Source organism: Fundulus heteroclitus, chromosome 3, assembly GCF_011125445.2.
Source record: "Fundulus heteroclitus isolate FHET01 chromosome 3, MU-UCD_Fhet_4.1, whole genome shotgun sequence".
NCBI lineage: Eukaryota > Metazoa > Chordata > Actinopteri > Cyprinodontiformes > Fundulidae > Fundulus > Fundulus heteroclitus.
Window position 1 is genome coordinate 28404083 of NC_046363.1, and position 60873 is coordinate 28464955.

General features: G+C 41.0%; 1 protein-coding gene across 3 annotated transcripts; it reads right to left on the reverse strand.

The window, feature by feature from the left end:
* Positions 1-3255: 3255 nt before the first annotated feature.
* On the reverse strand, positions 3256-46438 carry fam131bb (family with sequence similarity 131 member Bb). 3 transcript variants are annotated; one of them, XM_036135121.1, is made up of 10 exons: positions 46171-46438; positions 45717-46013; positions 25925-25962; positions 18721-18756; positions 18236-18329; positions 13528-13752; positions 13284-13424; positions 10722-11050; positions 7313-7576; positions 3256-5224 (listed from the first exon to the last, which is right to left on the reverse strand). In XM_036135121.1, the coding sequence occupies exons 2-10, from the start codon at positions 45742-45744 to the stop codon at positions 5003-5005; spliced, it is 1377 nt and encodes a 458-aa protein (XP_035991014.1). In that variant the 5' UTR covers positions 45745-46013; positions 46171-46438; the 3' UTR covers positions 3256-5002. The 3 variants fall into 3 exon arrangements, with proteins under 3 accessions (XP_035991014.1, XP_012730649.2, XP_012730650.2); XM_012875195.3 differs by having other exon boundaries at positions 18227-18329; XM_012875196.3 differs by lacking the exon at positions 18721-18756 and having other exon boundaries at positions 18227-18329.
* Positions 46439-60873: the final 14435 nt, after the last annotated feature.

Below are 60873 nucleotides of genomic sequence, written 5' to 3' on the forward strand. Positions count from 1 at the left end.
GAAGGTCAACATTGTGTTTCAGGCACCGAGTCCTCTGTGAGCTTCGACAAATAAGCGGTTTATCCCAACGGAGGGTGTTTTTGCTGTTTATATTCTCCCGACACACACAGTTCCTGATAAGGACAGAAGAGAGGGGCCTTCTGGGCGAGCACGGATTACAGCGATGCCAACTCCTTGTTGACTTATTTTCCGGTGTGTCTGTCAGTCACAAGTAAGTCGAGCAGAGACGGAAAACAGATAAACAGCAGAAATGTGTTAAGGCTCAAGAGAGAAACGGTGGAAACCTCTGAGATTGTAATTGTTTACAGCCTGTGGAAAAAAAAAAAAGACCCACACGAATCCACAGAAAAAAAAAAAAAAAGACAATTTGTTTGGTCTGTTTATTTGCTCTTTCTCCACCAGAAGGGAAATAAAAGGAGGCAGGTAGAAGAGCCGGAGAAGGTGAAGGAGGCTGTGTCGTGCGGGGAAAAGGAGGAGGGGGGGGGGAGAAAGAGAGAGCTGTGGCCCGAAGAGGGAGGGGGAAACCACATGGAAGAACCAACCTGTGAGAACCGTCCAACAAGCATGCATAGGTGCGTAATCAGTCACACTGCCTCGTTTAAAATGAATCCAGTTTTATGCAGACGTTTACAGAAGCATTTTTTTTATACAGCTGTTTTCGCCACACAACTCCAAATTTTGATGTATCGAGGGCTTCAAAAAGAAACCCCCCGCTTGGTTGATGATGTGAAAAGTTTATTGTTCCAGGCAGTGACTTTTCCAGAAAAACAGTGGACATTGTTTCTTTTTACTGTACACATACAGACATACACACGGATACAAGTATACAGAACAGACAGAGAGGAAGAGAAGGAGAAAGACAGAGGATCAGAGGCAGATTTTTGACCATCCTGCCTGAAGAAAAGTTACGGGAACTCTTCAAAGACGGCAGTGAAAACTTCACAAAAAAAAAACGGGAGGTAATCAAGTGAGGGGGGGGAACAAAGACATGATCAGTAAACCTTTAACATCCACTGAAATATATTTGGTTTCATGGTATTTCTTTATTCATTCATTGAGATCAACAGATTTTCTTTTTTTTTTTTCTTTAAAAATGAAGGAAAGTAGCAACAAAACGCAAAGAGAAGCAGTGTCTTTTCTGCAGCTTTCCTTTGCAAATATCTGTTTCTAAAAGCAAACAGTCGCGCCCAAATAAGCTGCGAGGCTCTCATCTTCAACAAAAAAAACGCAATCTCTCAACAGCATATTATCGTAAACGCAAAGAAAAAAGATACTGCTCCCAGATGAGTCAGTATCTACATGGAATAACGGCCTCTGTACATCATCTAAGTGTTTCTCCCTGCCAAGTAATCGTTCAATAAATAAATGAATATGTGCCGTAGCCTAAAGATGTTCTGTTTGTGGGTATGAGCTTCCTTAACGTGTTCGTACAGTTTCGGACCACAAAGCCTTGCAAAAGGTATTCGCCGCCAATGTCAGTGTATTGTTTTTTTGTATTTTATGGGACAGACCATCACAAAGTAGTGCATGGTTGTGAAGCAGAAGAAAAACGGTGCGGGATTTAAAAAATTTTTAACAAATGAAAATGGGAAAAGTGTGGCATGCATCTGTATGATGACAATACTTTGTACAGCCACTTATTGCTCTGATTGCAGCTCTAAAGGCTGAACATTTTTGCTTATTCTTCTTTGCAAATGAGTTTAAGGATAAAAAGCGTCAGTGGGCAAACATTTTTAAGGGCTTGATAGATTTCAGTCTGGTCTTTGATTGGGCCGTTCTAACACATGAACCGGCTTTGCAGAAAAATCCCCCGCAGCATGATGCAGCCGCCTCCGTGTGTCACTGAGAGAATGAGGTTTTCCAGGTGATGCACAGCTCTTTTCTGCCACACATAGCTTTTTTTGTGCGTTTTTGGTTCTCATCTAACCAAAGCACCTTTGTCCTCTTGGTTGTTTCTAAGAAAAAAATTCATTTTTTCTTTTCACTCCTCCATAAAGTCCTGATTTGTTCAGTGAATAAATTATTTGTCATCTTTTCCCGAGCTGTGGATCTCTATGGCGCCTCCAGAGACACCATTAGCTGCTTCGATTGACGTTCTCCCTGAACTGTCTGAAGTGTTTCTCGTTCTTCATTATGTAGTTTGTTCTCTAATGTTCACTTAAAAAAACTCTGAAACCTTCACAAAATCGCTGGATTTATAGTACATGTGGACCAATTAGGTCACTACTGAAGGCGACTGATTCCACTAGATCAACCTTTACAACCCAAAGAGCCATTTCTGCCTTTAGTCCAACTAAATAAAACTCAGGTAGAGCCGCTTATGTATCATTTTATTTAAGACAAGATGACTTTTGATTTTTGATAAATATCTACCTTAGGAAATGTGTTGTCTTTTATAAAGTAACACCATTTTATTTCAATGTTTAGGTTTTAAACTAAAGGAAAACATAAAACCTTTGAAATAAGAGGATGGATACATTTTCTTCTGTGGGAGGTTCGGTGTCGAAATTATGTATAAAATACTGCATAGTGTCCAACCCAGTGACGAGAAAAATAGATTTAAAAAGAAAAACTTACTGGTCATTCTGCTGTGGAAATTCAATGCAACTATTCAATGAAAAAATCTTCCAAAACCTGCTTTTGTTATTTTGTCTCTAATTAAAAACAGCAGTTGGTTCTTTATCATTTCAGCCAACGTTATTAAGAGCCGCTCTGGTCCAAACAGTAACTTGTGGCTCTGGTGCCACGGGTTGCAGACCCCTGATTTTATTTGGCGGTATAATCATAAAGGGGCTGAATACAAATGCACACCACACCTTTCAGATTCCAGTTTGTTAAATGTTTGTAAAACAAATTTAAAATAATTTTCTTTTTTTCTTCCGTTTCACAATTATGCAGTAATTTGTGTTCGTCTCCAACATAAAATCCCAGTAAAATACATCAAAGTTTTTGGTTTCGATGTGACAAGATATGAAAAGCTTCGAGGGACACAAATACTTTTGCAAGGCAGTGTTCGGGTATTTCCCTCCAGGAGCTGCCAAACTATCCGTTTCTGTGCTCAAAACCGAAACCCAAAAACAAGTCTGCTTTACAGGCCTGACACCTATCCTAACTTATACTCGAAGGGATCTCAACAAGGCAGTAGAAAAATAAATGTTGTCCCCCGACATTGCATAAAGAAGCACTCGATAAATAAATTCATTCGAGTCAATAAACTGCAGGTTTCGTCCTCAAAGTGTCTCGCACAGTCCGCAAAGCGAGAGAAGGTGTTTCCCAGAGAAGCAAGCGGCGCAGCTTAACTCCTCCTGCTGGGAAACAAGCACTCCTCCCTAAAAAAAAAATAAAAAATGAAATTGATGTTGAAAAGAAAAGAAAAAAACCTGCTCCTCGCACATCACGCTCCCAGGGAGCCGCTTCTTAGTAGTGCCGATGAGCAGGAAGACAGCAGTCTTGTTCCGCCTCCAGTCTTCGGTCCTATTTACCTGATTGAGCTCAACCAGCTACTGGGTCCCAGTCGTGCTCGGTCCGTTTCAGATATAATTGTGCAGCTGTAAACAAAAAAAAACAAACGAACGAACAAAAAAAGCGAGCTTGAGCGCAGTCCCCAAAAATAAATTAGGACCCAAGAGGCGTAGAAAAATAAAGAAATCATACTGCAAAAAAAGGAACAGCCGTGACTGTGACTGAGAGGCAATTTTCTTCATACTGTATTTACATCCTAACGGCAGAGCCGGACTGGTCTTTCTTTGTTTCGTCTTTCCGAAGGCCTGTGGGTTCCTCCGCCTGTTGCTGGTTACAATATAGATATCTCCGTGTCCATGTGTGTGACGGTGTGGGCCGAAGTGACCCATCAGCGCTCGCGCACCGCCCCGGCCCCCACCCCCTTACCTCCGTCGTCCAGTACATTCATAATAGTGGTCAACATCGCCGGCGTGTCAGGATCTGTGTGGAAAAACAAAGCAGCCGGGTGTTCCTGCGCGGCGAAGTGGCTCAGGCGGGTATTGGGGTGTCCGAGCGGGAACTGCGTCAACGCCAACAGTCCAAAGGCGAACTCTGACCTGTTGGATTGCTTTAGTGCAAACAAAAGAAAGGAACAACAAAATCCCAACTGAAGTCGCATATGCCGCCGTCTCCGTCCCACCTGGAGGGGGGGTTGCAGGGGGTTCAGTGCAAAGTCTTTTACAGTGCTTTATAGTTACAGGTACTCCGTGGTACTCTGAAGGACATGCATACAGAGAAGAAAGAGTAGGAAGCACGCTATCTTACAGTACAATCCTTAACTGTGCAGGGTCGGGTGTGTGCAGTCAGCAGAGCCCCCTGGGTTGTGCCGCGTCGTCACCGGAGGATTTGATTTCAGAGGGAGTTGAACTGCGTTTCGCTGAAATGCTGAGGCTTCTTAAAGCATGTGTGAAATTGCTTGGGTTGCTTTTTGTAGCGCCGGGGTGCGAGTGTGTGATCCCAGAAGAAAATGAAACGTGTTGAGCAAGGGCTGTAAACAGAGCAGCTCTCCCTTAGAAAACCTTTAAGATCTCATCGCACCCTTACCGTTCTTTTGTTATTTTTGTTTTTTTGTTGTTGTTTTTTTGCTTTATTACCAAAAAATGTTCTTCTTCTTATGCTGATTTATGTTCGATTTTTATTTTCACCGTAAGACAAAGACAGGGTTGAGTTGTTGGTCTTCAAAGGAAAAAAAAACAAAAAAAACATGCAGGTTTCCATTCCCCTCCTCTTCATCACAGTCTGGTTTCTCTCCGCCTCCTCTTCCTCTGCTGTGTTTTCGCTTTTCACTTCACTTTTCAAACCTCTGGGACGTAAGGCTCACAAAGACAGAGGTGTCCTTCGTTGCGTGAGCTCGTGTCTCGTAGCGAGTTTCACCTTCAAACCAGAAAGTTTTTGATACCTGAAAAGGAACGGATTAATAGATATATATTGTTGTATGCTGCTCATCCCTTGCCGACTCCCAGGTTAGTTTGTACACAGGAGTCTTTTGACGATCAGGAGCTCAGTTGGTGGTCATGGAGACAGGTGGCCCGTCCTCCCCTTCCTCCTCTTCCTTTTCCTCCAGCATCTGAATGAGACCAGAGGTGACATCGGAGGCCTTCCGCTCTGTCATTGGCTCTGCCGGCGGTTGCCCCGGACTACTGCCTCCAGAGGCATCCCCTTGTTGCGTGGGTGGAGTCAACATGGCCGACTCCTGTTCCAGGGACAGGGTTATATCTTCTTCCTGATCAGGAAAGAGGTTAAAAACAGAAAAAAGTTGGCATAAATGTGCACACATAAAGCATATGAGCAACCCTGTTGCTTTACTGTGTGCCTAACACATTTATCTGGATCGCTTTGAAATGTCTCGAACGTCCCGTTGCAAACAGAAACCTCATTGTAATTTGGGGTAATTTTAAAGCAATTGAACAAACAAAGTTGTGCATATTTGTGGAGAGAAAGAAAAACAGTGCTTGGTTTGTAGTTGTTGTGTTTTTTGCATAACTTTTTAACTTCACAGAGCCACCTTTCACCATGGTTACAGCTCCAGTAGCTTTGACTTACGTCTCTATCAGCTTTACATATCTAGAGGTGAATATTTTTGTCTCTTCTCCTCTGCAAACCACCTCAAGCTCACTTAGAAGGTTTGGAGAGCGGCTGAGATCGGTTCAAGGCTCGTCGCAGGTTCTTAATTGATCCGGACTTTGACTGGGCCATTCTAACACGTGAATATGCTTTAATCTAAACCATTTTAATTGTCTTTTGGAGCCACTATTTAGCTCCAAACATCTGGCCAGCTTGACTGTCCCTGCTAATGGGATAAATTGAAAGTTATCCTGTATTTGACTGTGATTTACCACTGCATTTTTCTTATCCTGTACTGTAAATTCACTGCAAGGTATCCTGTAGAGTTACTGCAATCTTTCTGAGCTGTATGAAAAAACGAAATTTCGTTCTGTATGCACTCTGTGCTACAAAATGACAATAAAGAAAGTCTAAGTCTAAGTCTAAGTCTAAGTCTAATGACAAGTATTCCCGTAGAATGATGCCACCGTCATCATGTGTCACCACGCAGATGATGTGGTCAGACTGATAGGTTTAAGCATGTCAATCGAAAAGTTGCATTTCGATCGAATCTGACACACCTGTTGTGTCCCCCTCATGGCTCGTAGCAAACTGCAAACAGGACTTATTGGGCTTTTTTTTCATAGTGGCTGTCTCTTTGCCACTTTTACTTTTACTTTGCCACTTTTACTTTTTAAAGACCAGATTTGTGCACGACTATAACTGTTGCTGAAGTGCTCACATTTGGGTGGTGCCGAGCAGAGCGTGGCCAAACCGAGGTGGTGGAAACGGAGCTACGGATGTCCTATCCCCAGGTTCTCTCCCTTCAGTTGTGGATCTCTGCAGCTCCTCCAGAGTTACCACAGGCCTGGATTGAATTGTAAATGATGTTTCTGATGTTTTTTAAAAGTTTCGGATATTGTTTTGTAAGCTAACTGCAGCTTCAAACTCTTCTTCTTCTCTCCTGATCTGTCGGCTGTTTCTTGGTCTTTTTAATGCTGTTTGTTTCTCTAATGTTCTCCGAGAAACCTCTGAGGGCCTTTGCAGAACAGCTGCATTTATACTCAGAATAAACACCACACAAGTTTGCTCTAATTACTAATTAGAAGACTTTAAAGGGTAGCTTTTTAATTAATAAATTAACAAAAAATGTTCAGTACATTTATTTTCAGTAGTTTTTCTCATCTTTGCTAAGATTTGCAGTTAAATTGGTTGACACCGCATGCATAAAAACACACAACAATTTGCAATCTATTTAAACAATGTGTTGAACTGAGCATACTTAAAAATAATAATTTTAACAGACTTTTATTCTTCAAATACTTCACAATAGACAGTTTTTAAAGGTCCTGCTGAGTCAGGAGAAACAAAAGTTATCAAACAGGAAATTATCCCGAGAGTTTGGTTTGGTTTAAACAAGAAGAAAGCTGCAACAACTAATAAATAAAAAAGTGAGTGAACACATTATAAACTAATTAAACGTCTGCGACTTAACATTAAATGTGTTCTTTCTACAGTTTTGACACAGTGCATAAAACAAATAGAGTTGCAAGTCATCGGATATAACCTTGATTTTTGGCAAACATTTCTGCTGCAATTTCTACAATACTGGAATAAACGGATTAACTGAACTAATTATTTAACCTTGAATTTGGAGTTATTAATAATACACCATCTGTGTGTGTGTGTCTGTACAGATCCTCCAAAGTCAGATATTAATTCCTGAGGAGATAATCTTCTATGATAAAAATAAACATTTCATCCTCACCTTGACCTGCTCCTCCTCCTGCTGCTCCAGCAGCGGCGAGTGCTCGGTTCCCACCACCTCCTCTCCAGCTGGAACGCACAGGCCCGACTCCACCACCGCCGCCACGCCCATGTAGCCGCCGGCTTCTGCATGATAGGCCTCCATCTGCCCCGTGCTCCACAGATCAACCAGCGGAGGGTGGACGTGATGAACCAGGCTGTGGATGGTGCTGTTGGGTGTCGCCTGCAGAGAGTGGTTGGCGCTGTGCAGCCTGTGGTCCAGGGCCTGGAAACACGACGATCAGGAAGCGCCATGTGGGGGAAGCAAAGGGCATTAAATTAGCTGCTTGTTTGTATACGTATAACGAATAGTCATCTAAAAAGCTAATATATTCATTAAATGTGATAATCCTTACTGTATACTTTTTTTATTCCTACACATTTAAAGCTCTCCACATTATATCACAATACAACCACAAATCTCCATGTATTTTAAGATTTTAAGTGATAAACCAACACAAAGTATTGCGTAATTTATAAATTTATGCATGGTAAACTAAAGTTTTTATAGCTAATACTAAAAAGGACTGCTACACTTGTGTTCAGAGCCCTGGACCGTTATACCCCTAAATAAAAGTGCAAACAACTCCCTTTTCCTTTTTATAACCCCAGTGTAAATAAAGCTGCTCGATGAAGGCCTCAGAGGTTTGTTAGGGAACATTAGTGATTAAACAGCATTGTGGAAACCCAGGAACACAGCAGGCAGGTCAGAAAGACACTTAAAAGCAAATTTAACATAGATAAGATAAGAAACTCCTTTAATGTCCCTCAATGGGGGAAAAAATCAGACGTGGCAGTGGCAAAGACACAGCTACACACGATTTTTAGTGATAAAAAAATGGTTATAAAAAAAAAATCTCGAGCTGTTCGACTCGTCATCTAAGAAGACAATGACATGGCTGTCCACCTAAACTGACATGACATGCAATAAAGCAATTATTCAGAGAGGCAGCCAAGAGGGGCATGATAACTCTGGAGGAGTTCGTGTAGAAGAATTTGTTGACAGGACAACTATCAGTCGTCGACTCCACGAATCTCACAATTTAAGGAAGAGTGCAAAGAAAAAATGTGGTTGTTGAAAGAAGGTCATATGAGGTTCCATTTGTAAATTTCTAGCGGTCATGTTGGGAAAACTGCAAACTTGTGGAAGGAGGTGCTCTGGTCAGAGGAGACCAAAACTGAGCTTTTTTAGCCAACATGCAAAAATATTGTGTGGCAGAAAACTAACATCACACATAATCCTGAAAGCACCATCCCCACAGTGAAACATACTACTGCAGCTCAAAGAAAGTTGCATAAAAGTGCAATATATTTTGCCAGTTCTTTCAGAAAGTGAAACTCATATATTAAACTAATTTACAAGTAATGAAAACCCAAAGTTCAAAGAAAGTTTGAATACTGTGAAAAAAATGATCGTGTGAACCACATGGTGTCACGCCCTAATCAACCCAAAACACCTGCAAAGTTTTCCTGAGCTTTTAAATGGTCTCTCATTTTGGGTCAATAGGTGACACAGTCATGGGGACGACTGCTGACTGGACAGATGTCCAGAAGATCCTCACCGACACCCTTCACAAAGGAGGGGAAGCCACAAAAGGTCACTGCTGAAGAAGCCTGTTGTTCACAGAGTTCTGTGTCCAAGCAGAAAACTGAGTGGAAGGAGGAAATATGGTTGGTGTGGACTGGGGCTGGAGAAGAATAGACATGGGCTACAAATGTTGCATTCCTCGTGTCAAGCCACTCCTGAACCAGAGACAACGTCAGAAGCAATCCAAAGTCCAAAGTCCTGTTTTCTGACTGTCATTTGAAAATCAAGGTCCCATTGTCTGGAGGAAGTGGAGAGGCACATCATCCATGCAGCTTGAAGTCCAGTGTGAAGTTTCCACAGTCTGTGATGGTTTGGGTTTCATGTTGTTGGTCCACTGTGTTCTCTGAGGTCCACAGTCAAGGCAGCCATCGGCCAAGAAATCCTAGGGCACTTCATGCCTCCCTCTGCAGACAAACTGTAGGAAGATGCTGATTTTATTTTCCAGCAGGACTTTGCACCTGCCCACACTGCCCAAGATGCCCAAAAGCTGCTTCAATGGCCATGACGTCCCGGTTATTGATTGGCCAGCAAACTGGCCTGACCTGAAGCCCATGGAAAATCTGTGGGCTGTTCTCAAGAGGAAGATGAAAGACACCAGACCCAACAAGGCAGATGACCTGAAGGCGGCTATCAAAGCAAGCCGGGCTTCCATTACACCTACACAGTGTCGCAGGCTGATCGCCTCTATGCCCCGGCGTATTGGTGCAGTAATTCATGCCAGACGAGGCCAAACCAAGTATTGACTGCATAGAAATGGACATACTTTTCAGAAGCCTGACGTTTGTGCTTAAAACAACCTTTTTTGATTGGTCTAATGTGGTATTCTAATATTCTGAGACACTGAATATTGGTGTATTGGGTTTTCTTTACCTTTAAGCTCCAATCACCAAAATTACAAGAAATAAAAGCTTAAAATATTTTACTCTATGTGTAACGAATCTCTATAAAACAAACACTTCCCTTTCTGAGATGACTGCCAAAGAATATTGTACTTTTATGCAGTATTCAAATATTCCACATTTTTTAATATAGTGGAGGCAGCGTCATACTGTGGGGATACTTTTCTTTAGATCAGAGCATATTAATATGTTAGAGTGGCACAGTTAGACCAACATCCAGCTGAAAATCTGGCAAGACTTCAAAACCTCCTCATCCAATCTGACTGAGCTTGAGCTGTTTAATAAAAAAAAGAGTAGAAAGAGTTAATTTTACTGCCTAGAGACAGGCGCATCCTGTTTTACCTCAGGAGGGCCAAACACAAACGCACGCAGCACTTTTCAGGTTATTCGTAAAAGTATTTGGAAAGCCATGATTTGTCTTCCACTCCACAATTATATTCTTCTTTGTGTCAGTTTATCACATGAAATTTCAAAAAAATACATCACAGTTCACAGTTGTAACGCGGCAAAACGCGTATAATGGGTGGATGCTTTTGTATTTGTTTAAAAAGAAACTCTCCCTGCCCCTTAAAAAGGTCATTATTTTGGATGGGCTTCAACTCCTGCAGCTCAGGCAGCAGACATGTGTTTGCCTGCTTCTATTTTTTGATCAATAATTTATTTATCTGACTCAACCAGAAAGTTTTCAATAACTAGGAGTGAGCTGATCTGAAAAACTGCAAAAATATTTGCACAGCTTCTTCGTTAGGGGGGCCTGATGCGGCTCTTCCATGCGTCATAACGGAGACTTGGACTAAACCCAAGCCACATATAGTCTCTCTCCGGTTAATGTTCCTCCTGGCAGCGGCTCACCGCTGAGAGTCCACCTGCTCTGCATCAATCACCTGTTGTTGCTGATACTGCAGCAGCTGCTGTTGCTGGTACTGCTGGATCTGTTGAAGCTGCTGGAACTGCTGGAGTTGACTCTGCTGCTGGAGGTTGTACTGCTGCTGCTGCTGCTGCTGCTGCTGCTGCTGCTGGGACAGGAGGTGAGCCGCCGACTGGCCGTCGTAGCCGTCCGACCCCATGATGTAGGAGCCGGCCGGCGGAGACGCCACGCCGGATGGGTCGTTGTTGGTCGGTTCCCAGGCGTCGGAGGACGAGAGGCAGTAGTGGCCCTGTGAAACGTACGTGCGAGGCCACACCTCTGCTGAGGACTGGTGTAGTATCTGATCTGGAAAGATTTTTGGAAACGCAGCAGCTGTTATTGGAGCGCCGAGAACAGATGTGTGGAGGAGCAAAAAAAAACGCAACGTGATGAGAAGGATGTCTTTACGTCATGCAGCAGGTTTCTGGTTCAAACCAAAAAAAATCCTTAGAGGCAAATTACTGAGAATTAAGCTACAAAACTGCTTGATTTGTTGGGTAAAGGCCGGTTTGAATATGGGAGAACCGAGCAGAAATTACTCCATGTCGACTGAATTGAACAAAAGCCCAGTTGTCAATCCAGTCAAACTGCAAATCTGCTCACAGCTTTGGTTTTAACCACTTTTATTTGTCTCTCATTCACTCAGGAGAAGTTATGTGTTAAAGCAGAGGAGTTAAAACAGCAAAAAAAAAAAAAAGACGTTCTACATGTTCTATCAGTTTTACTACTACTGAATGATCTGAGGCAAATGCAATAATCTCTTAAAGCATTGGGATGGTTTAAAAAAACTTCACTCACAAATGTGAGGCCACAGGGAGAAAAAACTTTCAGATAAAAAAAAAACCCGTTTGAAGGACTGTTAAATCCTTATCCTCCTCAACTTTATCAGAGGGGCAGGGAGAGGTTTGAAGTTTGAAGCAGACTTTTACTTCTTTTAAATTGATTAAAGAGAAAGTAACGTTAAGGATGTAAACGTAAAGCACATTTTTATTTCTGTCGCACATTCAAAGACGATTGTCGCAGAAAGAGAAAACAGCTAAAAGCAAACAACAGAACGAAGAATTAACCAAAAGCAAATTTAAAAAGAGGACTTTAGCTGCTTTTTGAAGGAATCAAAATCAGCTTAATTTGCCAGGCTCATCAACACAAACTAGGAATTGGACTTCATTTCTGCTTGTTCTCAAAGGAGACATTTGAAATATAATTATATAAAAAGGGAAAATAAAAGCTAAAAGGGCACTACATGTGCCAAATATGTGCAAACATGAGTTTTTATGACCTTGTAATTCTGAAACTGGACACAAAAGATCTTTTCCTTAAATAACTTCACCGAGCAAACAGTGACTCTCCGCACCGACACAGTTGACCCACATTTAAATGAGGCATTATTGATGCATGGAGACCCGCATTTAATGTGGTGTATTTAAATTGCTGCCAGAGGAAATCACTCCCCGTTCTTGAAAGCCAAACCTGTTTGCATTATGTAAATGATAAACACAGTCTACTGCAGTAAAATTTCTGATATTATCCCAAATATATTTTAGTTTTGTTTAAGATTGCGTTGCTTTTTTAAATGACAGAATCCAGACCTTTGGCAGACATTTCAAAATTAGAGGTCGATAAAGAAACGACAAATAAATTAGTTCACCAGGTTTATATTCATTTCTGGTAATGTTTTGATAAAATTTTAAAATCGGACACATTTTTTTTTTATCCAATCAGTGCTTTCTTGTTTAAATGAATAATTTCAGGGATGCATCAGTCCAATGTCTTTTACAATTACAGCGATGCTTAGTGACTTACAAATGCCATTTGGATGTGATCCACCTGGTCAGATGTTGTTCTTAAAACAACAATAATTGAACATTTCTCTCTATCTGTTTCTGTTCGATCACTTCTGCATCAGCTATTTATGTTGTTAGAGAGAAGACAAGAACATAATGATGCAAGAAGTGGTACAAAATCTTTCTATTAGCCAGACTTTCACTTAGAGCAGAAAACCGAGGCTACAGTTTCCTGAAACGGCAAAGCCAAGTTTTGTGTTGTTAAGCACGATGTCCATCCCTGCTTAAACATCTTCTGATCGCTACTTCCAGCAGGATAATGCTGTTGATCTGAAACTGCATGCCTGCACAATCAAAAGGAAGATAAACAAGTCCGTTAAAAGAGGAGTGGGGTAAATTTTCCCCAGAGCGACGTCAGAAACTGGCAGATGGGCGCAGGAGAGGTCTCACTGCAGATATTTCAGCCTGTGTCCCAAATGTTTTTCCCACGTTAAAATTTTTGTAAATGTCCTTTGTTGAATATGTAAAACAAGGTCAGATCTTGCTTTTCATCTTTTTTTAATTACTTTCTTATCCAAAGACTAATAAAAACAACATCGTATGTGTGATTTTTTTTTTTAAGAGCTAAATGTTTAACAGGATGCCCTAACAGCAGCTTTGACGACAGACCAGCTCAGCAGCCAGTCTGAACGTTGCTCTGTGTGCCCTGGCTTTTTTTTTTTTTATCCCAACAGCCGCTTTCTGCCGCGTTTTACCTCGACTGGTGATGCTCTCCTGGTTGACCTCGCTCAGGTGAGCTACGCTGCCCTGGTTTGAACCCGACCGTGGGCTCTCTCCGTCCATCGACGACCACGCCAAGAGCGTCGCCTCTGAGATCGCAAACTGCTGCAGGATGCCTGAGGTCGCAGTGCAAGGAAACAGACCCCGGTCACAACTGAGACCTGCAGTTAACAAAGCCCTGTTGTGTGCCGGCCTTCTGGCGGCGGGCTCGTTCCCCACCTGCAGCGAACCGAGCCTCCTTCTCTCCGTCGCTGAGGTCGCTGTAGGCGTCGTTCTCGGCCCGCCGCTCCTTCTCCCGCTCCTGGGTGCTGATGCGGGACTGGGGGATACCTCCTGCACCGACCGTCTGCATTCCCCAGTTCTGCCACTCGATCATGTGAGCAACACGACCTTGGGCCATGGCTGTGGGCTTGGTTACTCTTTCCTTCATGGTGCGGGAGACTCCTGATCGATTAGGAAAAAGCGTGCAACGCGGCAGGAGGAAGCACAGAGAGGGACGGTGGTTTTGAAGGAGGTTGGGAGAGAAGTTTGGCAAAAAAAAAAAAAAGAAAAAAAAGGAAGATGCAGGGATTAGATGAGATGTGGAGGTGAAACGTTGGATGAATAGAAAAATAACGAGAAAGAAGAGGAAAGAGACAGTAAATAGTTAAGTTATTGTCATGTTTATATTTCTGCTTGAATGATGGAAACTGTGATGATGAGTGAAAATATTGATGTCTTGCAGGATTGGACTGATTAACTGCGTTAAAAACTGGACGCCTGTGATTAGATGACCAGTGTTGAACTTTAATTAAATATTGCCAGAAGATAAAGTCCAGTAGAAAAGTGCTCGGACATCCTGATTTCTTTTTAAAGTGATCTCAATCAGTAATTCCTCTGGGTTTCTGAAGGCCTTTTGAAAATGTTCTTACAACCTTGGGTGGTTTTCCATTCATCTTCGATCCAGTACCTGACAATTGGCATTGAGGTGTAAAAAGGCTTTAAAAATAAAAAAAAATGGAAGTGATTATAATTCAGATCTTTGGCACAAAGACTATTTTTTATTTGGTTGGTGAAATATACGGAAAAAGAACCAAAGATAACGCAGTTTAACATAAAGTAATATTTTTAGCTGGGACTGTCCCAATCCTATCCTAAACATGGGATCAAGGTCTCTGTTTGGATACCTGATGCTGGTGTACCCTCTGTGATTGTAAGCCTATTTGCATATCCACTGAAAAAAATCATGGTGTTAAATACTGTTTTGTAAACAGTACACATATGTAAAAGCCCTATGTAAAACTAAAGTTATCCCAAATAAAAACAACCTCTTTGTGCCCAGATTAGAGCTGGTAGCCTACCTCTGCGGTGGAAGAGAGTCTGTGCTTTCTGTGACCTTAATATGGTGGAAGATGAATATCATTTTGTCCTTTACTGTCCACTGTATTCTGATTTGAGATTTTCCTTATTCGAATGTATAAATAGAGGTAACGCATATTTATTTTGGCTTTCTCGGTATTTATGACAGGTATATTTTCTCCATTTCCTACTTTTATTTGTAAAGCCTCAGATAGAAGACAAGTGCTGTGTCGTTGTTGAGTACAAACATTTAAAGATGTATTGAAATTTTTGTAGCACCTGTGACTTATATGTGGCCATTTCATTTTTGTATGTTTTTCTGTGTTGTGTCTTATAGGTCCATGTGGGCTGGGCACCTGTGGTGCATGACACTAACATAAAATCAATCCATCCGTCGTACAATTGGCACATTTTGCTTATTTAGCAAGCCTGGGTTTTCCCAAACAATGTGATTTCCCCCTATATAATTATTGATCACAGTCAAATATTGGCAACTGCAGTTCCTCGTCTATGTGTGATCTGCTCTGGTTTGCTCTGCCCAGAAAATTGTCAGTGTGGGAACAGGTTGTGCACAAAGACATCGAAAGACCACTGTATAAACGTTACAATGTCAAACGCAAAGCGAAAGGTTTAAAGAGTCAACTTCATTTAATTTTAAATGCATTTTAATATGTTTTTAATTGTTTACATGTTTTATGAAAACAGAGATCAAACATGCTAGCATTAGCCTAGCACTGCGGCAAACAATGGTGAGCTCGTTGACTTGGCCATTATTGCAATATTAATCCAGAAGAGGCAATGCTTATGGAACTTGTCATGATATTTTGCTTCATAGGCATGACAATTAGTTTAATGAATTGGATTGGGGTTTTGCATTTGCAAATGCCCTGTTCTTAAAGCCCCATAACAAACTTACCAATTTTAATGCCAAAAAGGTAGTTCCTAAATACCTAAGAACTAAAAGTTGATGCTACTGTTTTGAAAAACTAGAAGACAGGGTTTTTCCTGGTTTTGTCCTATTTATCAAAAGAATGATTTTAACACTGTACTTTAGTTTTTTTCAGGCCTTGTTGCACATTATGCTGTCATGGTCAGGTACATAGACTGGACAGAAATTAGGGGCAAATATTTTCAGAAAGTCAGGAGACATACTGAAAAAAAAAAAAAATCATAATGATCACCTTACCAGTCCTAATTAATTACTTTGTTGTTATGGTAATTACATTCTAGTCCCAGCACCGGTAAAAAAAAAAAAAAAAACACTGAATAACTGAACTCCTCCAGGCATGAAAATGAATAAATAGGTAAATAAATGCTGGCAGCTTGAGCAGAGCTACACCGGGATACAAAAAAGAAAATAAAAGAAAAATCAGTCCAATCCTGCTGATCAGTGTGTGTGTGTGGGTAAACGAGGGTGGCCATTAGCATGGATTATTAGAACTGCCGAATATTGGTCTCTGTGGAGGCGACAGCCCCGTGTTTAATGAGACTTCACCTGGTCACGGTGCATGGAGGAGAGGAGGCAGTGCATGTGTCTTTCCTGACACAGGTGCATCATGGGATGGAGCAAGTTAATTGGGGTGAGGTGGCTGCGTGGCGTGAATGATGAGAGCTTGGCTTGTTGACACACACCTCTGCTATGATGCGCTGGATAAGCAGAAAACTGCTCCCTGTTTTCCTCGCGGTTTGTGTGCAGACTCAACGCTGCTGAAAATACATTTTTACCCCCCTTTCAAAGAGGAAATAATTTCCTTTCCTGCTTTGCGCTACATTTCATTTGACCAACATATGACGACATGAACTGTAACTCCCCTCTGATGCTGGTGCGTGGATGTGGGGGTGAGATTTATGAGTAAATTATTGAACAAATCAGCACCACGACACACGATACAACAGCTGCACTCCACTACACTGAACTGCAGCTTCCAGGCGAACTGCACAAAAGACAGCAGGCGGAAACCAAAAAGAAAGCACTGCACTGAACCGCTTTACCACAGCACTTCACACGGGGGGAAAACATCCAGGGCACAACTGGACTAGAACACCACGACCACTCCACGAAGAAAAACAAAATGTAGTGGCCACGAACCCCTCCTACATGAAGCTGTTTTCTTAAAGGATTTTAAAAAAATATCCTCGCTGTAACTTTTTGAAAAACTCCCTGAATCTTAAAGATTTTGTTATGACCTTGAGGTGTTGCGCTCTTGGCTGAAGGCCTGCAAATACATTGCAAAGTAGCTCCACAGTGCATGATTTTTTTTTTATTTTGTTTAAAGCCTTTTAAATTATCCATAATAAACTATAAATAGTGATTAAAGAATTATTCACAAGTCCCTACATAATTTAAACAAGTAAATGAATGAAATGTAAGCATGCCTTTTTTTTACGCAAGCAGCTTTAGGGCAGAGATTGTATTCTATCTACAAAGACTGATTCTTAATATAAAAAAAAATGGGATACAAAAATTAGTAAGTTCATATTTTCTTGTTGGCTCTTAAATGTGACATCATGACACGTTTCCCAAAGTCACTTTTGATTGGTTGATCACCTCCAGATTCGTTTGTGTTAAATGCTTCTGTTTATGCTAAAGTATTTGTTTTTGTGTTAAGTTTCCACGAGCTTTTCTAAACCTCGCTTGCCATCCATTCCCAAGATCCCAATAGATCATTTGGTTCTTTTTTTTTTTTGCTTGGTGTACCACCTCATTCATTTATTTTTTTATTTATTTCAAAGAACCCTCCAGATTTTTTAAAGCTACAGTCATATTGCAGCCAACCTCTGCTGGATCGTTATAGGAGGCCTGGGTTGTGCCGCTCAAAAAGCTTTTTCCTCTAGTCATAAATAGATTATGACAAATGTCGATTTCTTGTTAATGCTACTGCCTTAAACTTTTGATCAGCTCACCAACAGCTGTTACGACTCGAGTGCAGTTTCCAATAATTTGCTGACTCGATATAATGACTAAATGCTTGTCATTTGTTCCCCGGTCTTAGGATTTTGCTCAGGACTGTATTTTACGTAAAAGCTTCTTATTCCGAATACCCCTCTCCCTCCCAAGCTGTTGTAAAGGATTGCACAATTGAACATCTTTGGTATTTTGCTTATTTTGTTGCCTTTTTAACAAAAACTTGATTTTAGAATGATAAACAATGCATATAAACTTTGATTAATTTTCATTAGTACGACCGATTACGTAAATCTAAATGTTGATAAAAGTCCAGAATCTCTTTGCTTTGTTCTCTGGGATAGTTGAAGGGTTCACACATGGTGGGACTGGTCATTTGCCTTTAATGTTACATAATAAAACAAGAAATCAATCCGCTGCAAAATGTACACATCCGGCTCACTCTACCTCAGAGCGGTAAGCTGCATGATGATGCAATGTGTGCGCATGTTGTGCGTTTTATGGTGGATTTATCCCATCAATGCCTCTTGAGGAGCCATTGACGGCAGATGTGTCAGCGTGTGGAGGAAGTGATAGAAGGGGAACCCTTTTGAAGGGTACCATGCTGACTCCTGAGCCCGCTGAGAGGCGGAGCCAGCATGGGGACGTTTTACCAGAAGCAGCACAGACACACACCTGACACACCTGACAGAGAAGACTTAGCCAAAGCCCCGATGCCATAGGCATTTGAGTTCCTCTTGAGCCGAGGCAGGATTGATGTGGTGTCCTCCATGGACAGCTGGAGGGAGACAAGAGAGAGGAATGGAAGAGGAGGACGGGGGGGAAGAAAAAGAGAGCGTGTGATGGCGTGACGGGAGACACAAAGACATCGACACGGTGTGTTTTATAAAGAGAGGGGTGAGTGGTGAGGAGAGGTGATGGAGATGTTGGGTTAATACAAAGGAAAAAGTCAGTATTACCCAAATCTTCACTCCAAGTCAACTAAAAAAAACAAAAAACGAATTGTGCTCGCTACTGTGCACCACTACGGTAAAGCATAGGGTCTAGTATAAAGCTGAGGGGGGTGAGAGGGGGGGGTCAGGATGGAGAGACAGCTTGCAGCTACAGGGTGACTGAAACCAAAGAGAGCAAAAGTCGTAGATGGAGGAACGAAATGCCACGACACTTACATTGATTCCTTCCCATGAAAACTCTGAACGTCCATGCTGAGGAAGAGAAACGGGAGGAGGGAGGGACGGGGGAAAGAGGGTGCAGCAAAGAGTGAGAGAGAGTGACAGAACATCCACATGCATTGAGGAGGAGCGAGACACCGGGTTGGTTTAAGAGTCAGACGTGCGGATGAAGGGGACCAAATTAAAGGAGGTAGGCAGAAAAATGAAAGGAGAGAGACGGGTACAAGTGAGTTTCCAGAGGACCAGAATGACAGGGGGGGGGGGGGGGGGGGGGGGGATTAAACAGGGATCAGTTCATATTTGCTTAGTTATGTTTAGCAGCGTGAAGACGCAGCGGCTAAATGAGTTTCCTCTTCGGCTGCATGTGCTGCCAGAAGCCATGAACGCCGGCGGACTATTGTGTGTGGGTGTTAGAGAGAGATGTCAGTGGCGTGCTGATCTGTATCTGATGCTGCAGATAGACGGGTGGGGGGGGGGGGGGGGGGGGGGCTAACAGGACGGGTGGGTGTGAGCGGGGAGAAGGTGGACTCAGACGACGAGGACAAAGCAGATAAGCAGCAGCTTCTGCTACTCTGTTTCCCCTCTATCAGCGGAGAGAGGGGCCCTGGTGCTCTTCCGGCTGAAATGTTTTCACCGAGCCGTCGATGTGCACTGACACACGGTGCAGCGGTAATAACACAACCGCAACACGCAGATCTGCTCTTCAACCGCATTCTCACGTGGGTGAGCCAATTTTTTTTTTTTTTTTCCTGGACTGCTGCACATGGATTGAAGCCGTTTTATGTAAATATTTGGACACCAGTGCTGTAACCTGCAGTGGTTCTGAGATACTTGTGGCGCCTTTGAAAATGGGGTTTTCTGGCGAAATAGCCCACTCTTGAACTTATTCACATTTCAAAAAAGTAAAAAACAAAGCAACTGGACTTGTTTTCCGTAGTTTGAAGACTTTTCGCTTCCTCTGCAGGAAGCTTTCTCAATTCAAAAAGTCTGGAGTAATGTGGAGTAACAAGCTTTATACTACTGCCAAACAAAGGCCTTGTAATGGCTTAGATAACATGCAAATTCAACCGAAACAGGTCCACCTCTTAGCAATGGGCGGTCGTTAGGGTTGTTATTGGCTTAACCCTAACGACTCCCCGTTACAGAGGAGTGGACCAGTTTCGGTTGAATTTGCATGTTATCTAAGCCACTGCTAGGCCTTTGTTTGGCAGTAGTATAAAGCTTGTTACTCCACATTATTTCAGAATTTTTGAATTGAGAAAGCTTTCTGGAGAGGAAGCGAAACGTCTTCAAACTACGGAAAACAAGTCCAGTTGCTTTGGGTTTTTTTTTACTTTTTTTTGGAACGACCATGACCTGGATGACTGAGAATCTTCACCAGCATTTTTCACATTTCGTAATTTTACAAACACAAACTGCTGTGCGTTTTGTTTGAACTTTAGGTGATAGATTAACACAGGATGGAGCATAACTGTGATAAAGCGTGCATACGTTTTCGCCCCTCTTCATTATGTTGCACCTTAAAACATCAAGTGCAAGCCACAAGAAGAGAGCCGGTGCTCTGGTCAGATGAGACAAAAACTGAACTTTCTGGCCTGCAGGTAAAACGCCTCATTTAGAGGAAAAACGGGAAAAAAAAAGAACACTGCATAAGGCCACGAACGAGCTACCTCCACAGTGAGGCACGGCAGCGACAGCATCATGGTGCGGTGGAGCCTTTCCCTTTTCACAAATGTTATTCCCTGTTTAGTGTTGCTCTGTCAGATAAAATCCCAGTAAAATACAATGATGTATGTGTTGGAAACATGACAAACTGTGAAGTTGTTTATAAAAACACTGCGGAATACTTTTGCAAGGTTCTAATTTAACAGTATGGTGTCTGTGATCAGCTCTTGTCTCTGACAAATAACAGACCCAATACAGGCACATTTTGGCCTTATAATTTGTGATACTACATCAAAATTGTCCATTTATTTAAAGTTCCACCTTCGTTCTTTTTAGTTTATTTCAAAGCAGACTTTTTAATTGTTTCACGTGGTAATGGTCAGTATTTCTCGAGTCTTTCTGAAGGTCATCTAAATGTCTTTTTTGACCTTTTGGCTGCTTTTTCCTCCATCTTCAGCTCAGTTGCTGCAGGATCAGTCGATCTATGCGAATCCTCCAGGCAGGAAAAAAGCTCCTAAATCAAAGGGATGAACCCGTGTTTTCTCAACACGTGAACTGCAGCTTAGCAGTCAGTAGACAGTTTTTTAATGTAGATCTTTAGTTACCCTAACCAGCAGCCTATCACACATAGATAATTTGTTTCCTTTACTTTAGCTGAATTCAGAAATTTACTAAAGATAACAGCTGGACAGAATTTAGCAAGAAGCTGAAGGGCTGGATTATTTTTCCAGTTTCTTAATAATATGATTTATTCATCTAGGCAGGTTTTTTTGGTCAGTTGGGCATGTGTACATGTGCACAGTGGCACAGTGGGTAGCGCTGGTGCCGTGCGGCAAGAAGGTTCTGGGTTCAAATCCAACCCTGGGTCTTTCTGCATAGAGTTTGCATGTTCTCCCTGTGCATGCGTGGGTTCTCTCTGGGTACTCTGGCTTCCTCCCACAGTCGAAAAACATAACTGTTAGGTTAATTGGCCTCTCTAAATTTTCCTTGGGTGTGTGTGAATGGTTGTTTGTCCTGTTTGTCTCTGTGTTGCCCTGCGGCAGACTGGCGACCTGTCCAGGGTGTACCCCGCCTCTCGCCCAGTGAATGTTGGAGATAGGCACCAACATCCTCTGTGACCCCACGAGGAATTAACTGGGTCAGAAAATGGATGGATGAAACTTTTACACCAATTTGTGTCTTAATTGTTTCATCGTGAAACCTGGTTTCCTACAACCAAGCCTTAAGCATTTCAAATGAACCAAATTAGGATTGGCCCTTGTTTAGGAAAATAATGTGTCAAAGTGAATAGAAATCTGACATTAAAGTAATCCTGAGGAAATATTTTAAATATGTCACTGGTTAAAATGTTTCAGTTGGCTTTTGAAGTCATGTGGGATAACAGCTTGCTACTCTGGAGTCTATTTTAATTAGCCTAGCTCCCCTAACAGACCTCCTCCTTGCTTCTTAAAACTGAGATTACATTGACTGCTTCACATTGCCTAAAAACTCATAAATATTTCACAAAACTTCTCCCAACACAGAAAAAAAAAATCTTAAACATCCCTTTACTTTGGGGGAGATCTGAACACAAGCAGACATTTACAATAACAAATGGGAATGTAAGTAGCCACATGTGGCAAATTTCATTCACAATGGGAATAAAAATAAATTCAGGTCCACACTGAAGAACTGCAGAATCAACAGAAAGGATTAATTTAACCGAGTGCTGCACTCTGTGCAGTGCAAGTGCTGCTGTAACTGTGCATCCATATTGCAAAAGGCCGTTACACAAGTAAAAAATAAAGTGCTTTAAAAAGAGAGGCTCTGTAGCTCAGAACATGAAGCTGAGTTTCCCACATTAGAGCTAGTGAGCACAGTAGCGGTTCCCACATGAACAGCACCCTGGGCGACGCCTTCCTCCTGCCAGCCGATTAAAATGCAAGTAAATTATTAGAAATATTTAGGGAGACATTAAATGCAATGGAAAACACGAAACATTGTCTCCCTATAGTCACCAGGATGCAGGGGATGCCGGCTCAATATATGGGTGTGCCAACTCCTCTTTCCACATAATAAAAACTTCTTCAGGGCCCAAGTGACAGATAAGTAAAATTTTGGAGATGCTCATGTCGGTGCAAATAGAAGCAGTGATCATCTTAATTAAGGGTGCCAATCTGGACATCTGCAAAATCAGTGACTTACATGGAGGTTGAAGACGGCTGTAAAGTTTGTCATTTTCAAAAATGAGCTAATAAGCTAAAAAAAAAATAAGAGTTGCTACGTTTTGATCTCTTGTTAGTGTAAGCTTTATTTCCATTAATTGATATACTTATGCCATTTTTGACTGATTAAGTCGCTCCCTAATCATGGAACAGGACAACCGCTGTTAGTAAACATCTTGCTCACATTATCTGAATGTGCCAAATCCTCAGAGGTATCTACATTATCATCAGAGGTGAGTAGTAACTAGTTACATTGACTCAGTTACATTTACATGAGTAATTTTTTGAACTAAATGTACTTTTAGGAGTAGTTTTACTGCACTGTACTTTTTACTTTTAGTTGAGTCATATTAATACTAAAGTATTGCTACTCTTACTTGAGTAAAGTTTCTGGCTACTCTACCTGTGAGTAACTTCGTGAATAAAGAAAATACTTGTTTTAACCAAAAATGCACCAGAGAGACAAAAACCTAGAGTTCATGTTAAAGTGAGACTTCATATTTGTACACAGGCTTTGTTGTTTTAATGTTATTTTTTATCTTCTGAGCTCATTGAGCCATTTGGAGGTCAAATTCAGTAAATAGTAAATATTGTCATTGGAAGTACTTTGCACTGTTCAAACATACTCTATATACAATAACTGCTGTAAGTGTTGCTTTGAAGTTTAATGTTGAAAAAATTATTTAGAAAAGTGTTTCTTCTGCCTGAATTAGTTATTTTGCAATTATGTTATTCTTTGTATTTTTTATTTATTTATTTTTTGTCTTTAAAATACCAGAACTTGTACATAACCTCATATTTTTGTTTGTCCAATTGCATCATTTTTAAGCATTAAGCCATCAGCTGTTATTATTAGTTACTGAGTACTTGAGTAATTTCTTGGCTGACTAATTTTTGCTTCTACTTGAGTAAAAATATGTTGAGGTAGTGCTACTCTTACTTGAGTAAAATTTTTGGCTCCTCTACACACTGTCCTGGATGTAACTGTCCTGCTGCAGTGACTGTACTTAACCTGGTCACTGAGCAAAACAGTGAAAAGGGAAACAACAACGAGCTATATAAGTTCAGTCCATTTACCATTTACATCATTTCAGGAAATGTGTCCTCTCTGATTAAAACCTAAAAGAGAATCAACAAATTGTTTCATAGGAGTCAGAGTTTGAAGTTTAATTCATGCATTTAAAATAAGGCTGATATATGGTCTTCAAAATAAGAGTCTGGCTCAGTCAAAACCTGGATTAAAAAAAAGGTTTCAATTTTAAAGATCTTAAATGACGAAAGTTGATAAATGTTGAATGTTCTGCCTTTAGCTAAGTTAACTTTTAATCTTTATATAAAATAAAAACTTTGAAATGTGTCAGACCAATACAAAGTAGAGTGTCATTTCAGATGGACGGAAGATGATAAATGGTTTTTTAAATATTTCCTTTTACAGATTAAAATCTACAAAGGGAAGCCTGCATTTGTATTTGTTCCCCCTTTACTCTGGTACTCCTAAATAAAATCCTGTGCAATTAATTGTCTTCAGGAATCACCTACGCTGTAAACTGAGTCATCTATCTGCAAAAGGATCTCTAAGCCCAGGTGTTCTGTGAAAGCTTCAGAGGTTTTTTCTTTTTTTGTGAACATTAGTGAACAAACAGCATCATGAGGACCAAGAAAGACAGCAAACAGGTCAAGGATAAAGTTGAGGAGGAGGGTTGAAAGCCGGACCAAAGCCGTAAGAGGTCGTATTTGCAGTTTGTCACAAGCTAAAGTATGTAAGGGGCAGAGCAAACATGCAGAAGGAAAATTTGGACCTACATGGAAGAGGCAATGTGTGGAAGAAAGGAAAAACTGCAGCAGGTGAAGCTTTCTTTTAGCAAAAAACCTGGGAGGCTGGTCAGATTTAAAGATAAATGGGCTACAGGGCGATCCTGACAGCAAACGTATTAGATGGTGCAAAATACTTGGTGGTGGCTCCCCCTCTAGCAGGAAAGCAATCCTGAACATACAATCAGAGCCACGTTAGATTGAACAGCTTGGATCGAAGCATGTCTATGTATTAGGATGGCCTAGTCAAAGTCCGGACCTAAATCCAACTGAGAATCTGCAGCAAGATTTACATAAGATTTTCTATCTGCAGATATTTACCATTCAGTCAGACTGAGCTTCAGCTATTTCAGAAAATAGAGTGGGTAAAACTATCCGTCTCTCTCTCTAAAACACATGCATGCCACAATTTTCACATTTTATCTACTGTATTTTTTTTTTCTAAATCCATTCATCATTTTTCTCCCACTTTGCAGCTACTTTGTTTTGGTCGGTCGCACAACATCCCAATAGGGACAGTGCGGTTTGTGATTGCAACATGACAAAATGTGAAAATGTTGGTGCGTGAATATGTGTGCAAGCCACTGCAGCTGAGTTCAAAGCATAAAACTTGAAGTAAATGAAATTTTAGAGACGAAACTTGATCGATTCTTTTGTCAGTCAGGCCTGGTTGAGCTCCACGAGAATCAGGTCCATCATCTGGATACAGCGAGTAACCTGACAGTTATCATCATTCGATATTAGTCCCTTCCTGTCTAAGCCGTGCTTTTCTTCTAATTCTATTCTTTGCTCCCACTCTCCCTTCCTCTCTTGCTCCCTTGCTTTCTCTCCTTCCTCCCTCCCGTTCGCAAGAGTGGGAGTGATGAGAGATTTAACACACTCGAGTGGTAGAGCTGAGCCCCTCGAAGCAGCTTTACCAATGTTCTTTCCCAAAAGCTGAATATTCTGTCAACGTGCGCGCGAATGCTTGCGTGCGTGCAGCTGCTTTATCTTTCCGAAGGGCGTTCTGGGACACAACACATAAATAAATGATGCAATAAGTCCACGGTGCATTTGGCGGAAAAGTAGAGGTCTCTACGCTTTAGCCCAAAATGGTTTCCTCTCCGGTGTCCTGTCTCACGGGATCAGTGTTGGAAGAGAGAAGGAGAGAAAAGGATACAAAGCAATAGTGATGTGTGAAAGTTGGAGAAAGATGGAGGGTGATGTCTCGGCTGTTCTTATATGTAACAGCTTTTGTCTTTTGCGGAGTCAGATGGGGGACAAGCATCCGACTCCTTGACATGCGGGTTTTTTAAACATACAATGCCCCATCTTGGATAGAGTAATGGAAGTTGAGGGAATACTATTTCTAAACTAACAGTATGAGCACAGTGAGCTACAGGCAGCCGGTGGAGTCGTCGTTCCCGCTGAAGCTATTAAAGCCGTCTGTAGCCATGTTGGTTCCTCAGGTGGAGGAGCAGCAATCCACAGTCAAAGGAGTCAACAAGGCGACTGCGTGAGATGGACAGCTGAAGACTTACCTGCTCCCCATCCTTTTGGACTGGCACGCCATCCGCCGCTGTGATTCGCATTACGGGAAGAGAGAGACAAAAAAAAGGAAGAAAATGGTATTTATTAGTTTTTATGTTCTGGAACAGCTCAGACAACATGTTTAAACAAATCGTTATTTTATAAAGCGTGGCCTGACATTCTTTGTTTCATAAACACTCTTTTGCTTATGCTAATTTAGAATTAAAAGTAATTTTGCAAAAGAAAGAAACGGTGCACAAAGTTCCCATAATATCATAGCAACAATGAAGACACTGTTTTTTTGGAGGAAATTGTTCGCATTGCTTGAATAATAGGCTACGTTCACACTGCAGGTCTTGGTGCTCAGTACCAGTTTTATGCTGAAATCTGATTCTTTTTTTTTTTTTTTGAGTGGACGTTAAAACTACTGATTAGATGAAACAAACAGTTTCAGAAATTTTGGAGTGGCCCAGCCTGAGTGTCTGATAAAGAATCTGTATACTGCATACTGTGTGGGAAAAAAAGTTGTTCAAGTTAAGGTCACCTTTAAGGGACCTAAAATAATCAAAAATCTTATTTAATTGAGTTGTTAACACTTTAATCTTTAAAAGGCAGTTATAACGCAGCTATGAGGGCCTTTTTATACACCCGTGCTATTACTGGTGACTTTTAACTCCACTGTCATTCATTAAATATAACAGCACATGGTTTATGTAGTGTCTACCACTTGATTTTAAATTTATTTGATTTATAGACAAATTTGCAAAAGGCATTTTTCCTTTATTCACCGAAAAGTAGAAAATCCCCAGAAATAAATTCTATGACATCACAATTTCTGCACCATTTTTGCTCGAAGAAAGCAAATAAAAATGTGTCCAGAGTATCAAACTAAATAATAATTGCTCATATTTAAATCTGACTGGTAATACAGGCTCCTTCCCCACAGTCACCAATTTATAAATGAGGGGCTCCCTCCCTGCGCCCTTTAACTTTGTTTTCTAACACTGTTGGTAATAAGTGAGTCATAAATAAATCAGACTGGCATGAATAAGAGAAATCAGTTACCACAAATCAGTTTGTTTTTTTTGCCAGGATTCCCATCAGTTCTTTTCAATTGTTTAAATCATACTGTTCTGTTATCTTAAAACCGCTGTGCTGCTCCAGCCTTCCCCTCCATTGTCACCATTCTCTAAAGACTTTGAAGTAGATTTAGCTGCAGGTATCAATCAGAATAAGTGTCTGAAAACACTGGCTTAAGTAGTCCCTGATGTTCATGTAGATACACAAATTCACCAGATCTGACCTTTCTCCCGCAAGAACTGCTTTTATCTAAGCCCTTCAAAATGTCCTCGCTGGAATCTTACAGTTTGTCAGGAGCTGGCTTGTCTGCTCTCTGCATCTCTCTCATCTTCTCCATGCAGTTATTAAGGATTATTCAGTGCATTATTATTCCGCATGAATGTCCACACCAAGCAAGCTCATCTCACTCACCTGTTCCAAGCTCTTTAGCTCGCCTCAAACGGCAAGACAGCCAGATTATTGAAAGCGTAGCGAGTAGATGCCCAGCATTACCAAGTCTCCATGGATTTCCCTTGTCGAACATCTGCCTGAGCTTACTCCATCAGAGTTCTCCTGCCTCTGCCAGGTTTCATTATGAATAAATATTTTCAAACTCAACACCATGTCTGAGTCAAATATAGGCTTCTCTGCCCGCTCCATCGTTACACAGTTAGCCAGAACAACCTTTTATCCCATGTTGAGGGTGTTCAGAGTGATCAGCAAACGAATGATGTTATGTTCAAAAGAAGTCTCATCAGAATGCCACTGACTTTACGTCAAAATATGTCCTATTTGATTTAAACCTATTTTGCAGATTTCCAAATTGGGGAAAAAAAAGAGTTCTGAATTAATTTCACGACTAGTTAACTCGACAGGAGGATAAATGAGTTCTGATTGGCTGGTCAGGCCCTCTTGACGACTCCTTCCTCTGAAAGCTGCCAGTTCCCAGTGAGCAGGTTAGTGGCAGGACTTGAAGAAAAACAGACCGAGTCAGGAGCTTTTTCCTGGCAGAGTCAGAACCAACCCTTATCAAGTTGGCAAATTTATTTACGAATGTAAACTGGAGAACCTCCAGACACCCCAAAATCCAGCTGTCAGACAGGTCGGCACCTCCTGCCTTTTTTAGGCAAACGGAACCAGTGTTGGAGCCAAAGCGAATATCCCTCCAGCCAAAGGACGGACTGAAGGGGGAAAACCAGAGCAGAAACGCAGGTGGGTGTGAAAAAGTGAGCAACCTCGTCTGGCACACAGCAGGAACTATTTTTTCCTGTCCTATATCTGATTCTCGGTTAAGTTCTTTGGATGTCCAGGCGGTTGTAAAACTTTGAGTTTTTTCTTTTTATCCTTTTCCAAACTCTCCAATCTGAAATTAATATTAGATATAACTCACAATAAGGCTCTTAAACCTTTTTCTTTGAACTCAGTGTGTTTTGATGAAGATTAAACCTGAACTTCTCATCAGCTATTGCTCATTTAGGAAAATCTCTACTTTTCCCTTGCAGCAGCAGTGTAAAATTAATCATAGTTTTTTAATTTAATTAGTTTATTTCTATTTTAGCTAAAGTAATATGACTCTGTGTGATAAATTCTAACTACAAATCTGCTATGAATGACTCTGTAACAGTAGCCACATACAGATTTTTTTTTTTTTTAAAGTTGTTGAGACGGAAAAAAATCATTGTTTTTTGTGACATCTGGATGAACCACACTATCTGAGACATATCTTTGCAGTTATCCTAAAGCAGAAAGAGATTAACACTATTTAAGTAAGTATTTCTAGATTCATGCATGAGACTTCTGATTTTCGGAGAGTTGTGAGGGGCCTTTTCACTGCTTTTTGGCATTTAGATCTATTGTAGAGTTCGGGTGAGAGGGAAGGTACACCCTGGACCAGTCCTCTGCAATATATTCAGACTATTTAAAACACAGTTTGTGAATGCTGGGATCTTCTTCAGTTTGGAAAAATAAATATAAAACTATTGCAATGTTTGGCATTTTGATCAAACCTTGTTAAAGAAAAGTGCTGTATTCATTACATTTGTTAAGGAAAATTAGATTGTTGTCGCTTAGAAATTTGAAAACAACAAAAAAAAAAAGTCTAGAAAATCAAACAATTGTCATATCTAAAAAATGGTTGAAAAAAAACTGCTTACTATAATGAATTTTTCAAGACTGCATTGGAACGCTGCATTTCGTCGCCGTAACATTCACCAGCACTTCTGCATAGCATCCTGATACATAGCATCTCCTTGCTCCATTAAATCCATGATGATAATAATTTAATGGGGATAAGATAAACAATCAATCACTCCTTTAGACCGTTTTTGATAGATAAATGCACCGACTGAAACCAACTATTTGTCTATATTATGATATTCTGATGTAGCACATCAATCTGCTGCACTTCGGAGCAGATGTTCCAACTTCCTCAGCTTAATTTTTTTATGAAATTATGATTTAATGTAAACATGAGCAAAACAACAAAATAGATTTTTGGTAGCAACCTTTTTACAAATGTTGTTTACATTCTTGTACGCCGATGTGTTTTGCTTAACAACCAACCATAGAATTTAATGGCAGATTATTCTCAAATTAAGCCCTTCGTCGTACACGAGACTCATTTGAAATCCACGCTCTCTGCTGGATAAATGAACGTTATTATCCCTCCTCATTCGGCTGTCCAAATCCTAATTAAAACATTGGTTTAATTAGAGAGTCTGTGCTCCTGATGGAGTTTAAACACAGCCACGGTCTCTAGGTGCTCTTCAGTATCAGAGGGTCTGTTCTCCGTGTGCGTGCAACTCTCAGAGGGGCGCTATCCGCGGGTCTCCCTGTTTGCGCCTGTGCCGCCAAGCCAGTCGCCTTTCACACAGCTGCAATTGGCAATGGTCGAGCAAATCCTCGGCGTCTTCCGAGTAGTCGATTCTGTGGATGTCCAGTGATGTCTGTGACCCAGTGACCCAGTGATTCGGAAACAGCGGCTACGCGCCGTCTCTGTTGGGCTCTCGGATATTAGCCTTCCCCTGAACTCCACTCAGTCACATCAGATCACTCCGAGGGCAAGTGACGAGGGACAGGTTTTCATTCCAGAAAAGGGCTGTCAAGCTACAAACGTGACCACTTTGTCACATTCGCAGGGACGCAGAGATGGAAGTTTCTCCTTTCAACACGTTTGTGAATAAATCAGTTTAAAAGAGTGATAAATAGCACTGAATTTAGATTTTTTTTTATTTTTTTTCCCCGGTTGGATCCAGAAAGACAGTGTTTTATTTTACTGTCTTGTTCAACCCGGTTTTCCCCCGACCCATTTCTGCCTTTGTTTCCTGAATTTAACCTCAGGGTACCTTTACAGGAGCTGCACCAACATCTTGTATCTGTGAATATATCTGCTGCGCTTTTCTAAATAGGATATTTTCAGTCTACTCGCTGGCAGTGCTTCACAACAGATCATTTCAAATAATCCCACAGCAATCAAAACACTTCATGAAATTCAATTTAACCTAATCATTAAAGACACTTTGCAAATGTTCCTGTTATTTCCAACGTCTAAGTCAGCCTAATTGGGGAAAACTGTGGTTCATTACAAATTTATTAGTGATTAAATTATTTGAAATGACATCAGTTTTTTTTATTCCCAGCAGTATTGGTATTGATTTTGTTTCAAAATATGCCCCATTAATTATTAGATCTACAATATTCCTTGCTCTAAAATGAATGTTTTTGCTTTTCTGGATATTACTTACAAGTATCACTCAATGATTATAGTCTTAGTGCAGAAAATGCATAATTTAACAAACTAAACAACATTCTTAAATGCCTTTCCATCACCGCTTTAGTAAACACATTTATATATAAGCGCCACAAATAGACATGAACTTTGAGTGCCCTCAGAAGAATTAGAAACATGTTTGACTCTTGGCTCTGGGATTTGTAATATGAGCTGGTTATTTATTGGCTGCTGTGACTTAGAAGCACAGTGCAAAGAAAACGGAAAGGTTTAAATATTCACACCAGGGGAAACACTCTTGTGTTAATTCAGGACCTTTTTTTAGTAGTAGTCTCTTCTCTTTCATTTGGTTGATGGAAATAAAACATACAGCATTAATGGGGGGTTTAAAACAACAGTACACAAGTTTGAACTGTAAATTTTCTCTGATTCACATTAAGATTATGCCTTCAGGCTCAAACACATACACACACCAACATTTTATATGAGGATACATTTTTTCTTTTAGTAGCCATCATCAGTGAGCTTCTAGCTTGATTCTGGTTGGATATTTGATCGCTCTCCATGGCAGAGTTAGTAGACTTAATCGAAACTGGTTGCTTTCAATGCACAGATCCAGGTTTTAAACATAGTCCACAAATCGGGCCATTCCAGAAGATTAATCCATTCCAGTGCAGGTTGGGATGTGAGTTTATGATAAGAAATCTTCAGTTTTTATCATTCCATCTTTCGAGAGATGCATCCAGCACCATTGGCGGCAAAAGCAGTCCCACATCATGCTGGTACCTCCATGCTCTACGGTTGGTTGGTTATTTTTTTTATTTTTTTTGGCTTTAGTCCTCTAAACATTCTTCTTGCCAGAAAAGGCAAATAGCTCAGTCTTTGTCTTGATTGGACATTAACCCTTTCTCCAGATTGTGTTTGGCTTGTCCTCTTTTGAGCAGGAGCTTCTCTCTTTATCAGCACCCTTGCAGCTCATGGTGCTGCAAAGCTTTCCTCACTGTGGACAGTCACTGTACTAAACTTGTGAGTAAGTAATTAATTAAGTAAAACTTTATTTATATAGCACCTCTCAAGATTAAAAAAAAAATCACCAAGTGTTTTACAACAGAAGATTAAAAACACACAAGATCACTGGACCTCAGAGCCCTAATGGGGGTATGGAGATGTAATAGTTCAGCCATGTACGCCGGTGTCTGTCCATGCCGAGCTATCCAAGTCAAAACTAAGTTCTTGAAATGCACTTTCAGGTTGCACAAGAAGTTGGAGTCAGATGAATACATCTTAAAGTTCTTGTCAGGAGCCTAGCTGCAGCAGAGGGGGATGGTCCTACAGGAAAATGGTCCCAAACACGGATCCAAACTAGTTTTGAAAGATAAAGCAGGCAAAATTTCAGTTTCTTAAATGTCCTTCCTGTCTTCAGCCCTGTTAAAAAAAAAACGTTGTGGCCTATGACTGAAATCCAGGCTCATGCCAGAACCCCAACCAATTAAAATTAAGTCTTGTAAATCTGCCACATAACGCTCTGCCAGAATGGTAAAAAAAAAAAAAAAAAAAAGTGTGCAGTGCACTTGCAACTTGCTGATGGACCTTTAACAAAATACTAGTAGGAGCGTATGTGTGAATTTAGACCTATAGGTAGAAATTTGGATCTTTGTTGTTTGGAGAAAAGGACAATTAATTCAAACACATGATCACAGTTCCTGATTTTCTTTTTTAATAATTAAACTTTTTTTGTTCCATAATCTTCTGGCCATTATGGAAAAAGAACAATTCAGATGCATTATTCAAAGACTAACTTTAAATTCCATACCTTACGATAAGTGTATGTAAACTTCTGACCACCTCTGTATAGCATGTACGTTATTTAAAGCTGAGGTAGACGGAGAGTGTCCTACATTTATACCCATCTGGGTTACAATTCTGCCCTGCAAACACAAACCACACATCAACATACACAACCACACGCATGTAGCTGCCAGCAACATATAGTCTAATTATGCACTCACACCGCTCCCTCCCTTCCCCAGTTTCTGTCCTCTTCTCGAGTTTTCACAGCCTCTCTCATCCCTCCATCCATCAGCCTCATTCAGCCAATTAGCAAATTAGCAATCACTCTCTCTGCACATAAATCACAACATGGCCCAAGAGTTCTCTGAACTGCAGCAGAGCACAGAGCTACTGAGAAGCCGTTCAGCCGTGATACTGAATCTTCACAGTGAGTCGTATTAACAAACACCCTTTTTTTTTTCTTCAGCCTTATAGACGATATCTTTTTTTGTGTGAAACCCGCCACAAGGGTTGCAAAAGTATTCATGCGTCATTTAACTTTTGCCCACTTTTTAACGTTAAAACCACAGACCTCAATGTATGTTATGGGGGTTTTATTGGATAACAAACTAACAACAACATGGCATTTACGTAATTTTCAAAACTATTTACTAATAAAATCAGAAAATGTGCGACGTCCATTGGCTATTCACCCCGCTTTAATCCAAAAAAAAAAAACTGATTAAAATCTGGCTGGACCATGGGACACAGATAAGGTTGTGGAGAGGTTTAAAGCAGAGTGAAGTTATAAAACAAAATCTCAAGCTTTGAACATCTCACAGAGCCCTGTTCCATGCATCATCTGAAAATAAAAGGAGGATGGGACAACTGCAAATCAACCAAAACATATATGCATCCGCCTAAATTAGGCCAGCCAATGAGAGTGTTAATCAGTGAAGCAGCCAAATAGGACAATGGTAACTCTGGTGGAGTAACTACTAATTGTGCATTTCAAAAATCTGGCCGCAGGAATAAAAGAGTAGCAAGAGGAAAGTTGCATTTGAAAGAAATCCATGGTTGGCTGCATTAGCAATTTGCTACAAGTCATGTAGGGAACCAGTGTTGTAGTCAAGTCACCATGCCTCGAGTCCGAGTCCAGGTTCGAGTCTCCAGTGTTCAAGTCTGAGTCAAGTCCAAGTCATTAAAAAAAATCCGAGTCGAGTCCGAGTCAAGTCCACTACTCATCCGAGTCAAGTACGAGTCGAGTCACTATTGATCAAGTCGAGTCCAAGTAAGCATAGCCTACATGTTTTTAAACTAAAAAAAAAAATCCCCACTCCATCACATTGCACTAATAATTTAGATATTAAAATCATACACCAAATAATATTCTAATGACATATTAAAATTATAGCCTAATGATATAAAAAAAAGTTGAGTCTTTTTCTCAATTTACGAGTCAGAATGATCTGAATGTAGGAGTCCGAGTCCAAGTTCGAGTCATCAGTGCTCAAGTCCAAGTCAAGTCACGAGTCTCTAAATTTAGCTAATGACTCGGACTTGAGTTTGAGTCTCGGACTTGAGTACTATAACACTGTAGGAACCACAAGAAAAACATGGAAGAAGTTGCTCTGGTTAGATGAGACCAAAACTGGACTGTTTGCCTGGATAACAAACGCAATGTTTGACACACATCACCATGACCTCATCTTTCTGACAGTGAACCATGGGGTTATGTTGTAGGGAAGCTGTTCTATGACAGGGAAGCTGATCTGAAATGAAGGGAGAATGGCGATCCTGGGAGAACATCTGGTAGAGACATGAGAGTAGGGTGGAGGTTCACCTTCCAGCAGGGCAGCAACCCTTAACATGCACTCAAAGCTACAGTGGAACGGTATGGACCAAAGCAGGCCTGTTTCCCACAGAGAAACGGTGGTAAGCCTTGGACATGCTTTCCATCCGATCTGACCGATGAACAATGAACAAACCCCCAAAAGACTTGAAGAACAAATACTGCAGCAAATGATGACTCTGCAAAGCACTGAATACAATTGCGCACCATAATTTGCACTGTTTAATTAAAAATAATCGAAACCCATGAATCTTCCTCCTCTTCACAGAATACGCATCAGGCTACTTTGTGTTGTTCTGTCACAGCACATTCCTGTTTGATAGACTGAACTCCGATGTTGTAAAGCGACAAAATGTGAAAAGTTCAAGGTTACGAACCCTTTTTTCAGTGCACTACATCTGGTGAGTAGATATTACTCATCATCTCAGAGGCTTTTTGAAGCCCCCTCCGTGTTTGTGCCTGTGAACAGGTGATGCTCTCAGCAGCGCGGTGAGTGTCGTTCTGCTCCAGAGGAGTCGGGCAGGATCCCTGCTTGAGGAAACAACAAGAGAGCACATGACCGCAGGTCTAAGCCAGCTTTGCTTCCCCCTGGTGCGTGCTCCTTCCCATCCCGCACACACAGCAGCGCAGCAGAGCTGGATACCCTCTCCCCTGCGGTCATGGGGGAGCCGGGCAGAGCTCAGGCGGAGAGAAGGAGCAAGGGAGAGGAAAAGAAATGTGACGGTCCATAACTGAACAAAGGGATGCTCGGCATCTGCGCTGTCAACTCCAGCTCCAGCTGTAGTGTTGTGATGGCTCCTGCTGAAGTGAGAAACATTCGAGCTTCATCAGTCATTTCTACTCCAAGTGCCCTGCAGCAACAACAGCGAGAAACCAGGGGGGTGTGGGGGGGGGGGGGGGGGCTTGGTGCTTGTTTACCGTGACAGCTGCAGTGAGGCTGGTTGCCACGGTGGAGCACCGGCTTTGGATGGCAGCCCTCTTGCAGCGCCGTGTGCAGATGCTGACTTAGTGTGGCTCAGAGTTCAGCGAAAACACAGCTGAGGTCCAGAGCCCAGATGGTTGGCAGGGTTTGGTGGACGAAACTGAGCTGAAAGGGCCCCAGGACACAGTCCACTCAGACAAACCTCCACGCGTTTACCGAGCCACTCAAACACGACGTGAGGCCACCATTAATGACGCAAGACCCGTACGTTCAACGGGCAGCAATCCTGATTCAGGTGTTCGGCTCAGCAGTGTGGTTGTGGAAAACATACAGCGTGGCTTACAGCGAAGCCAAGTGGAGACTGAGAAATATACAAAGACTTACAAAGTAGCAGAGGCAAGATGGACTTTAAAATTTGTAACCATATTTTACAGTAACGATTAAAGTGACAATAAAAAGTATTCAAGTATGCATCACAGTCTTTTCAGCCATTTATCTGCCGCTTCATACAGTCAGAGAATCCACAGATACTAATATCACTCTAAAAATAAAACTCAGCCATCATCTAATGGGCTATGAGAGAGATTGCACAACTTTATAGCGCACAATAATTGCATTCAATCCTTTTTTATATATATATATTGATAACTGATGCTCTCATGCATAAAACGGTGAAAAGAAAAAGCTCAAGCAGCCAAAGCATCAAACTAAACTGCATTGTCGATCGCTGGGGTTTTCAATCATCGTCAAAGTTTAACATTGTTGTGATGAATTGCAGTTCTTATCATGATCATGAGTGGATTATGTCTGCGAGTTCACAAAACGTTTGACATTCACAAAAACTGATAAGCCAGGTAAGGAGAGCATTAATTAGAAAGGAAGCCAAGGGGCCCATGGTAACTGTGAAGGAGCTGCAGAGGGTGGAGACTCCGTTGGCAACTATCACCGTAGTTGTGCAATCAACAAATCTTGTCTTTATGGAAGAGTACCGAGAAGATAGCCATTGTTGGAAAAAAATAACATAAGCAGCCCCATTTTTAGTTTTCCAGGCATCATTTAGTGGATATATCTAATATGTGAAAGAAGGAACACCAACATTTTAGAATTTGGAAAACACAAGCAGCCAACTGACTGACTTCATCTCTCTCTCTCTCTCTCTCTCTCTCTCTCTCTCTCTCTCTATATATATATATATATATATATATATATATATATATATATATATATATATATATATATATTACCTACAGGTATAAATAAAGTGACCTTGAACCTTGATACCTATATTAATAAAAAGGAGTGGGGGTGAAAATACTATGTCTCTTGTGTCCTCCTGTATATATTACTTATGTGCATCCTAACACTGTGTCTGTCTCAAAAGATTTCACCATGTGGTGACAATAATAGATTCTTGAACATGTATTAACACTATGCAACATGGTGGTGGCAGTGTCATGCTTTTCTTCAGCAGGGAGGGGGATGCTTCCTAGAGTTGATGGGATGTAGATATAGCTCAGACCTGGGAAAATGTGGGTCACATCCACACCTTTAAGATGTCCTCAGCTGACTCACAATAAACCAGAAAACCAATAAGCTACTTTTATTTTTGACTTCTTTCATTTCTCCTGTAAGGAGCTGTGCCAACAGTAACTATAAGGCTCTGCACCAGCACACAGAGTGAGATGCAAAGTGCTCTAGCAAATTTTATGTATTTACTAACAGAAGCCAAATCTAAACTATTGTGCTAAGATTGTGAAAAACACAACAACGACAACAACAGCAAAAAGGTTTTCCTGTGTTTTCGGGATTCATAGCAACTGAATTTACATGATCAGTCCAAATGTGACCTTGCTCATTTAAAGATTATTTTTGTAAAATAACTAAATTTCAGTTTGACTAAAATTATACTTTAAGTAATCAGAAAGGTAGAGCATATTTGTTCAGTAGCATGTGCATACCAAAGAAGATTTTATTTAATTTTTTTCATTTTATTTTGCATTTTATTAAAGTATATACTTTTTTTTAAGCTAGTCGCCTTGACACCAGTCACAATTGCTTATGTTGCCCCCTGAGGCCAATTAACTGCACAGCATCGATGTAGCTAGATACAAACAAGTTTCCAGCAAGACAATGACCCTAAAAATACACACATAGCTTAAATAAAATGCTTTAGATCTAATTATATTCATGTGTTGATAATGGCCTAGTTAAAGTCCAGAACAAAACCAGGGGTTTGAAATGTCAAGTTCACCCTGCTATTTATAAATCTGACTGAGATTTCGTTCAACAAAGAAAAACCAAAAGCCTCTGTGTGTAGAGGTGCAAAGCTGGAATAGACACATTCTGAAAGTCTTTCCTCTCTAAATGCTGAAGAAGGTAAGTTTACAAAGTATTCACTTCATATTTTATAGATTTTCATTTGTGAAAACAGTTTAAAACCAACCTTTTGCTTCCTCTTTACCTCCATGTTACTTTTGGAACATGTTATATTTCCAACAAAATGCATTAAAATGTCTGTCGGGGGTTTGTGACTGACGAGGTGTGAAAAGGTTTATTATACCTTTGCACGCGACTTTATAAGGAAAACTTTATATGTGGTAGGAAACAATTGGCAATCGAGATGAACGCATAGGATGGGGATTTGATGCTAACCATTTTGGTCTTCCTGCTCTTTGATATTGTTCTAAACAACATCTCTTCACATTACTATACCCTTCACAGACAGTTTCCTCTCAATGGAGATTCTTGGTCCCAACCTGTAGGACAAGACGTTTTTAACAGCTTTGTTCCTATAGCTGTTATTTTAATCCACAAGCTGAAATTACACAAATATGTTATACAGACTGCATATTTATCTTGAAGATTTCACCTCTTCTGTGTCCTTTGATTTGATTTGTAGAGTTTTGAACATTTTTGACCACTGCTATGCTTTCTGGTTCTGGTTATGTCGAGACGTTTTGGGTTTTTTGTTGTAGTTTTTTTTGTTTTCCCCCGGTGTGTAAATATGCATATTATGAACCCCTAAAAAGCAAAACTACCAGGGTTACAAATAAAGCAACCTTTAACCTTGAAGAAGGAGATTTCCCATCACTGAGAACTAAACCACTTTCTCTGATCGGTTGTGAAGTGGTTCATGGTAGCAGATTTTCCAGAGACAATAAGTGCTGGTCACACACCGGACGTGCAGAAAATGCGTAGAACTTCACACACACACACACACACACTGCTTTCAGATCAAATAGTGGAGATAAAATTTCTACTTGACAGCATTATGTTTCAAATTTCATAATTCACTCACAGGCTGAGTCACAGTGTTTACGGAACGCGTGCCACGGTGTGCCCACACAAAGGCCTCACATTTCTGATCTGAAGCACAAAATTATACGTGCAAGGGTGTTTACAGTCCCCTCACAACCACATGCATCTTGATCCTCCCCCCCCCCCCCAACATGCAGTGGTGTCTGGCTAGAGGGCAGCAGATGCATCTCCTGGAGTCCTTGAGCGCCGTCCGAACGCACGTACGCACATGCCGACACGCTCTGAGGGTCGTCGGGTCCGGCCTTGCCCCTGGGATACTACGTCCCTGAGTCATTCAGCCTCGGTGGGCTCCTTCTCCACAAGACTTTTACGACGTGGAGGGAGGCCTGTCAATTAGCCTACGCCTACGCCAGATTCGCCGGTCTACAAGCGGACTCGGAAACGGCAAAAACGCTGCGCGACAGGTTGGCTGTGCGAGGTGGTAAAGGCTTGTTTGTTTGCGTCTTAGATTAATGGCAGGGAATCCCTCTGCTAAAAGCTGAAAAGAGAGAGAGGAAGAAAAAAAAAAAAAGAAAAGGCCGAGCGGTGGTAGGAGCTGTTAAAGCAGCAGTTTGCTAGCTTCACACCCACATGCAGCATAAATATATCAGCAAGTGGGCTGTCCCACGAGAGATGTAAAGTAGAGGTCATTCGCCGGTCCATGCATCAACACATGAATACCCATAAGCAAACAGACTCATCATGAATGTAGTTAGCCATTATAGGCTACTAGAATAAAAACTCTGATTTAAAGAGCAGGATTTTTCTTAAATATTTAATGTAGTAAAGAACTTTGACCGAATTAGATCACAGCATTTCTACAATATTGTAGCTGATTTTGGTATCAACAGACCCAATCAGCACCTCCCTATCTTTTGAATTTAATCAAAAACTGTTTCAATGCTTCAATCTGTTTCGAGCACCTCTTTGTTTTTCACTTATTTACACTGAGTCTTCACAGACGCATTTAAATCAACAGCTGTACAAATAACTGCGGGGGGGAAAGGGGTCTTTACTCTGTGATTAACTAAGTACTCAAATCAGGATTTGTTAACACAGAACTAGTGCATTTCCGAACAGGGGACACGAAATCGTCCACTTAGAGGACTCCACAAACATCTCCCTGCAGTCCCCGTTTACGATGCCAACCCTGCAGCCTCAGCCGTCGTCGTTACAGACGTGCTGCACAAAGTACCCCAAATTAAACAACGATGAATGTTTCCAGCAGTCACAGGTGGAGCGCCGATAAGCCGGAACGGAGGAAATGCTTCTGATGTGCGGCTTTTTAGCGCAACGATCGCTAATAGAATTAACGGCTCCTGATCTCAGAAATGCAATCATTGTTGCGTCGCTCTGACAGTGTTGAACCAGCGCTGCGTTCGCCTGCAGGAATGTAATCTGACAGATACAAGCCTAATCAATGCTGTGCACTCTTCCCCGGTTCATAAATAAAAGGTGGCAACTATTGTATTTAATAGACAAAATTGAGGAATATGTGCCGCTCCAGTTAGCCGCATCCCAAGGCCTTCCCCTTGTGAAGGGATGATGGATTGACGCGGACTGCTTCATGCTCCGGATGAAAAAGCTGCAGGAAGCATATCACTTCACCGCAAACAGTTATCAACATGGATGGAGGGAGGATGTTACCCCAGTGTTTTATGCTCTCCACCAAGTTTAGTACAATTTAGCGGACAGCTGGGGTGTTAACTTTATAGAAGGCTATTTGTTGTGTGAATCCATTAAAGATGTATTAAACTCTAAATAAAACATCTGACCCCAATTCTCCTGCCAAGTCTTATTTAACAACCTTATCTGAAAATGTCTCTAAAACCTCTCAGCACAAAAGGCATGGCCAAAAAAAACAAAACAAAAAACACACAGGGTGTCCAGGAACATTTATTCATTCCTGGTTCTTGGGACAAAGTATCCTGCAAGTTTGAGATGTTGACCTTCTTCAGACCATAAGCTTTGTTTGGATGATTTAATGACAGTCATTTATAGGGTTTGACTACAGGTTGTTGAGGTAACACGGTCATTTACCCAAGGCGTGTTGGAGCCCGACAACATTTAAATCTTTCAACAGAGTCCATGGGCTTTATCTGCTGTGATCTGGGTGGGTCCTACATCCTGAAGATGAAACCGAATCTCATTAGATTGGTATATGTGGAGTTGGGAGCACTGTTGGAAAAGTTTTGACTTTTTGTGGACCTTCTGGAGTGTTTTTGTTTGTTTTTTTTGTTTTTGTTTTTGAGAGGTCTACTCTGATGGTGCCACTGTGATAGGGGGCAGTGATCCGGCTATTGAAGAGGAGTAATTAGTCAGGGGTAGATGTAGGTAGTAGATCAGTAGCTAGAAGAGTGGGTAAAATTTCAAGAACCTGAAACAACTGTTGCTGATTTAATTTTCATCTGAAGGAACTTGAACTTGGTTCTGCGAACGACGTCATACGCAATTCCAATTCCTACATTGGAAAACCAGTGGGATGCTAATTGATGCACTCCATAACCAGGCTAACTGCTATTAGTAACACAAGCTAGCAAAATATATCTCTATATTTAGTTCTAGCAACATGTTTCCTGGTGGAGGTTGTCTGTATGAGACGTATGTATATCGAAAGTGTAAATTAACCTCTTTTTTACCACAGCATTCAAAAGGTTTTACAGGTTTCAGACCTCTTTGTTAATTTTCTGATGTTTTTTTGTTTGTTTGTTTGTTTGTTTTAGTAACATAACAACCAATTGAAAAAATTGGGGTTAAGTCCCGCTGAACGAACGTTGGTGGGTCCCATATGGGTTTTGCTCAGTCTTGATTTATACTTAGTGGGTTTGGGCTAATGACGGGTTTCCGTAAAAGACCCATTTGGGTTGACTAAATATAGCTCATATCACCAAACACGTTGACCTTTTTATTTTAGCTGTCTTGGAGAGTTGTGTTAACCTTGACTGGGATATTAACATTTAGCTATTTTATAATAGCTGGAAAACCCCATATTCAACCATAAGGGGCCCGCATGTAAATGCTGAACAGGGTTTTACCTTGATTTAAAAAAAAATCTCTGTCAGTATGGTGCCACATAAACAATTTTGTATTTAGTAATGTAGTTCCAAAAAAGTAAAAAAAAACAAAACAACTGGACTTTTTTCTGAAGTTTGAAGACGTTTCGCTTCCTATCCCGGAAGATTTCTCAATTCAAAAGGTCTGGAGTAATGCTTTATACTACTGCCCAACAAAGGCCTTGTAATGGCTTAGATAACTTGCAAATTGAACCAAAACAGGTCCACTCCCTTAGTAATGGGGAGTCGTTAAAGTCATTGTATGCCTGCAGATTGAACCAAAACTGGTGCGCTCCTCTGCAACAGGGAGTCGTTAGGGTTGTTATTGGCCTGGCTTACAGGAACAAGGTGATGATTGGCTGAAATTAACCCTATAGGTGTATTATAAGTTTTTCAGAGTTGAACCTAAGTCCTCCTCCTCTATGACCATGACCTGGATAACTAAGAATCTTCACCAGCTTAGTAAGGTAGTATTTATTATAAAAGGTTTAATAACCACATGAAGGCTTAAATGGAGGTCTTTACAGTAGAACTATGTGTTGTGACAAAATGTTAAATCATTGTTAAAACATTGTTCCTCACTTTCTCTGATGATGGTCAAAAAGATCTAGCTGACGGATAAATGTTGTTGACCGTATGCAAATCACGCCATTTGTCGTCCACTGGTTGGGAAACTTTTCATGCCTTTGTGGGGGTTCCTGTTACTCCAGATAGGTACGGATTCTGGCAGAATGACTTTTAATTGTAAAATCAGAGCCCAGCACTGGCAGGTAAACACAGGGCATGATATGATGGAGCTGGACAGGCAAGATCCATCAGGGCTATATGCTCCGGCACGGAGACAGAGCCAGTCCTGCTGCCTGCAGCTTCCTCCCGTGGATCTCTGCTTGGCAGCGTGGACCGCAGTTGAGAAGGCCGATCAATAGAGCACACTAAAGCCATTCTCACTCAGGATAAACACAGCCACGCCTGTAGACGGGCAGGACTGCTGCTGATTCCCCTGCTTCAGAGGAGAATAAGGGACCTGAGCGGCTTGATAAGGGCCAATCGTTGTTCTCTTAAGAGCTGTTTGTTTACATATTCATGCTACGCTGTAGTGCATTACAGTGCTTGGAATTATTTATTGAAAACGGAGGGGATACAAACGACGCCGTTGTACGGCCACGACAGAACGGTGTTCTACAACAATGCGGCAATTGCAAAGTATCATTTATGTATCAGCCATAAAACAGTCACCATTACTTGTAAACATCTTCTGCCCTCTTATAAGAACAAACACCGGTATCTTTTTAAGAGTAGCTTTCAGTCATCATTCATTATTTCCTGCAGCTGGAGTCACTGTGGGCTCCTCTGTTCTGACCTGTGTTTTAACAGAAGATCCCAGTTTCCTTCTCTCCTTTGAAAGGAGCCACATAAAGCTTTCTGGACAGCCCGGTCTGCTGTGATGTGTTTTTTTTTTTTTTTTTCAGTTGCTTTTTCCCCTACCCCCTTTTTTTTTTCTTTCTTTTTGCTGTTTTTGCTGTATTCAGTTCACACCTGGTTTCTTAACTGTGTCATGTAGTCCTCTCGCTGTTTTCTGAACTAGCAGATTCTGGTTATTTTTAAGATCCTTTTCATCAAAAAATGCAATTTAGTTACAAATGAGTAAATAAACCACACCATCTATAACCTAGTCCTGAATAAAAAAAAAAAATGCTGAATGACGTGTTTTATTGCTGGAAATACAGAGGGCAAAGTGGGTATTGTTCACATTAAGGTTTTTTTCTCAGTTAATAGTGTACAATACAGCAATAGAGAGAATGTTTGGGATCATCTGCACCTTTTGGTAGCAGATTCTTGTCATAAATGCTCTGATAAATCTCTTTATTCGTCCTTCCTTTAGTTAAGTCAGCCAGTGCCATATGCTGATAAATATCTCCACACCACGATGCTCCCACCTTTAAACTTCACTATCCGTGAGAAGTCTGTGGAGCAACTTCTGGTCCCATTTTTCCTCCAAACATTTTGTCTAGCTTGACATCCAAAGATAAAATTATGTGTGGTTTGACCTGATTGTACTCCTGCAGGATTTCACTGACTTGTCCAAATTCTCTGCAACAAACTTGAAATGAGCTCCAGCATGCTCTTCTATTAGCAGTGAATGTACATTGAACATCATGTGGCTGTTATTGTCCAGGAAAACGGTACCCGGTCTTCCTAACGCTTTCTGTAATTTGGTCCTTGAGGGATAGGGAAACTCCCCTGACCTCTAAAACAATATTGCTAGGAGTGCCTTGTTCTTCTGAGCGGTTTATGTAGAAAAATATGTTTTCCATGTATGGATTATGGCCTCACCGGTGCTCACAGTAACATTCAGTGGTGTCTGTAACATCGGTATGCTAGGCAAAAATGAAGGTCATGAGAGAGTTATTTGCTTTTACCTATGTTGATCTGCTTCTTGTTTGATGCCCTGGGAATAAGAAACCTTATTTTAGGCAGTCAATTAGAAATAAACCAACAGATTTTACTGGTGATGGCAGATTTTAGATATCTCTATGCTTTTTTGTTATTTTCTTTATTATTAATATTTTCTCTCCAATTGTTTATTTGTTTATTTATTTATCAATTAGTGTTTGTATGTATATGTAATTATGGTATAGGGTTCGACCCTGGGGGTCCTTTTCATGAAACTTGCCTGTTTTCCCTTCAAACATTTCTGTGCATGCATGGATTCTCTCCAGGTTGTCTACATTTCTCCTACAGCCCAAAAACATGGCTGTCAGGTTAGTAGGTTACTTTAAATTGCCCTTAGGTATGAGTGGGTGTGTGCATCACTGTTTGTCTACGTGCTGCTCTGTGATAAACAGGCGATCTGTCCAGGGATACCCCGCCTCTCGCCCACTGACAGCTGGGGATAGGCACCAGCCCCACTGCGTCCCTGCACTGATAAACGAGTAGATAAACGAGTATATATACATATTTTAGTATATCTATCAATATAGATATATAGATATATAGATATGTATATCTATATATCTATATATAGATATATATATAGAAAGAGATATGCGCCACCCACACACAACTGGCTCATTGTAAGTGTATTTATTGGGGTAAGCATTGACATCCTCAATAATTTGTTAGCCAGCTGCCCATTTCAGAGCCTGCCCCGCTAAGTGAGGCATTAATATTTAACACCAGAGGAGGTTTCTGTTTTTTTTTTTTTTGGGTTTTTTTCCCATTTGACTGTGATTCAGGTTTCACAGTTATGAGGGACCTGGAAGTGCACCGTATGGGAGCCGTTTGCATGTGAATAAATAACTGTTTACCTGCAATGATAATATCACACTCCATCCTCTCTTAGCTGCAGCCTTGTTGTTGCCCTGCTGTACTTAACGTGGGTTGGTCCAGGACTGTCCTCACTTGAAAACTCCCATCAGCACCACACGCACTCCTCTGCATGCATTCGCCCCTCCCTCCCTCCCTCCCTCCTCCACCTCTTCTCCATCGCCATCCGCCTTTCTCCTCTCCCCTCCTCTCCTCCCCACATGCCTGCCTCTCCTTTCTTTACCTCCTCCTCATCCTTCCCTATTATTTGCATAAATAACGACAGTGCCGTTTGCATTGTCCCGTTTCTCTCTTCTTTTTTTTTCTTTTTTTTGCTTCCCCCTCCAAGCCATGCCTATTTATAAATAAGCACTATCGCAGCTTTCCCCTCGCCTTTCCGTCCCTCTGCTTCATACTCACACACATATACATACTGCCAAACAGCATCATAAATCAAGGGTTGGGTGAGGATGGAGGCAGGGAAGAGGGGGGGGGGGGATGCACCCATACACACACTCACTCCAACATACACAGATTTCAATAAATATCATCACTGACATCACGGCAGTATACTGTGTGTACTGCTTCCATGGGCACAGCTTTCCAAAACATGCTGCTCTCTCTCTCTCTCACACACACACACACACCACACAAACCAGCGATTTAAAAAAAAAGGCACGCGTAACCCCCTGCATGCTTCTGCAGGACCCCCCTCTGTATCTTCTCTCTACTCCTCCTCCTCCCCCATCATCACCGCGGCCACCCCCTCTATTCTATCCCGCAGTAAGCGGGAGGAAAGAAGAGCGGTGCTGCTTACTCAGTCTCCTGGAGCCGATGCATCCCATGGTGTATTCACAAAGGCCCTGGACACAAGCGTGGAAGTGTTGCCCAGACGCCAAGCATTCTCCTCCTCCTTCCTCCTGCGACTCTCTCCTTCTCTCTGCTTCTTCTTCTTCCTCCTCCTCTGTTTTTTTTACCTTCTTTTTTTACTCTGCTGTGCTCTCTCTGCTCCTCTCACCCCCTCTTGCGCTTGCTCGATCGCTCTCTCCCTCACTCGTGCTCTCCGTCTCCAGTGCGGCGTCTTAGAAGAGATCCGGTTAGTAAATCAGTGTGCCTGAAGGGAATCAGATTAGGACTAAATTAGGGATGCGAGACATCTTCAGAATCGTTTACAGCACACATGTCGTGTGACATTTTTTTTTTTTGTTTGTTTTGTTTTATTTTCACAAAAGAAAAATTAATCCCCATCACGAGCGCCAACAATTTCTTACCTGCACCACTGAGCATGTTCAGTGAGAATTTCTGCAGTTTTTTTTTTATTTCATCTGAGAACCACAAGCTAAAAAAAAAAAAGCTAAATAATCAGAGATTATGTAGATGCATCGGGTCTCCACTGCTTGGATCAATAGCACAGTGCTGCGAGTGCCAGATTGCCATTGTTGTAGATATCGCTGCACTGCTGTAATATTGTTGAGCTAAAATGGGGGATTCTCTCTCTGTCTCCCTCTCCTGCGTGCGCTCAGCCTGACAATGCACCGCAGCGGCTGTCTCTACCCACTCCACACCCCCCACCCCTCTTTCTAGATCACCCTCCCTGCCTCCCACATCCCCACTCAAAAAAACTGCACGCATACCCACAAGCGCCGAAGCCAGCAAGAAAAAAGCCCAGGATTCTCCTTTTCAGTCAGACTGATGCAGAGTCTCCTTTATTGTCATCTGAGTCATCTCTGCACCTATAGCTCTCACTTTGTGGGATCTCTTCATCTCTTTTCTGCTGCCTCGTCCTCATCTACACCTCCCTTCCCCTCTGTATTTGACCTATCTCAAGGAAACCACACCTAACACTGTCTATTATCAGTCCTTTTATCAATTCCTCTCTCCTCTTTCTGGTCATTCCTCTTCTCTCTCGGTGATTACAAATTGATTGGAGCTTGTTTGTAAGCCTTCTGCAGCCAGAATGCTGTGGGCACAGTCTGGACAGTGAGAAAGGGGCAGCAGATACCTCTGCTGTCAAAAAAGTATCCATCCCTTGGTGAAATGCCACCTTTAGTGCTTCAAATCGGCTCATTTTCTGCATTGTGTAAAGGATTCAGCGCTCCTCTCCTGTATTTACCCACTGTCCCACCTGTCCATCTTCAATCTGCTCTTTCTCCTGCCCATCCTCTACTCCACTCTAGGACTCCCCAATGCCACCATTGCAACACCACCACTTCACCAAGATGCAAATAAGAAAAAACAACATATATACCTGCAATACCCGCCTCAGAAAAACTCTTATATCCCTCAGCCTCTTAAATGCATGACAATCACAAAACTAAAATGTAAATCACCTGCTCTTCGTTCTCATGTTAAAAACACTTGCCGTTACTGTTAGAAGTTGGGACTTACTATTTTTTTTTTAAATGAACCAAATAATATGTCATCTTACTATTTCACACAGGTAAGTCATAGTCAATTTTAAAGACGTGGCTGCACAATTCAAGGGAGAACAAAATCCATTAAAGGAATTTTCTTTTTTGCCATTTATAAGACTGCATTAACTTACCATAAATGTCCACACCCTTAAACTAATACTTCATAAAGCCCCAGCTTTTAGTCTTTCTGGGTTCATACCTACCATCAGTTGCCGTGAATCTGATTAAATAGACCTGAAGTTCAGCTGCCCTAGTAGGATTTTGTTGCTGTTTGCTAATTTACATCCCTTAGCTAAAGCTGCCGTTTGCAGAGGGGCTACAAATGATCCCATAGTACAAAGATTCCAGTTAGGAGAAGGGTACAAAAAAAACCCACAGCATAATATTTTCACTGAGAAAATTCAGTGTCCAAGAATTCAAGAAATTATACCAAAAACAAACACTACTAAAACTGGATGCTTCCTAAAATTAGATGAGAAGAAGAGGCTGACTGTGGTCAGCTGCAGGAATCTCCAACGCGTTCTGGTTTTGTTTCACATATCACAACAACTTCTTACATTCTTGATTAATCTAAACTAAGGAGTAGAGTAATGAGACAGAAGTTTTTCTCTCACAAAGAAAACAAGCAGGCCTGGCTATATACTACTAAATCCTGACAAAGAGCTTGTCATCTGAAGGAACCAAATTCAAATGTTTGGGCCACAATACCAAACTGGCACAAAAACAACACTGCACAAGTGTTAAAGGAACAGTATGTAACTAATTTGGCTTTTAATTAGCAAAAAATCAAGTATCGCTTTTTATAAATACATATTCTGCTGAAGTCTAATAGCATCACATCAAAAATGAAAACATTCCCATAACTTATAATTAGTTATTTATAAATACATAGGTGTCGGTCCACCCTCTGGGAGACGCCATGTTGCATCACTATTTCCGATTCAGTAGCCAAAAGGGGACAAACTGTCAGCCTTACAGGTTTTCTCTATCTGTCCTCTAAATGAAGACGCGCTGTTGGTGGAGGAGGAGTAGAAAACAAGCAAAGACGACCACAGATGATTCTATTTGCTGTTTTCTGTTGGAATGGAGGACCACCCACACTGTTTGCCCAGCGAGAGGGAAGAGAAAGTAGCCAAGAAAAGAAAACATAACAACCAGAAAAAAGAACCAGAGTCTACATTGGCGTAGCTTAATATTACCAGGTGAAGTGGAGATAATCCTGAAGGAGCATGGACTCAGAACTGATGCGGTGGTTGCAGGCTTTCTGCTGGTCATGTAACTTAATTTAATATAACAGTGAAGTTTATTTGTGACATTATCTTAGAAACAGGGGAGTGTAGTCCAGCAACTACTCAGTCCTTCCGCCAGAAACGGGTCGTATATACAGTACGCGGGGGAATAATGGCTGGCCCGTTCATTGTCTGCAGTACAGCAGCAAGACAGGCCGGGCCTCTTTACTGGTATTTATTTACTTATTTTAGAGCCCAAATAAGCAACTGCACATTCAGAAAAAACACAGTTTTACAGAATTTACAGTTTTACAGAATTTAGAAGTGACTTTAGAAAAGAAACAAACGGACTTGACAACAGTGCCAAAAACTATTTCACACGATGATCGTAGCTATTAGCAGTAGCTAATACAGGGAGGAAATGTTTACATTGTCACACTTATTATACTCCGAGGCTTCAGTAGTAGCTAATACAGTGATTTTTTTTGTAATTCATTTAGCACACCACTAGATGGTGTGAAAATCTTACACACTGGGGCTTTAAAATAGCATTTGGACTGTGAAACATGGTGGTGGCAGCGTCATGCTCTGGGGTTATTCTTCTTTTGCTGAAACGGAGGCTTGTAATGATTGCACAGGAGAAAAAACAGTTACTTTTGATCCAAAACCTTCTGTGCTCTGCTGCCAAGCTTGCACACATCCATTTATACAAAAGAACGACTTAATAAGTGTAAGATTTGTTTTAATGGAAAACCTGCAGGTCAGGTCATTTGAAGATGGACGTGGACAAGAGATATCCTCACAGTTGTCTTAGTCCCCACAGATATCTGACATTTTCCTAAGTCAAAATGTTACATCAGCAAGTTCTCAGTTTAAGGGTATGCACAATTGTGCAAACAGGTTAGGTCTGGACAGATGGATAGATAAATAGACGTTTTTAAATTGTTTATTATGCTGTATTTTTTTTACATCACAATAACCAGGCCCCTTTCACGAGATGTGTTCACATTTGAGATCCACGTTAGACTAGCTTAGAGTGGACGGGGTTCTTGCCCGTGTGGTCAGCTCTGTCATGTTTTGTTGATTAATGCTGGCAGAGGCGAGGGAGAGGAGAAAGACCAGGACAGATGGGAGGAAGAGCAGAAGACGTGGGCAGATTGGGGGTGGGGGGGTTGGGGGGACTAATCTGACGGGAAGGAATGCGGAGAACAGTGAAGTCATGAGAGGTGTGCGACATAAATTAGCACCCCAGAATGGACGGAGGCAACTGACAGATAAAAGGGGGAGTCACTTTGGGGAGATTGAGACAGAAATGAGATGAAAGGGGGCATCTTTTTGGGTTAAACTGGATGTGCGACTCTCCAGATATGACACTTCATCCATAATCCAGCCTCTCTATATTTATATACAGCTCCTTATGATTATTTTCTACTGGGGCAGAGGAGATGACTGCTGCTTTACTCACATGTGCTGATTGGGAAAAAATTTAAAAATACCAGTACTTCACTGATAGGTGCAATCGCTGCTGAGAAACTGACTATTGTTTTTAACCCCTACTTCCCTCTGTTAATCTATTCCCTGTCCATCTGCCCATCATTCTGAGTCAGGCGGTCTCTGATGGTCTCTAAGACATTTAAGTGAGTCACTGTCTTTTCACTCAGATGTGGTTAAATTCTTCAAGCTGACATTCTGCTGTTTTTATTCTCACCTTCCGATTTTTCCTCTCATCAATAAAAGTCAATGTAAAGAGCCTCAAACAGGTAATCGTGCCCTTTTAGCTTTTTCATATTTTGTCATATTACCACCGCATAATTTGATGTAATTTATCGAGTTAATATGCTGACCATTTTTTTCTCATTCTTCTTTGTAAAGTTGCTCAGACTCATTCAGATTGCATGGAGATCATCTATAAGAACAAATCTAGGAACATGAATAAATATCCTTAAAGCCTTGCCACATAGATGCATCTCACTTGGATTTTGGTCTAGTTTTTAACCGTTCCAAGATCTAATGTAAACCATCCCGTTTTAGCTTTGGCTGTATATGTTCAGGGTGGACATATTGCTGGAAAGGGGAACCTCTGCTACAGTTTGGAGTTTTTCACAGCTTCTACTAGAGTTTTCAGCCCTGAGCGGCTACAGTCTTTTTGAGAGATTTTCCCACCTGAGTTGTGGATCTCTGTAGCTCCTCCAGAACCCCTCCTCAAGCCTTGATTTTTGTAAATTTCTCATGAACAATGACAGCAGGAAATATATAATCTGTTTTTTTTTTCTCAAAAATCAATGTTTTTTTGTTGTAGTTTTGTTTACAGAAACTGAGGAAGATTAAAAAAAAAAAGTTTACATCACTAATTCATGGTGTTGTCTAAAATGCTTGTTAACCGGAGCTCACAATAGCATTAAAGATCCCCACCATCCCCAACATGGGCTGAGCTCTCTGCTGGCTTCTGAAAAGAGGTAATCGAAGCATCCAAAGCAGAAGAGCTATAGATTCTGCAACAGCTTTCCCCCTCTGGCTATGAAGCTGCTGAGTACTGCGTAATTTCTTCATATTCATCTGCAATCAGAGAATGCACAATAAAAAATAAATAAAACTCACTCTGTTTCTAATTCTTGATGCAACCTCACGTCCCCAGAAATTAGGAGTGACATACTGGTCACAAAATCTTTTATGCACCATAGATTAGCTCATCTCCAACTATGGGTAAAAAATCTTAATTTTTTTTACCATATCTTTATTCAGCTTGTTGTTATGGTTTCAGTTCTGCTTGGTAAGCTCAGTGCCAGTTGCCTTCTGTTGAAACCACAGCGTTTCAGTCCCAAAACCTGTTTCCTTTTCCAGTTCAGCAGACGCAGCAATGCTTCTGCAAACTTCTGTCACCATCTTGAATGAATATATTTGTTCCATTTTGTCTCGTTTGTTTTCATGGATGCAATTTAATTCAGTGACATACAGCGACAAGAAAAGGTATCTGCACTTCCTGAGGTTTTTCCCAGTTTCTCACATTATGACCTAAAACTTCTATTGTAACAGATCAGGCTGCATGGTGGTGTAGTGGGTAGCACTGCTGCCATGCAGCAAGAAGGTCCTGGGTTCAAGTCCTACCCTTGCCCAGGGTCTTTCTGCGTGTTCTCTCTGTGCATGCATGGGTTATCTCCAAGTACTCCGGCTTCCTTCCACAGTCCAAAAACATGACTTTTAGGTTAATTGGCCTCTCTACATTCTCCTTAGGTGCGTGTGAGAATGGTTTTAATTTTTTTAACCTTTAAAAATATGTGGTGTGCATTCATGTTCACTCCTTTTACTCCGAATCCCTCTACTAACATCTAACACAGTTACCGAAATTAGTACACAGAGTCCCCTGTGTGGATTTTAGAGGGTAATCCATATCAGGAAAGTCCTTTGGCCTGCTTGTTTGGTCCAGACCAAAAGCAGACTTTATTTTTTGTTTGGTGTAGTTTCACATTGTACTTTTTGCAAGTGAAATATAACTTGTAAACAAAGCCATGCATGTCACAATCATTGTTTTAACTGGACAGAAATGATTAGAGTGGAATGTAGCACAGACCAGGAAATGGAGGAAAACTACCATGAAAATCCTGTGTGCAGCACGTCTGTTTTGCATATTTGTGTTGTGATAAATCAATGTGAGTGTCAAGAGCAGCTCATTCAAACTAGGCTTCGAGAGATTTTATTGATAATTTTCAAAAAGTGTCGGAGAATGCGTCCTCCAAGGTGAAGGAGTCCCACTGCATGTTGGCGCCAGCAACAGATTCTGGCAGGTATGATTTGAGTACTACGTTACTGCTGTGGTGGCTGGTTAAGTCCAAAAAGAAGTCTTTTTTTTTGCTGTAGTTGGTTCGGATTGAGGCATTCAGGGAACTGCAGCAGAGTCCGTTTGGGGGCGAACCGAGACCGCCTCAAAAAATGGGTCTTGGTCCAGTTGTTTGGTCCGGACCAGGGCTCACTCGAATGTATTCACACCTGCACAAAGGGTCCGTAACAAAAGTGGAAACAGATTCATTTAGAGCGGTATTAATCCAGGAGGTAGCACCATGCTCTGACAGAGAAGCTTTTAAAAGTCAACGAGACTGAGGACAGAAGATGGCTGAACCCAAATGCAGGTCAATAATTTGAGAAAACACTTTAGACACTTCAAAACACATTGACTGAAGTGGAAGATCATCTTCCAGCAGGACAACACTACATACCATCAAAGCTACAAAGGCAGGCTTTAGATCAAAGCGTATTCTGATGTTAGAATGGTCCAGGTTACATTCAGACCTAAATTCAATTGAGATTCTGTGATAAGGCTTGCAAATCTCTCCATCTAATCTGATCTTTAGGTAACTATTAACTAGATTTAACATTTTTTCTCTTCTTTTCTTTGTGAAAAGCACTAGTTCCTTCTTTGACTCCTGTCATTTGGTTCTCACCGTGAAGGAAAAAAATAATTTCAAATTGTACCCTTTTACAAGCCAAAAACATCCAGGCATGCCATGTGTCTGTCATGAAATTTAGCCTAACACATGCTGAAAACACACCCTCACAGAGGATCTCTGCCTTAACGGAGGAATAATGACAATAATGGTCAGCTGCCGCCTTGTCAAACACACAATCCGTGTATGACACAACATGCTTGATTTATGACATGGCCTGCCAATGCAAGACAAGGTCAAATACAGAGGAAAGAGATTCTTGACACTAATCTCCCTCTTGATGCATCGACTGCTCCCGAAGACGACTGCCTCTCGCTGTCGTCGTCATCTGGTTCCTAACACTTACACACACACACACACACACACTCACAAACAAAGCAAATTCAGTGGCATGAAACAGCCTTTCAACGCATGACACAGACAACTTCTATCATGTTCCCGTCAGCACGTCTGTTGCTCTCCTATCTGCAGTAATGATGCTGAGCTGAATTAATATGCAGCACCTTCTGTTTAATGTTATCTTGGAGACACAGACATCATTTCTGTTATCGGACACTTTTCTTGTACCTGCCGCTATCTGTGTATCAGCTCCTAGGTGCTGTGTACGCTGCAGAATAACACTGTTAAGAACGTCTCTGTCAAGCAATTTGAGAGCTGTCTTGCCTAAATGAATTGATCGAAGGGTAATCTAAGAGGTTTTACTTTTCTTTTTTTTCAGTTGTGTTTGGGCTTGTATGTCATGTCGGTTATATCCATTTCCATGTGCAAAACAGAGAAATACATGTAAAAGCAAACTGATGTCAGCCAAGAATACAGTCGAATAATAATAATACAATGTCCACCCAGAAGAAAAGATTCAAATGTGACTTTTTAAATAGGGATCTACATATGCTGGGATTTATCCGGCAAGAAAGAAGAGGTCCAGAGAAATATTTACAGAAGCTTAGAAACTTCACAATGTGCACCCTGCACTGGGACCATAAAGTGCTTTGTCTTTTAGGCCAGTCTACCGGTAATTTACCACAGTGATGAATGATGATAAATGCTCTTCTAAGTTCAGGCATTGTTCAGTAAAACGTTGTAATTTTTGTTCTAGCTCTGACCAACAATCTTACGCTAATACCCTCTAAGGTAAGTGTTCCCATTTCTGGCCTTCCACACAATCATTCTGTGTAAAATCACACTACTGCAATGTAGCAGTAAAAATGTTATTCTGAGGACATATTCTGTCACCCCTCAAACTCCGTCACGCTTGTCCCTCATGGGGTCGCGAGGGGTTGCTGGTGCATATCTCCAGCATTCAATGGGCGAGAGGCGGGTTACACCCTGGACAGGTTGCCAGTCTGCTGCAGGGCAACACAGAGACAGACAGGAAAAACAACCATTCACACACACACTCACACCTAAGGAGAATGTAGAGAGGCCAATTAACCTAACAGTCATGTTTTTGGACTGTGGGAGGAAGCCGGCGTACCCGGAGAGAACCCACGCATGCACAGGGAGAACATGCAACCTCCATGCAGAAAGACCCAGGGTTGGACTTGAACCCAGGACCTTCTTGCTGCGAGGCAACAGCGCTACCCACTGCGCACATTGCGCCAAAAATCATTTGTCATATGGTCAATGGTGCGGAAGAAATTAAAACTGTTAAACTCCATTGGTAGAGACACCCAAATTTCCACAAACCCTGATTTATTTATTTTTTTGCCATCCATGACGTATACAGGATTTAACAGATGGTCACATGAGGGATTAAAATATACATTTATGGGATAAACCATGAAATCATTCCAGCAGTTAGCACGATAATGTCATTTACCAGCCCATGATTTTTGCAAGTACTTACTACCAAGATATTACCTTAAGATACATAAGGAATGGGTGAATATCTGTTAAATCCCATCTAAACTAGAAGAATGACCTATAGCATATACGGAGGAAGAGACAAAGAAAGGGGTTGTATCAAAATCATACAAGGTGCTACAACAGGAATCTAATTATAACAATTTTGATGTCAAGGTAAAATGGGAATTGGAAGCAAACATGGAGGGAGTTTGATTGGAAGATCAAAATTAGATATTTTAATCCTCTATTTATCACATCAAGGTACAATAATACACCAGAGAGGTGTTGGAGGTGTTTTGGACTGGTGGAAGATTTTACACATATATTTTGGGACTGTCAAAGATTTCAGGTTTTTGGAAGAATATTCAAAAGGAAATAAAGCATATTTTAGGAATTGACTTTATCTTAGACTTAGATACTTAGACACACAGTACCAGATGATGTCGTAGATAGGAATTTGACTTAATGAGAATTAATGAGAGTTAATGAGAATTCTGCTTTTAATAGCAAAGAAAACAATTGCAGCCTCTTGGTTGAGGCCACAGGCACCCAGTATAATGGAACGGAGAGAGAGAGGGTAAAAAGTGTGTTCTTCGTGGAGAAAATTACAGCGAGGTTACAGCTCAAGTTAGTCAGGTTTGAGCGAAGGCAGTTACCAATTATAGAGATAAAGTCAGGACTTTATCATTCCCTCCATTTTTTATCCATTTATTTATTTTTCCCTTTACATTTAAGTTATATTTTTACACTTACTGCAGTGCAGTTGATGGTAGATGTATGAACTCCAGGCTACATGTTGTTCCTGTTCCCTCTTTGTAAGAAGGAAGATTAAATATCTGAAGTTAGAGTGTATGGCAGATGTGATTACATGTCAGAACTGAAACTGTAATAGCATTTCCCAATATGCGTTCCCAAAGTGTATGTTGTGTGCATGTATATTGGTAAAAAGTTTTTAAAAAATCACTTTTTAGGACTGTAAGGTAGTAAGGTCAAGGGTCAGCAAGGTGAACCGAAGAAACAGCCTCAGTCAACTGTTTAGGCTTCTGATGACTTTTTATTTTCAACAGGATTCAGAACACTTCTCTCTTTCTCTGAGCTTCCAACAGCTCTGTTTTATAATCAAGTGGAAACACACCTGCACTTGAGTGGATCAAACCACAATTAAACAGGGAAAAGGAAAAACACATGAAAATTAAATAGAAAAACAAAAATACAAGTATTAATCTAATTTACAAACTCCTCTATATAATAAAATGGTCTGCAAAATAAACCATGTAATACAAGAGAAGTCAAAAAGTTACTTTAAAGAAAAACAAAGCCATACTCCTAAAGAAACCCTCTAATTGGTAGAACCCAGCCAGACAATCAGTGACATCACTCAGACACTTAAGCAGGAAGTACTGGGCCGGCCCCTCCCATACTCCTGCAGATCTACAAGGGACAAACAATGGTGAGTAAGAAAAAGGTAAACAAATATGAATATACTTTGAAACCAAGTAAACAAATTCAACCAATAATCCAGATTAGCTTTAACCTAAACATATAGATGGAAACTGCAACCTAATGCTAACACAAACAAACCCGGGATAGTAAGTGGAGCAGAGCTGCAAACTAATGTTTAAATTTAAGCAATATGGCCATCTACAGAAAGTAAATGAATCAGAAATAAGAATAAGGGACAATGGTGAACACAAACTGAACCACTTTGTCACAATGACTTCTTTTGCTTGACATAATTTTTTAATTATTTCATTTTTGTGCCTTGTTTTTTTTATTACTTTATGCATATTTTGATATGTCATTGCTTTGTATATCTCTGCATTATATTGTACAGTACTTGTTTTAAAAGCATTATATTAAAAAAAACAATTTGACCTTGACATTGACCTTTGTAGGAAACTCACTCACTATGTCCCTTCATGTGGATGATAAGCAGTCACACATCTAATCAACACGTTCACATCAAAAAGTCAAGAAAACAATCCGTTCTCTGTTAGACAGTGATGAGCTATAAACTGCCGTCATATGAGCTGTTACCCATATATGGACGTGCATATCCTTTCTTGAAGATTTGACCATTTTAACTCATTTTATTTTAGAAAATTGCTTTTAAAAAGCAACTGAAAAGCATATTGTATTCATATTATTTTCAGGCTCTATACATGTTTTTTTTTTTTTTTTTTTTTTTGTATTGCGGATACAAGATACCCTGCTTTAAAAGTGTTGGTTTTATTTGGTCGCAGTTCACTGATTCCTTTAAATCGCTGTCTTCATTCTGCTGCCGGAGTGTGTTACTGTCTGTGGTAATTGAAACCACATGCTACAAATTGGCCCGAACCATGATACTGATAGCCGACTGGCGTTGAAGATGGAACTGGATGTATGAAGCAAAGTCACGGGAGTAAAAGAGAAAGAGGAAAAAAGATGACGGTGGAGTGTGCAGGATGAAGGATGGAGGTAGGGGGTCCCCTGCAAAGTTTGTTTTTGAGGGAAGAAAAGTTGTAGATGGTGGGTGGAACCAAGGGAGTGAGATAAATGCTGTTAAGACAATAAAAGACTGGCCCTCTTCTCATGTGATGAGCGTTTTTTTTTTTTTTTTTATCCTGCAGGAGTAGGGAAATTATGTATACGATAATTTGTGTTGGACTAGAGTCCTAATTTTATGCGCTCCACCATGCGTTTTCTTTTTCTTGGTAGCTTCACATTTGTGAGTAAGACACAGACAGTCTGTTTGTTTACGTGTGTGTTTTTACGCACTGCAGCTACCCAAGGAACAACCCAGAATACAAGGAGTTCCTGACTGTCGTCTATTATTTACAATTCTCTTTCCTCCTCTCCTGCAATTACCCCAGATTCTCTCCCTCTCAGTCCTCCACGTCTGGACCACCACCGTGGACGATGCCTCAGAGTCAGGGCTGTTTCTCAAATGTCCATGCTCCTCAGCTAGCCTTCTTTGTTCTTTTAGTAGTGCAGCGCCAAAATCAATAGGTTTCCCCTTTCTGGCTGATGTTTGTTTGCTTGCTGTCAGAGAATGTGGGGGAATCTTACCCTGAAGGCTTATTTTCACTCTGATTGTGTGCAGCACTGTGATGTGTGTCAGCCTGACACCTCCTGGAGGCACAGGAGCATTGCAGAGTAAGCACATGCCTTTCAGTGGAAGCCGTTAGTAAACAAGAGGTGAACTCTGGATTCAGAATCCTGCAAGGTAAGTGGCTGAGCATCATTTTTCACCTGGTAAAGCAACCGACGCATTACACAGGCAGGGTTTGGCTCTCTGGTTGATGCAACAAATCAGCAAGCCTACACAGTGGATGCACTGCAGAAGGTACACATATAGGTATTGAAAATATCTCGTACTACCCTGTCAGTTAGGTATGCACATGTATCAAACTAGTAAATTATTGAGTTATTCCTGAACACATGCAGAATATGTGGAACTGCGTGCGTTGCAATTTTAAAAAGTGACACCAAAGCATAACAAGGGGACCCCGAGCAATAACTAAACTCTATTAGCATTAAAGCAGATAGATAGCTACAAGTGTAACTCCTCCCGACCAGTAGCTGGCAGACTTGTGCTCTTCCACTCTCATTACAACCTTAATGGTATACTATGCAACCGGGGTTGATTTTCCAGGCTTCTTTTTCTTTTAGCTCTCGCCATTCGGAAAAAGCTTGCCCGATGTTCACCCGTGTACGACTCCTCTCTCTGTCCAGAGCCCTTTTCCTCTTTCTTGCCTGCTCCAACATGGGCTTTTGCTGTTTTCTCGCTGGTTCCGCCATGATAACTGCACAAATATCGCCACTGCGCTAGCAACGAGCATGCCTTTCACTGGGGGCGTGTAGCAGTTCTCGCCGTAAAGCAAGACCGACTCCCGCGATGCACGAGACTTCTGAGCCTGTGGGTGCGGGCCGTGAGCTCTTGCAATTGCAAGTGCGGTATTTCCCCTACAGACCACCAGGGCGGCCGAGAAAACTTTTGTTCGACCTGAAATGACTCATTTAATCATCCAAAAAGGTATGGAACACATTAATTAACTGAAAAATGTTGCATAGTATGCCTTTAATGAGAGTGGACAGTTGCCAGGTCCGTTAGGTTAGCATGGCAGGTTAGCATTAGCAAACATTTAACTTACCTGCCCAGAACCTTCGTGTGGTATCTGGGTCCCTTTGCTTCCTTAAGTCGGCACCAACGCTCGAAAGCATGACTGATGTTGACCTTCGTTTTGCTTCTTTTTTGGTCCGCTTGAATCCAGAAGCCATTTCTCAGCGCCATCACAGAGCTACTAAGATCTGGCAACGCCTGAGCTCAACTTCAACCTACTATTTCTATCAGTGAATAATCTGTTTGTGTTGATGTTGGCATCATAACCAGATGTAAATATTTATGTATTTTGGACCTGTTTAAATGTATGAAACAATTAATTTTGCAACATATATAACATTTTCAGTAAAATTCATACTCTTATTCTGCACCACTCTAGATGTTCTGTGGATGTATTTTTATTTGTATTTTTGATGTTGTAGCTATAACCTTTAATGTTTCTCATGAAACAAAAGATGGACCAAGCAAAACTTTATGTCAGCGTAGGCATTTTCCAGTAGCAATAACGTATGTAGCTCGCTCAGCACTAAACAAATTATTACCAGAAACTATGTCAAGCTGAATGTAAAAATTACTGGTACTGCAGAAAATAAGCTTAAATCCAGATCCAGCTGCGTGCAGCATTCAACCAGTACAAAAGGCTGCACAGCATATTCAAAAACACTGGTACTATTGTAGTCCCGCTAACCAGAGGGGATTTCCCAGCAGCAGTCTTTTAAAGTACATCTTGTATAATAGATTGTCTTTAAAACATCCTCAAGGTGATTTTTACTTTTTTTTAATTCTCACATTTAGAAAAATCCTAAGCAATAACCATTCATTCATGGTATAGAGAGCTAGAAACAAATGCATGCCGCACTTTTCAGATTGATATTTGACCATGTATCATTTTCCCTATTCCCTACACCTCACAAGTAGTATGCACTATTTGGGGTTGGTCTGTGTTTTTCAAGGAGCTGTATGTTTTCAGAGGTTATTGACATAATAAACTCGGTCTTCCTGAGATTTCAGGCATAGATGGCAGGTTTTCATGTGTCGGGATTTACTTCCAGAACTCCATAAGTGGTTATCCTTTATTTTTAATAGATCTGACAAATCCTTCAACAATACTCTATTACATGCCTGATCGTGAACAAAACAAGGAATCAACATTGAGCAATACAACTGATCGAGGTCAATTTAGTCTCATAAAATAATAATGTTCAGTTGGGTCTCAAAAAAAGAAAAAAAACTGGATAGAAAGTTATCTTTTAATGTTTTCTTTTTTTTTTTTACTAAAGTATCCCATTTCGGGAATATGTTTTTACAGAATCATTTTTCCTCCTCCTTTTCCCCTTTCATCGCCATCGGCACCCATGGCAGACTGCAATCAGCCTTAACAATGGCTTTCCTCCAGCCATTTTTCAATCAGGGTCAGGTTTGTGAAGTCCACAATGATATTTATCTCATCAACAGATTCTCCCATCCAACCTGTGGCCCTTTGCGGCTCCTCCCAAATTACCATGGACCTCTCTACTGCTTCTTTGATTAATGCTCTACTGGACCACACTGTCACTTCAGTTGGACAAACATGTCCAGTTTTGCAGGTGTGCAATGCTCTTTCCAGGTTATGGTGATAGATTAAAGCAAGGCAGTAACAAAATGATTCAAAGTGCTTAAGACATTGTTTTACAACTTTGTCCATAGGTCTTGACGATGCTGTTTGTTCACTAGTGTTCTCTGAGTCCGAAATGAATGCCGCATTTATTTTCAGATTAAGCCACATGTATATTGCCACGTCCGTGACCTGAGGCTCTGGAGCTATGTGTGTTTTTTTTAGCCCATCCATTGTGGCTCTTTAAAAACAAATAAGAAATGTTTTTGATTACACATACAGTAAGAAAAGGTTATAAATATTTAGGGGGAAAAATTTTAGACAAATTTTACTTTGTAGCAACCGCAGGAA

What these genes read in the sequence shown, in the direction of transcription:
- fam131bb (XM_012875195.3), bottom strand. Translation starts at nt 45,744, where the DNA reads ATGGGATGCATCGGCTCCAGGAGACTGA. An exon ending in CATCGGCTCCAGGAGACTGA is followed by an intron (nt 25,963 to 45,716) that starts GTAAGCAGCACC and finishes TGCGAATCACAG; the next exon opens with CGGCGGATGGCGTGCCAGTC. An exon ending in TTTCATGGGAAGGAATCAAT is followed by an intron (nt 18,330 to 18,720) that starts GTAAGTGTCGTG and finishes GTCTCCCTCCAG; the next exon opens with CTGTCCATGGAGGACACCAC.